This window comes from Lucilia sericata, unplaced genomic scaffold, assembly GCF_015586225.1.
Source record: "Lucilia sericata isolate MDLA Ls3-8-SP2 unplaced genomic scaffold, ASM1558622v1 Contig000124F_arrow, whole genome shotgun sequence".
Taxonomy (NCBI): domain Eukaryota; kingdom Metazoa; phylum Arthropoda; class Insecta; order Diptera; family Calliphoridae; genus Lucilia; species Lucilia sericata.
The window spans coordinates 533,335-605,423 of record NW_023994156.1 but is presented as its reverse complement, the minus strand read 5'-3'; the positions used below and the strand labels follow the sequence as shown (position 1 = coordinate 605,423).

Here is a 72,089-nt window from a genome sequence, read left to right as displayed (position 1 = left end):
TGTAAATGAATACTTAATGATGAGCTCCCACTACGATATTGCAACTTTCTGGAATCAAATGTTTATTACTTCAATAGGGAGAAAAAAGTACCAAAAGGGAGAAAACGGGAAACTTGATTTTATTCAAACTCTTTGACCCAATTTTAATAAAATTAGAGAAATTGGTAGATTTAGTAACATTAAGTATGCTATTGGGGTGTTACTTGGAAATCCAGCAAAAAGGCATGTACTTTTTTAATTTTCTGTAATATTGATCCTAGAAACATGAAAGCATGCAGAGCCCGAAGTAAGTGAGAACATATAAAAGGGGACTTTTTGGTACTTTTTCGTTCTTCAAATGGTACTTTTTGAATTTTCTGTATTATTGATTCTAGAAACATGCAATTATGCATGCAGGGCCCGGAGTAAATACAACATATAAAAGGGGACTTTTTGGTACTTTTTCGTTTTACAAACGGCACTTTTTGAATTTGCAATAATATTGAACATAGAAATATGAACTTAAGAATGTAGAGCCCGGATTAATTGAAAATATATAAAAGGGGATTTTTTGGTACTTTTTCGTTTTTCAAAAGTACTTTTTGAATATTCTATAATATTGGACCTAAAAACATGAAATTAAGTATGTAGATTCCGGAGTAAATGAAAACTTTATAAAGGACTTTTGGCACTTTTTCGTTCTTTTATTGCTACCCTTTGTGTTTTTTATAATATTGATTCAAGAAACATGACATTAAGCATGTTGATCCCGTAGTAAATAAAAATCTTTAAAAGGGGACTTTCTGGTACTTTTTCATTCTTTAACTGGGACTTTTTGCGTTTTCTATAATATTGAATCTAGAATCATGAAATTAAGCATGTATAGGCTGGAGTAAATGAGAACATATAAAAGGGGACTTTTAGGTACTTTTTGAGTTTTATATTAAAATGAACTTATAAACATAAAATAAAGCAATCAGGGACTTAAGTGAATGAAAGTTTAAATTGGAGTATTTTCTGGTACTTTTCCTGTAAAATTGAGGCTAGAATCATAAAATCAACTTATAGGGTCCTTATTGAAAGGGGACTTTCATAGATTTTCGATATTAAACCAAGATACATACATACATACATACATACATACATACATACATACATACATACATACATACATACATACATACATACATACATACATACATACATACATACATACATACATACATACATACATACATACATACATACATACATACATACATACATACATACATACATACATACATACATACATACATACATACATACATACATACATACATACATACATACATACATACATACATACATACATACATACATACATACATACATACATACATACATACATACATACATACATACATACATACATACATACATACATACATACATACATACATACATACATACATACATACATACATACATACATACATACATACATACATACATACATACATACATACATACATACATACATACATACATACATACATACATACATACATACATACATACATACATACATACATACATACATACATACATACATACATACATACATACATACATACATACATACATACATACATACAAAAAACTTTAATTATTTTTTTAAATATATGTATGTATGCAGCTACTTCAGAAGCCTAAAGCTTACGTTACTAGTTAAAGGTAAGGTCATCTTCGCGATTGCTTATCTAACACTTTTGTCTTAAAGTATACTGTCTTGTAAACACAAAAATCAAATTATCTGTACTACAGCTTACTAACTAAGCCAAGCTAATGGGCAAATTATGGGTATGAATTATTTAAATGCTCTTATAATACTATTTATTATTGAAAATTTACAAATTGAAATTTTAAACATATTTTATTTCCATTTATTGCAGTTGTAAAAAATTTATATTCCAACATTACATACATCACCTGTCAATTAGAACCATCACCACCATATTCATCTCTGCTTCAAATCATAAAGCATAAATAAAATTAGATTATTTGACGTTTTTAGCCTTTAAGATAAAATAACAATAGAAAAGTGGAAACTTGACGTGAATACATAATCGATGAAAAACAAAGATTATATTATTTAGCTTTATCTCTATAGTGTTGGTACTGTTATCAAAAGGACTATAAAAGGTTAAGGATGCAACTGGTTTCAGTGTAGTCAGAGTTTTACACTCCATAAATCAACAGTCAAACTAAAAATGTTGTATCCTCAACAAAGAATATTTAACTCAATGTTTTTGATGTTCTTCGTTATTGTGCTTTCCATATTTTGGTTGCCAATCATATCGGCCAGAAATTTAGAAAACTCAAAGAGTGAATTACGTGAAAATGGCATTAGTGGATCTAGCTCTGGTAACGGTAAGATGAACAGTCAATACAACAACGGACCCGCATCGGCATATTACACTGCCAAACACAACTTACGTTCAATGCTTATGGCACCCAAGGACTATCAACAGAAATTGCATTCAAAAATCCCACTCAATATCGACTTAATGGACTTTCTTTTGGAATATGAGGATGAAGACCGCTCCAAGCGTTTCGATGATTATGGTCATATGAGATTTGGTAAACGTGGTGGCGAGGAACAGTTTGACGATTACGGTCACATGCGCTTTGGCAGAAGTATTTAAATTATTACGTCTTCTTAACATTTATTTGTTTCGCATGAATGTAGAATTTATTGAAGAAAGTATATTATCTATGTATGTTTTTATTATTAGTTGGGGTCTTATAACACATCAGTCACACTATATGGATTAAATGTCAAATATTTATAAATGTTTTTAAACACTGTTTTGTAAATAATAATTAATTATGCATAAAATACGTATGTATATAAAATTAAATAAAATAAATTAAGTGCATCCAAAAATATTTTGTTTAATTTTAAATAAATGTAATAAAATATAATAATAATGATGATGGTGCACGTAAAAGGGTTAATTACACCAACCCGTAAGATATGCAACATAAAGATAAATCTTTTTTAATAAGACCAAATGTTCGAAAAATCTATAAGATACTATTAGGTACAATCATTTTCTATGTAACCATATTGAATCTGCTGATCAAAAAGTTGAAATTAATTTAAAACTTTACTGATAAATATCGCAAACAATAAAATTGATTTTTGAATTAGATGAAAAATAAAAAGTCAACGCGAATCTGTTCACAGCTAAGATAAAAAATACTAATTTCAAAATTCCAATTTCAGTTTTTTTCAATTTGTGTAGATGTGAAAAAATTATGTCAGTGTAAAATTTGTTCACGATCGGTCCATAATTGGTCATAGCTCCCATACAATGTCCCCTCCCGAAAACTACTTAAACGCACATAACTCATTACCAAATAATGGTATCCATTAAATTTTTTCACTATCGGTCCATATTTGGTCATATCTCCCATACAAGGTTTCATCCCCAAAAATTACTTAGCCACACATAACTCATTATCAAATAATGGAATACTTATAAATTTAGCACAAATGTTGCCTTTATATATAGTAATGATACTGTTTACTTTTTTCATGATCGGTCCATACATGGTCTTAGCTCCCATACAAGGTCCCCTCCCGAAAATCACTTAAACTCACATAACTCATTATTAACTAATGGTATCCATACAAATTTTTGCACAAATATTGCTTTTATATATAGAAATGATACTGTAAAATTTCTATATAATATATGCCACAAATATTACTTTTCTATACAAAAATGTAATTTTAAAACAGTTTCACGATCGGTGTATATATTGGTCATAGCTCCCGTAGAAGATCTCCTTCAGAAATTCACTTAAACGCACATAACTCATTATTAAATAATGATATCCTTACAAAATTTAGCACAAATATTGATTTAGTTTACAAAACTTTTATTTAAAAAAGATTTCACGATCGGCTCATAATTGGTCATAGCTCCCATACTATGTCCCCTCCCAGATATCACTTAAATTCACATTATTCATTACCAAACTATGAAATCCATGCAAAATTTGACATAGACATTACTTTTGTATACAAAATGTTATTTTAAATTTTTTTCACTATCGGTCCATAATATGGGTCCAATCGGTTGCATACAAAGCGAAAAAATTTTAAAATATTTAAATCTTTGCTTGTTCTATTAGAAAAGATGAGAAACCCTATTTCCTATTTGATTAACTAAAAGGTTATTAATATAAAAGTAGCTGGTGGAGGATATTTAAGATTCGGCTCAGCCGCATATAGCACTCTAACTTGTTTTTAGATTAATTTTAATCGTAATCAATTAATAATCACAAATTTTCTACCAGAGAATTAATTAATCATTAGGATTATTTTTGAAAAATAATTTAATTGATTATTAATCGTAATCGAAATTTTACAGCTATGGTTCAAACTATCAGTTTTGCTGTGCGAAATTCAAATTTTGGAGTTTTGAATATATTTTTTTGTTGATATTATTAAAACACCAATATATTCGATTTCTTGAAAACTTTTAAAGAAATGTTAACGTGATGACTTACTAGATTTACCTTTGAGATTTAAAACACGGCAAACTACCATTTGCAAAGACCGTTTGATAATTAAATTGATAAAAATCGGCTCCCGAAAGATGTCTGGCCGTTTCGAAAATAAATATGATTTTTGCCTATTTCTTTTCTTATTCCTGGCAACACTGTTCAGTTACAAATGAATACATTTTAATGACATATGGCAATATTGGCATATACTGTTCTAATAATGGTTTGTGAATTTGATAAGAATTTAAATATTTCAAATATGGCAATATTAGCAACAGCAAATATTTAATTTCTGTTATACTATTGGTTTGTGTACTTGATAAAATATGTATGTTCATTAGGGTGTGTCGGAAAATGTTTATTTTGAACGAATGTGTTTCTAATAGTGAAATTTTATACTTTAGCTACGTTCACACCTATCAAATATTTGACGAAAAGTCGTAACCACTATATTTTGCAAATGTTTTTTTGATCTTACATGATGTTTGTAATAACAAATAATATCGAAACAAATTATCAAGACTTTGTAAAGTGATAAATTCAACGTGTCAACGTGTTTTTAAAATCGACCTCTTCCGATTTTGATGAAATTTGCACCAAGGTTAGTACTATTGGATAGTGGGGCACTAAGTGACCACAAAGCTCTTAAAGAAAATGGGTAAAGCTTTCTTTTGACAAAAAACAAGTAAGAGTGCTATATTCGGCTGATCCGAATCTAAAATAACCTCCACCAGCTACTTTTATATTAATACTTTTTTAATTGATCAAATATTTGTAGAAATAAGTTTTGCTGATACTAATGCAACTAGTTAAATATGGTTAAAGTGATTTTCGGGGCAGGACATAGTATGGGAGATATGACCAATTATAGACCGATCGGAAGTAACATTTCTGTATATAAGAGCGATACTTGTACCAAATTTTATATGGCATTAGTAATTTAGAAATGAGTGATTTTCGGGAGGGGACCTTGTATGGGAGCTATGACCAATTATGAACAAAATTTATAGTGTCATTTCAGTATATAAGAGCAATATTAGTGCTAAATGTAGGGATATCAATATTTGGTAATGAATTATGTGCCTTTAAGTGGTTTTCTGGAGGGGACTTTGTATGGGAGCTATGACCAAATATGGACCGGTCGTGAAAAAAATGTTATACAGTAATTTCTGTATATAAGAGCAATATTTGTGCTAAACGTATGGATATCAATATTTGGTAATGAGTTATGTGCGTTTAAGTGATTTTCGGGAGGGAACTTTGTATGGGAGATATGACTAATTATGGACCGATCGGAAACGAACGGACGAACATAGCGAACATAGCTAGATCGACTCAGAATTTCATAAGGTCCAAGAATATATATACTTTGTTGGGTCTCAGATGAATATTTCTTAGTGTTACACACGGAATGACAAAGTTATATATACCCTCTATCACCACTGATGGTGGTGGAGAGTATAAAAACAACAGTAAACCTGTAGTTACTGCGTCAGTATGAAGACCTTGAAAAGTTCCTTCTCGAGAAACATCTCGTCATCATTGGTAAACAGTTAAGATAGTAATAATATTACCTAATAAGAATAATGAAACATCATATCGATGGAATCATTTTACTATTCCAGCGACAGTTGTTATCATTTTGAAAAAATAGGGGAAAATTAAGTGCCAAATATTGAAAAATCTTATTCTTGAGTTAAAAAATAATTTTTTTGATAGATATCCCACTCGCATCCCATAATGAGACTACTTATATAGTCTGGAAAAACTGGAAAAGCCATTGTCACATTTTCAATACTTATGATTTCTTTCAATACTTATGATTTCTTAATGAAAAGTATTTCAAGAGATTACAGAATTTAATTTAATTCAAAATTAACCCTTTGGCATACTTTAGACCAAAAAATCTACATAATTATAAAACTCTTAAAATCATTCTTAGATAGAAAGCTTGTCAAAAAAATTTAAAATGAATTTTATCTCAAATACTAAAAAAATTGGCTTCGACCCCATTTTTGAAAAGATTTTTAGAATTTGGATAAATTATCTGAATTAAGATTCATAAATGTGCTGATACGAATTTTCAATGTTCAAATTTTGCTTGGGGTAGTACAATTTGGAAAGTCCTCATGGATTTCTTTAATACTAAAGACAAATGTCGAAATAAGGATAATATAGACGCCAAAGTAGAAACGTTAACAAGTTCCATGGTTGAATCGTTCGACGACAGCTGTATTCTGCGAGAGCGGAGATCTGCCCAAGAAAAACACTGGCTAACAGGGGAGATCCGGAACGTTTGCGCTCTTGAATCTTCGCAAACTATTTAAAAGGGCACGGCGTAAACAGGACGTAGTATACTGGCATGAGTATCGTAGTAAACTTGGTGAATATAAGAAAATCGTTCGAAAAACCAAACGAGACTCCTGAAACTTTTCTTTGAACAGGTAGATAGCTTAAATGAGTATCGAAGATTAAATAATTCTAATCCAACCGGAATCGATGATAGTTTGCATGTGCAAGAGACTGAAGAATACAGAGAAGATATTGAAACTCCTAGTGGACCCTCACTTCGGGTACCAAATATGAATCGATTTGGGGGATGGGAGGCTAACACAGAGATAGTTATTAAAACTGGCATGTTTAAGGAGACAATCAAGAGTTTTGCACCCTATAAAGCTGCAGGACCGGGTGGTATTTTCCCCGCACTTTTGAAGATTGAGACGTTTCTGTCCATACCATAAATAATTGGCAGGATGCAAGAGTAATATATATTCACATACCCGGAAAACCAAGTTGTGCGACACCAAAGTTCTATCGACCGATAAGGGCTGTAGAAGGGCTGAAGAGGCTCTAATTTCGGCCTTGAGCTGGGCTAAATCGAGAGGCCTCAATTTTAATCCGCCGAGGAAGGAAATCTGTCTTTTCACAAGAATGGCAAAAATTTCTAAGAATTGCCCGTTTACGGAAAAGAAAATACCGGTGACCGACAGAGTAAAGTACTTAGAAGTAAACGTTGAACGTAAATTAAAATAGAGATACCATGATCAACAAGGCACATCGGTGCTGGGCGCTATGTAGGAGAACCATAGGCATTAAGACTAAGATCCTTAATCCTTCACATTGGCTTTATAAAAGTGTAATTAGACCATTTCTAACTTCTGGTCGACTTCTATTGAGAATTCAGCATACATGCTACTTGGGTATAAGTGGTGTCATGGGCAATACGTCAATCAATCTGGAAACTTTGCTAGATATTCCCATTGAAACATGTATATATAATATATGAGGCGGCACTTACAACTAAACGGCTTATAACTTTATTCGAGCTGACAGTATATATTGATGACTGTTATAGGGCACGTCATCAATATATACTGGTTACATTGGGAGGCTACACCATACCATACACAAAATATGTCGGAAACTTTGAAACATTGATCCCAAATAGAATGCCATGGTCAAACGGAACATTAAAGCAAATATCCGAAAGACGAGTAGGACGAGAAAAGTCGGGTAAGAACAAAAGTTTAAGTTTTTACATATTTTAATCACCCAGCCATATTTAAACACGGATGACATTGGAGGCAAGTACTTACCACACTCGTGCAATGAAGTACTGACCACGATCGCTTGCTAATAAGAAGTTATGTAGCTGATAACTATACCTTCACTGCTAACAGTTTTCAGACAAAAATACTATTTTTCCGTTTGTGTAAAAAATAATATTCGAAAACAAAATGTCAAGGCTAAAAAGTAAGTTCTAAAAATTCAGTTGCTGGGTAAGTACAAGTCATTACCAAGCTATTTCTGGGTAATATCAAATAATGTATACTTTTTAGATTTTATTATAAAACTTTCAAAAATCATAATTAAAAAATAGATGAAAACTAAATGCATTTGAGATCATCGTTCGATTAGAAATAAAACAATATATTTAATTTATAATAAAGTTTAATCAAGTCGAACTTCCTAATCTCACCAACACGAAATAAACACATACAAATTCACACAAATCAAAAAGATTGAGGTAACAAAAGCAATGTTTCTAAAGTACAAATTTGAAATAGTGGACTCCCAAAACTTATTTAATGCAGTCGCCGTTAACTTATGAATCTATAAGTCAGCAAGACATCAAAACAAACAGAACCGCAACGAACCCAACCAAACCGAACCAAGCCAACAGGTTAAAGATGTGTCAAGTGTAGAGTCAACTTAAGACAAGTATCACAACGTAATACTTACGTTTATACCTTTAGCCAATCTCACAAATAAATAAGCGTACATACATACATCAATACTCGTATAACTAAAGTCAATTTCCAATAAGACTGACTGACTTTCTATAGATGGTATTCATAACTTTTGGTAGCGTAAAAATTTCATTGCTGACCAGATTGTCCGCATTCCAATCGATCGCAAGAAAGAAACAAACCAGCAAACGAAACATACAAACCCAACATATTGTACGCTAGCATATTCCTATGTATGTATGTATGTATTTAGTCAGTCATTCAGTCAGTCACTTATTTAGTTAGAGTCACTAACACAAACTCAGATACATACCGATATAAATACATACAAATGTGTGTATCTATACAGAGTAATACTTACTAGATGACTGACTAGTTGGCCAAGTGGTTGGCTATAAATGACCAAATTAACAGCTATGTACTAATACGAGTACTTAGTATCTACATCCATACATAAATATGTATGTAAACGTATGTACAACTACATCAAATAAAGTATCTGAAAGTTTGAATGAATAATAAAAAAAAATAAACTGAGACAATCGACCGCACCATTCTACTTACCGCAGCAACACACTTACAGACATCCCTCTCTCTTCACTACGATATGTATGAGAGAGGTAATGAAAAATCAACCTCAACACGGTTCATTACAGGTGAGTGAGACGATGACGACAAACACAAACGTTGTTGCCGTCGACAATGACGGAGAAAACAGCAAATGAATGCGTCGCACCTTACTTACTGACTTGAGGTAAACCATATTTGATGGATCAAACGTACATGTAGTTGTAAGTTATACTTACCACTTAAAGCTAAAAACATTTAAACAGATAATGAAGGTTTAATTCTTAAAAAACTCACAGAAAAAGCGGAGAAACTTAGGTCAACGGAAAATGGTTAAAACAAGGTCAATTGACAAACATCAATCTACTAGGGGTTCGATTAAGTAATCCATGGTGTACCAAAAAAGACTGGCTAATTTTGGCATTTTATAATGGAGCAGAAGAAAAATATGTCTGAATTTTTTTTTCGGATTGGCCCATTATTGGTCATTGTTATGCGCGTTAAAGTGATTTTCGGGAGGGGATCTTGTATGTGAGCTTTGTCCAAATATGGACCGATCCAGAAAATTTTTTAATTTTCGTGAAAATTACATCAGAATGTGTAAAAAATGCTTATTTTTTTGTTGTTTTAAATTTTGATTCATAACTCTTCCCGATGTAAACCGATTTTGCTCATTTTCAATACCAAACTGCCTAGGGCAGTTCACTTCGGTTTACGTGAGCGTGTTTTACACAGACATTCAGACAGACGGACATAGCTAAATTGACTCAGAATTTCATAAGGACCAAGAATATATATATACTTTGTTGGGTCTCAGATGAATATTTCTTGGTGTTACACACGGAATGACAAAGTTATATATACCTTCTATCACCTGTGGAGGGTATAAAAAAAGCTGGAACAGGGCCTCGTCTTAGGGTCTTAATTTAGTTTAATCACATGTACGCAGTTTTTTACAAATGTCTCGCTTATGGTGATTCCTACGACTTCAGGTGCTGCTACATTTCTGTTGACAATTAAATTTCCTAAATCTTTGTTGAAGACTATTTTTGCCTATCATTATTTGTTCTCGAGCTCCAGTGCACTAAATTTTTTGAATCTCAATATAGATTGCCCCGATAACAAATTTGTCACATGTTCTACGTTATTCACAGTGTACAAGTCATAATTATACAAAAATTTCGGATTGACGGACATTGCACTATGGACCATATAGTCATGCTGTGATAACAACTAATGATATGCAAAAATTATTTGTTTTCCTGGAGCACAGGGTATTTTTGAGATATATTTCGATAAAATTAAAAAAAACTTGTTTTTGACAAATAGAACTGAGATCAGGAGTTGAATGCTATCTATCTTGATCAGAAAATGATCATTATATAATTCTTTTGGGTTTTCTTATATGCCTGATGTTTGAATGATTGTCATATTCAATACGAGTGCAAACTTGATATCTGGTTACAAACCTATTTCATATTCTAAAATGCCTCAAATTACTGATCGAATTTTTAGAAGTCACTTTAGATGGAATCACGATGGGTAATGTACATTGCAAGTGTAGTAAACTTGGACTGAGTCCATATTTACCACACGCTTTCTCTAATGACGTCACAAAAATCTACAAATAAAACTTTCTCGCATTTTTTCAATATATGTATGTATATTAGCAAACATGGGATCGTCAATGGTGTGTTTTACTTTCTTATTAAATACTTTACATATTCAGATTGAATATGAATGGACTCTTTGATTGATCTGCAAACAAATGAAATTATTTGTAAACAAATAGGAATAGTAAAAACCTGTTGATTGTTTATTTTTCTATTTATATTAGATGCGAATAAAACGAATAATTATATCATGGACATTCTTGGTGTGATGTTAGTCTAACATCACACCAAAATATTTTCCACATTTTTAGATTTACTTAACAAAGCTACATATTTATATCATTAGATCCTACAAATCTATTACTAAGTAACATGGAAAGCTTATATACATACGTGACAGGATTGCATACAATTTTAAATTACCCGTAACATTTTTCCGTTTAATTTTCTATAGAAATTGTAATAGCATCATAATTAGTGGCATATTCGTAAAAAGGAGATTTTTGTGCCTTTTGACCGCCAATATCTTGCTAAGTGCACACTATATTTCTTGTGGATTTTAATACCATATTAATAGTAAGGAGAAGTTATATGCCACTTTTAATTTCCGAAATGTTTGGCAATGGCCAGTAGTTATTTCATACATTACTTGGCAATGAGTATTCATTATCAACCACATTATTTCATATAGCTGAATAGATAATTAAGAAAGAGATGGAAACATATGTATGTTTTATGATATGGTAGAATCATATTAAATCTAAAAAGCTTCTTGAGCACACCTTTATCGTTTGAAGTCAAAAACCTAGTAAAAAATGTTTTGTAATGTCTAGAAATTAACTTAGTTAAGAACAAGCCCACATACATTGAATGCGATTTTCTGAGCAACAATTATAATCCTTGTCTGAATGTAGAATGTGGAAATATTTCAAAGACATGACAAAATAAAATTATGTATAAATAAGAAAAAAAAAACACTAATAGACAAATGAAAACAGAAAATATTTATGTTGTCACCAAAGTATTTATAAAAGCCAGCCTGACTGTTTGCATTAATATGCATTTGTGTAAGTAAAAATATTGTTAGTGACTTCAACGAATCTTTGTTAGCCTCTACTCTTGAAGTATCAGAAGTAAAATGGTTATTTTTAAGTGTTACATATCGTATGACAAACAAAAATATACTTTATCAGGGTTTAAAAACAATTCAATTGTAGCTGTGCCAGTTCAACTTTAACTGTGAGCTTTTAAAGTCAATGAACAACAATGGTTTATTAGATTTGTAATTAATGCAAAACATGCAAACCCACGTCAGAGGAGTCAATGCAAATAGTTTGCACAAAACAAAAAGAAAAACGAAATACATCCACCATTTACAATAATTGTTATAATGAAAATATTTAAATGAATTCCTCTATTAAGAACAGTACGAGTATTTATAATATTTGTCGAACAATGTTCAAAACATGAGACGTGACAGATAGATAAGTTTGGCATAGATTGATAGACAATTTGTTATTATACAGATATGTATTTATATATAAAAAAAAACACACGTAAATATTAATACATGTAAATTTTATAAATTTTGAATAATCGTAGGTACCTTGGAATGTTGTTTACAAAGTTATGAATCGACTTTGACTTTAATGTTTGTTTTCATTTTATTTTTTGACAATAAAAACACTGGTCGACAGCCTATTTGCTACATGAACTCTGATAGATAATTTTGTTTTGATTATCTACCTATTTACTAAAATTCGAACTAACGAAGACCCCTTCTGAAAATGAGTTAAATGTCGACAATTCGCTTAAAAAGGATAATGTCGCGATGAAATTCTGTATAAATACATTTTATGTAAACGTAGATCCATCCACTAAATTTAATTGGGATCTGGCCACATTTTCCCACAGTTCCGATATAAATCCTCTTTGATCAATAAATTACTTAAATACACTGGAGGCATTTAACATAAATGCTTTATTATGAAAAAAAATCACATTATATTCTCGTAACTGGTGTAGGCATTATATGGTCGGCCAAGCCCGACTATAATTATACCCTACACCACTTTAGTGGGGAGGGTAACGTTGATGTTTGTAACGCACAATAATATTGGTCCTGTACCCACCTTAAAATCATTTTCTGAGTCGATTTAGCTGTGTCCGTCCGTCCGTCCTTGTAATCAAACTACAGGTCGCAATTTTGAAGATAATGCAATGAAATTTGGCACATGAACTTCAATAGTCCCAGGGACGAAGCCTATTGAAAATGGTTAATATCGGTCCAATATTTCACCTAGCCCTAGGGTTGCCAGATTCCGATTCGCAAACATTGGGTTTTAAAAAGCTGGACAAAACAAAAGAAGCTGGACATATTAATGCAGGGGTTCTCATATACCAATTCCGTTTTGTTATAGTCCATAGAGTACGAATATATTTTTAGTTTTTCCCGATCACTTCGATAACTTAGTTTTTAAGAGCAAAAGATGTGAAAAATTATTTTTTAAGTAGAAATTTGTAACCGATTATGGCCAATAGGCCAGGTTTATTTGAAAATAAATTAAATTAAAAAGCGCCATTTTTGAAGTTTTAAATTTTAAAAATCATAAGTACCTAAGCTGTACGTAAAGAAATTGACTATCGCTCGCAATAATACATATTTATTACGACATCAGCTTTTCAAGTGTTGAGACATGTTGTCAGTGATAATAGAAGAGGGAAATTATAACTTAGTTGTATAACAAATGTACAAACAGTGTTGGCTAACATGATTTGACAAAGATAACATAAAAATTATTTCCCTAGTTATTGTAGTGTACTAAAAAAATTATATTTTAGCTTGAAACTGGACAAGCATCAAAAAAGCTGGACAATCCAGCCCTACCTAGCCCCCATACAACTGAACCCCCGAATAGGGCTTGTAAACCCTGTAATCAAACTACAGGTCGCAATTTTGAAGATAATTCAATGAAATTTGACACATGATCTTCTATTGTCTCAGGGACGAAGCCTATTGAAAATTGTTAATATCGGTCCATTATTTCACCTAGCCCCCATACAACTGAACCCCCGAATAGGGCTTGTAAACCTTTTAATCAAACTACAAGTCGCAACTTTGAAGATAATTCAATGAAATTTGGCAGATGATCTTCTATGGTACCGGAGACGAAGCCTATTGAAAATGGTTAACATCGGTCCATTATTTCACCTAGACCCCATACAACTGAATCCGACGAATAGGCATTTTAAGTTTATAATTATAGATATCGGGTCCTGAAATTTGAGAAAACGCAATTTTTGGCCCTTTTTGAGCAGTTATAACGGTGAAAAGACAACTTTATTTGTAAAATGTTGTGTGCCAACTGAATTCTGCTTTTTATCAATTTTAAAACATATTTTTTTTTCGAGATATCTTCACCTAAACCTAAACTCATGGTTTTTGGTATATTCATGGTTTTTCTACCCTGTAGTATGTACTAAGTGCAGTTTTTGTCAATTTATTGTTATATCAAATTTTAGGAGAATATATTTCAAAGAGGAACGAAGATGTGTCCGATGTTATGCCTTTATTGTAAAGCTGACAGAATGGACTATCAGATTCGAGCAGTTATAACGTCTCAAAAAGGTCAAACAGTTGTCTTTTTTCAAACTTCATGACACGATCCCAGATGAGATGGAGATTCGCGTTTAGCGGGGCTCAATCCTTTATAAAAGTATACTTTGGTCTCTGGTTTAAAAAAGTGTCGGCTTGTGTTATCGTTGCATAAAAGTAGATTTTCTTTCTACTCAACATTCCCTCATAAAAAAGCATACCGCTCATTTACTACAAGATTGACAGAATCCAAAATTCGGGTTTTGCACTTGTTATACCCTCCACCACCATCAGTGGTGATAGAGGGTATATATAAGTTTGTCGTTCCGTGTGTAACACCAAGAAATATTCATCTAAGACCCAACAAAGTATATATATTCTGGGTCCTTATCAAATTCTGAGTCGATCTGTCTGTCTGTCTGTGTAAAACACGCTCACGTTAAAACTAAGCAAAGGAAATAAACCAAATTCACCCAAAATATTTATTATTATCCTAAGCAGTTTGGTATTGAAAATCAGCAAAATCGGTTCACAACGTAAAAAGTTATGAGTAAAAATTTCAGACTACCTCGAAAAAAATTACGTTTTTTTTCAACATTCTTTTGAAGTTTTCTCAGAAACTACAAAAGATATTTCGATGAATTTTGTCACACATTATTTTTTCAGAGTAGTGATCAATTATATTCAAAATCTTTACAATCGATCCAATATTTCCCATAGCCCCCATACAAAGGTATATATTCCCGGAAATTAGTTTATCGTTAATAACTCCCTCAAATATATAGGTATCAACACGAAATTTTGTACATGAAAATATAATATGAACAGAAATCATACTCTCAAAGTAGATCTCAGTCGGTCCACAATTGGTCATAGCTCCCATATAAGGTCCTATTCCGAAAATCACCTAAACGCACATATTTCATTGATGAATAAAGCTATTGTGATAAAATTCGAGTTGGATATGTTTTGTGTACATACAAATCATTCTACAAAATTTTTTACGGATCGGTCCATTATTGGTCATAGCCCCCATATAAAGCCCACTTCCGAAAATCATTTAAAAGTTCATATTTCATTGTCAACTAAAGCTATTTTGATGAAATTCGACACAAATATGTTTAGTCGAAATACAAATCACTCTACGAAATTTTTTCCGGATAGGCCTATAATTGGTCATAGCTCCCATATAAGGTCCACTTCCGAAAATCACTTAAACGCATATATTTCATTGAATTCTAAAGCTATTGGGATAATATTCGACTTGAATATGTTTTGTGTACGTACAAATCATTTTATAAATTTTTTACCTGTCGGTCCATTATTGGTCATAACTCCCATATAAGGTCCACTTACGAAAATCACTTAAACACACATATTTCATTATCAAATAGAGCCATCTTGATAAAATTCGACACAAACATGTTTTGTCCAAATATGAATCACTCTGCGAAATGTTTCCCGAATAGGCCCATAATTGGTCATAGTTCCCATATAAGGTCCACTTCCGGAAATCAGTTACACGCATATATTTCATTGAATTCTAAAGCTATAGGGGTAAAATTCGACTTGAATAAGTTTTGTGTACATATGAATCATTCTACCACTTTTTTCTCGGATCGGTCCATTATTGGTCATAGCTTCTATATAAGGTCCACTTCTGAGAGTCACTGAAACACACATATTTCATTGTCAAATAAAGTTAATTTGAGAAAATTCGACACATATATGTTTTGTCTTTACATAAATCACTCTACGAAATTTTTTGCGGATAGGTATATAAAACATTGTACCAAATTTTTTCTGGATCGGTCCATATTTGGTAATAGGTCCACTTCAAAAATCCCTTAAACGCACATATTTAATTATCAAAAAAAGATATCTTGATAAAATATTATTTGTGCACATATGAATCACTCTGCGAAATTTTTCCGGATAGGCCCTTAATTGGTCATAGCTCCTATATAAAGTCCACTTCCTAAAGTCACCTAAACGCACATATTTCATTGATTAATAAAGCTATTGGAGTAAAATTAGACCTGATCTTTTTCTGCATATAAATCATTATACGAAATTGTTTCCTGATCAGTCCATAATTGGTCACAACTCCCATTCTATTAAAATGTTTTCGAACTGGCGTTTTAATATACATTTTGCTGGACCTAATCAAAATTAGTTCGACAAAAATTTTGGCAAGTTATCTAAAAATTAGATAGTTAGATGGGTTTCAATAAAAAGTAGTTTGCTGGTGGAGGGTATTTAAGATTCGGCATAGCCGAATATAGCACTCTAACTTGTTTTAGAACTAGTTTTTTTAGAATAAGTTCTAAAATTTTTCCTGGCTAGTTTTATTTTTAAGGTTTACCAATTTTTGTCCAAATTTCATATTATTGTTATACCATCACAAATATATTTGTTAAGTTCAATCTTAACATATCCTGTTAAAGTTGGCTACTTTCAAGATCGCAGAATATACTTACTGCAATAATCTGGGAATTGTGTTTTTAATAATTAAATATCTCTAAGGTATTGAAGCAGCTGAGGTTACTTTTAATTCACAAATGATGCCTAAAACACTTTCCTGGTATGTAAAAAGTATGTGAACGTTACTTAAAATTTCGTTGCTGGTTTAAGATTATTTTTCTTTTAAATCGTTTTAAACCGAAAAAACATGCCACATACGAGTAATTTTATTGAAAATATGCATTTTATATATCAGTGTATGTAACCATACTTAATATTTTTATACTGACTTACCTCTCTACTTGCAATTTGTATCTATGAGCTTACAATGTAAGCCTTACATACTTTGAAAAAGTATTTATGCTTGTAAGTAGGCATGTTTAATTAAATGTGTGAGTTTGTGTGTGTGCATTTTGTATCTTACGCAATTTTTTTTAAGACGCGATCGTTTTTCACTAGCATAATTCCTTGTATGTCAGCCAACATACTTACCAAACCGACTCAACAAGACGGCCGTCCGACCGATCGACCAAGTTGCCTGCAATCAAACTTAAAACATTTTTGTGAATCTATAAACAAACATGTTTTGAAACATAATTTTCAGGTCAAAATAACCAGTCAAAAGTTATTTCTTGTTGTTGCAGTTATTGCCTTGTTATGCATTTTTCTTTTTGCTGTCGAAATGGGTTGGTTTTGGAATGGTCAGGTGATCGTTTAATAATAAAGACAAGAAACAAGAAATGATTAACCTAGAGGGACCTGCAGTGGACACATGCTTACATTTGGATGGATATGTATTAATGGCATGTAGTGCTACATACGTTCATCCTGGTATGCAGTCGCAATGTTCAATTATCAAGATCCACAATTAAACTGTTTATACAACAAAATTTATACGCTAAATAAATTATTATTTCATCCTTTTTGTTTCGGTGGACAATTCATATTTTGCATTTTAGGTCAATTGGTTTCTCATCAATCTACAACGTTAAGTTGTATGAAAGTGATTGTTTATTAATAATAATTTCCAGTTGTAAATATATGTATTTACGTTAGGGTGGCCACGTTTGTATGGAGAACATCAAAGGTACTGATATGTTCCTGCCAAAAATTGAAAAATTTGTTCATCAATATTCTTATTTAGTAAACTAGATCAAATGATTTAAAGGTCCTTTTTTGGGGTTTATGTTTTTTGGTTTTTAGAACTTTTACATTTAATAAAATAAATTTAAATACAATTTGGGTGAATTATAGAAGAGCCAAAAAGACCTTTATATCCCAGATCACCAAAATTTTTCGATGTAAAATACTGTAGTATTCGATGTGTATATTTCATTTATGTTTACATATATATTCAAAGTGTACCACCTTAGGAAACTCTGCCCGTGCACCCGATAAATCCATGATATTCGATTAAAATCCTTGAAAAATGTTAAAATTTATTTTCGTCTTTTTTCTACTCTATTGCACTGTACGTCGAGGATGTGAATGCACTGCACGAAAGTGTGCAACTGCTAGAGACGACATTCCGACCAACACACAGTGTTGTCAAAAGCCAATCTAGCTGGAAATAAGTCATAACTTCTGTTTGGAACCAGCTAGAAGCATGAAATTTTGGAATTTAGTATTTCACCCATAACGCCCATCTTTGGCGTGGGCGTGGGCGTGGCACTTCTCATAGAAACTCATAATTTTTGTTTTGTTTAAATTATGAAATTTTGACGGAATTATACATTTACAGGTCCCTTGAACCTATTTTGATAATTTTTGGAGTTATGCATAAATAATAAAATGAAAAACTTGAAAATGTTCAATACATCTGAATAGAATTTGTTCAAAATTGCCCTTTTTATGTAGAAAACGTGTCGTTCGGTATTCCTCTATATGTAAAATACTATTATGTGTTTTTATATAATTTTTTTTTGCTTTCCATTTCGACATTCCGCACATTTTACAAAGCTCTTCCGAGTTATGGATATGTAATCTATATCTAGAAAACGTATTTGCAGCAAATATTTTTTCCTTCTAAAGTGGACATTATACAGATAAATATACAATAAAAGATTATACGGGAATCCGCGGGAATCTTATTTGAAAGTAACACTAAATTTCTGACTATCAAAATATTTATTACACAAATAACATATTTTCGACCACAATTTTTTCACACTAAAAACATTTTTAATAAACACATATTTGCATTGAAGCTAATACATACCTTGTATTATTCAGTAAAAAAAGAGAAAAGTAAAAGTTCGGCTGTGCCGAATCTCATATACCCACCATCAAACCGTATGTCGTAAAAGGAATGCTCCCCTATAAACATCAGAGTGATATTACTCATCAACTTTACTGAGGAGGACCTTATGTATATGAGAGGTAGGGTAAATTTATAAATTTTATTAGACCGATTTTGGTTTATTTAAAACATGTTTACATGGAATATGACACTTTCCGCATGAAATTCGGTAGGATGATTTTTTTGGTTTTGGCTCGTAATAAACTTACTTATGTCAAATTTCATAATTTTATGTCAGTAATGAGCGTTAAAGTAATTATATGAAGGCGACCTTTTATTGGGGGTAGGGTTTATTATGGACCGATCCACATAAAATTTGGTAGAGAATTTTGCTGGTAAGAGACTTACTTATGTCGAATTACTCGTATTTTTAAGCCAGTATTGAGCGTTAAAGTCGTTTTTTGAAGGGGACCTTATATGGGAGGTAGGGTCACCGATCTACATAAAATTTGACAGATTTTGGCTCGCATGAAAATTATGTTCGCTATACTCGTATTTTTAAGATAATAATTAACGTTAATGTCATTTTCCAAAGGGGACCTTATATGAGGGGTAGGGTCAATTATTTACCGATCCACATAAAATTAAGTAGAGAGATTTTGACTTATATGTGTCGAATTTCATCGCTATATTCGCATTTTTAAGGCAGTACTGAGCGTTAAAGTAATTTTTTGAAGGGGACCTTAAAAGTGGGGTAGCGTTAATTAGCGATCTACATATTTTGATCTAAATTTGATAGAGAGATTTTGGCTCCCATGGAACTTATATGTATGTGTCAAATTTCATCGCTATACTCTTATTTTTAAGACAGTAATTAGCGTTAGTAATTTTTTGAAGAGACCTTATATGGGCGATAGGGTCAATTATGGACCGATCCGCATAAAATTTGGTAGAGGGGGTTTGGCTTGTAAGAGACTTACTTATGTCAAATTTCATTGTTATACTCGTATTTTTAAGCAAGTAATGAGGATTAAAGTCATTTTCTGAAGGGAACCTATAAGGGGGTAGGGTCAATTATTGACCGATCCATATAATATTTGACTTGATTTAAACTTATGTATGTTGAATTTCATCGTTATATTCTTATTTTTAAGCCAGTAATGAGCGCTATAGTCATTTTTTGAAGGGGACCTTATATGGGGGGTAGGGTAAATTATGGACCGATCCATATAAATTTTGGTAGAGAGATTTTGACTTGCATGAAACTTATGTGTGTCGAATTTCATCGCTATATTCTTATTTTAAGCCAGTAATGAGAGTTATAGTAATTTTCTGAAGGGGACCTTATACGGGAGGTTGGGTCAATTATGAACCGATCCTCATAAAATTTGGTAGAGAGATTTTAGCTCTTATGAGACTTATTAATGTCGAATTTCATCGTTATACTCGTACTTTCAAAACAGATATGCCCGTTTAAGCTCTTTTTCGGGGGTCCACTTGTATGGGGGCTATCCGAAATCGTGAACCGGTATTGCCCATTTTCAATACCAAACAAACCTTGCCTATAGAGAAGGTTGGTTGGTTGGTTACGTGGGTTGCTCGCTAGCAAGCGAGTTCACTCGGAGGCCTTATGGCCCATTGTGATACCCTTAGAATTACCATTCCCTAGCGATGAGAGAATGGTTACCCTCCCTAATTTCGTTGACTACTTGGTTCGTTCGGTCTCCATGTAAACCAGTCGGTGCTTTTAATAAAACCGATCATGTTTATCAGTGACGCATCTGTGAGACAGTCTAGATCATGAAAAAGAGCTCTACCCAGATAGAGTAGTCTGTGCTCTTGTAAGGCTGGACAGTCACATAGAAGGTGTTGTACCGATTCCACTTCCTCTTCGTCCAAGCAGCTTCTACAGCAGCTATGATTTGGGTAGCCCATACGTTCTGACATATGTCCAATCATACAGTGCCCAGTAATTATACCAGTTAGAAGCCTAATCGAGTTCTTACCAAGAGATAAGAGGGTCTTAGTCCTATCCGTTGTCAGAGTGGGCCAGAGCAGTCTCGATATTCTACAAGTGGTGAGATTTGACCACCTGAGTTCCGTCTCACTCAGAGCCCATTCATCTATCAGTTTTGATAGGGTCGTCAGGGGAGCGTGAATATCCTTTTGCGCAAGGGTTAAGTCCAGGGACGACCCTTTGATTGCGCATTCATCAGATATTTCATTTCCCCGGATGCCCTCATGTCCTGGAACCCATATCAACTCAACGTGATGTTGTGTCAGTTGTGCCAACGATTGAATGCAATTGAGAAGACATTCCGACTTAATAACATTGGAGTTAAGAGCCTTGATTGATGCAAGGCTGTCCAAGTATATATGTATAGTCGAATTTTCGAGATTTAGTTCCCGGATTCTTCTCGCGGCAGTATAGATGGCATATATCTCTGCCTGAAGGACCGTGCAGGTGTCAGGTAGTCGAAGAGACAGTAGAAGATTTAGTTTATCAGAGAAGATTCCCGATCCCGTGCCTCTTTCAGTCTTTGAGCCATCTGTGTAGATTGAGATCACGTCATCCCTTAGGACAGTATTCGCGGCCCAATCATCCCTTGTCGGTATTTTGGTCTTGAATGACCTATTAAAATTCAGTGTAGATAGAATGTAATCTGTTTCCTGCCCCATGATAGGCCTGCCTATCTTTTGTAGGATGGTGCCATGACCAATGCGGTCGTGCTTCAACCCGTTCGACTGATGTATATATCAAGGGGAGTTATGTTCAGCATCGTCTCTAGACTAGCCTGAGGGGTGGAACTCAAACAGCCAGTGATTGCAAGACATGCCAATCTTTGTACCTTGTTCAGAATAGAGAGATAAGTCTTGGTATCCACCGCTCTCCACCAAACAAGAGCTCCGTAGGTCAATATAGGTCTTATGACCGCGGTGTACATCCACTGCTCAATGTATGGTTTAAGACCCCATCTTTTCCCAAAGGTTTTCTTACATATATAGAAGGCACATAATGCCTTCTTCATTCGACTCTCAGCATTACGTTTCCACGTGAGTTTAGGGTCTATGATTACGCCAAGATATTTGGCTTCGCTTGAGGTGTTCAAAATGGTACCATCCAAACGCGGAGGTCTGAATTCTGGAATTTTGTACCTCCTGGTGAAAAGAACCAGTTCAGTTTTGGCCGGGTTGACACCCAGACCGTTTTCCTTGGCCCATGATAGTAGAACGCTGAGGGCTGATTCCATGAGTTCACTTATTGTGGGAAGAAACTTCCCTTGAATAAGGAGCACGACGTCGTCAGCATATGCGACTACTTTGAAGCCCATCCTACTGAGTCTGAAAAGGATTTTATTCACGACAAGATTCCACAGGAGTGGAGAGATAACACCACCTTGTGGTGTGCCCCTTGTCACGACTTTCCTTGTCTTGCCAATACTCATATTAGAGTTAATGGCCCTACTCTTAAGCATGTTTTCTGTCCAGTTTTTTATCCGCTGATCGACACCTAGGTCACCTAGTGCATCGACTATTGCGGATATGTTCACGTTGTTAAACGCACCCTCAACGTCCAAGAAAGATGCCATAACATATTCCTTTATGTCAAGTGCCTTCTCTATGGTTCCGACAACGTCATGTAAGGCTGTCTCCACCGACCTTCCTTTCAGGTATGCGTGTTGTGCTCTACAGAAGTTATCAGGAGAGATGATGTTCCTGACATGGATGTCGACCAATCTTTCCAATGTTTTCAATAAAAACGATGACAGACTGATCGGCCTATAGTCTTTGGCGGTACTATGGTTTACTTTTCCCGCTTTGGGGATAAATACCACTGTAACCTCTCTCCATACTTTAGGAATGTATCCTGTTTCCAGGCTGCTCCTAAATATCATAATTAGCCATGGCATGATGGTGGTGATCGATTTTTGGAGTAGTGCTGGGAATATGTCATCTGGCCCTGGGGATTTATAGGGCTTGACGGATGACACCGCCCACGAAATTTTCTCCATACTAACAATGGAACTGACTAATTCACTTATGTGGATTCGAGAAGCTGCGAGGAGTGGAGCCTTCATTTTCATCATCTCTGCAACCCGGAAAGTGTGTCTCCATAAGTAGTTCCAGAGTTTCGGTGCTACTTTCAGTAAAGTTACCATCCGGTTTCATCAGGAATCCAGGCGTACCGGGGTCTTTGGATAGCACCTTACGTAGACGTGATGCATCCGTGGTACTCTCCAGCTCCTCACAGAAACGCTTCCAGGATTCCTTCTTAGCCCTTCTGGTTTCCCTCTTGAAAGTATTGAAGCTTTGACGATAGTCGTCCCAGCTTAACGGGTTCTGATCCCTCTTCGCTTTATTAAATAGTTTCCTACATTCTTTCCTTAGCTGCATTAGTTTAGGATTCCACCATGGTTGCCGGAATTTCCTAGGTACCTGCCGCATCCTACATGAAGTCCTGGATAGATAATCTACTGAGTCGTCCAAGTCCTGTGTACCATGCAGTCCATCCGTTTCCGGAGGTGGTATGGTATCAATCAGATTACCGAAACGGATGGAACCATAGAGAAGGCACTTGACATAAAGGAATATGTTATGGCATCTTTCTTGGACGTTGAGGGTGCGTTTAACAACGTGAACATATCCGCAATAGTCGATGCACTAGGTGACCTAGGTGTCGATCAGCGGATAAAAAACTGGACAGAAAACATGCTTAAGAGTAGGGCCATTAACTCTAATATGAGTATTGGCAAGACAAGGAAAGTCGTGACAAGGGGCACACCACAAGGTGGTGTTATCTCTCCACTCCTGTGGAATCTTGTCGTGAATAAAATCCTTTTCAGACTCAGTAGGATGGGCTTCAAAGTAGTCGCATATGCTGACGACGTCGTGCTCCTTATTCAAGGGAAGTTTCTTCCCACAATAAGTGAACTCATGGAATCAGCCCTCAGCGTTCTACTATCATGGGCCAAGGAAAACGGTCTGGGTGTCAACCCGGCCAAAACTGAACTGGTTCTTTTCACCAGGAGGTACAAAATTCCAGAATTCAGACCTCCGCGTTTGGATGGTACCATTTTGAACACCTCAAGCGAAGCCAAATATCTTGGCGTAATCATAGACTCTAAACTCACGTGGAAACGTAATGCTGAGAGTCGAATGAAGAAGGCATTATGTGCCTTCTATATATGTAAGAAAACCTTTGGGAAAAGATGGGGTCTTAAACCATACATTGTGCATTGGATGTACACCGCGGTCATAAGACCTATATTGACCTACGGAGCTCTTGTTTGGTGAAGAGCGGTGGATACCAAGACTTATCTCTCTATTCTGAACAAGGTACAAAGATTGGCATGTCTTGCAATCACTGGCTGTTTGAGTTCCACCCCTCAGGCTAGTCTAGAGACGATGCTGAACATAACTCCCCTTGATATATACATCAGTCGAACGGGTTGAAGCACGACCGCATTGGTCATGGCACCATCCTACAAAAGATAGGCAGGCCTATCATGGGGCAGGAAACAGATTACATTCTATCTACACTGAATTTTAATAGGTCATTCAAGACCAAAATACCGACAAGGGATGATTGGGCCGCGAATACTGTCCTAAGGGATGACGTGATCTCAATCTACACAGATGGCTCAAAGACTGAAAGAGGCACGGGATCGGGAATCTTCTCGGATAAACTAAATCTTCTACTGTCTCTTCGACTACCTGACACCTGCACGGTCCTTCAGGCAGAGATATATGCCATCTATACTGCCGCGAGAAGAATCCGGGAACTAAATCTCGAAAATTCGACTATACATATATACTTGGACAGCCTTGCATCAATCAAGGCTCTTAACTCCAATGTTATTAAGTCGGAATGTCTTCTCAATTGCAATCAATCCGGAGGTGGTATGGTATCAATCAGATTACTGAATTTGACCCAGTCGGTTTTCCTAGGATTTCTAAAGGGGTTTTCCCTAGCCATCGTAAGCTGTATCGTAAAGATTATTCTGTGATGATCAGAGAATGAGCACTCGAGTGATACTCTCCAATCAAGAATTCTGACTGAGTCTGTGTTCCCTACCAAAGTAATATCAATGACCTGTTCCCTGATCCTATTGAAAAACGTTGGTCTATTACCCCTATTGCAAACACTAAGGTTAGTAGTTAGAAGGTATTGAAGTAAACACTCACCCCTGTCATTTATATCCGAGCTCCCCCACAGAGTATGATGGGCATTAGCATCACATCCTATGACAAGATCATGGCCCCTTGTATCACACCATTCTATTAGTGTGCGTACGGCACGTGAGGGCGGATTGTCTTCGTCGTACGGTAGGTACGCAGATGATATAATTAGAGTTGGTAGCCCCCGTCGCTCTAATGCAACCGTTAAATCACCAGAACTGTAATTAGATGGAAGGAAAACTTTAATGTCTTTCCTGACCAAAATACAGCTCCTTATTTTACCTTCAGGGATTGGAGAGAGGAGCACATAGTTTCGTGACCGGACGCCTCGAACTTTACTGGCTGCAAGCCAGGGTTCTTGGATTAAGGCCACTTGGATAACTTCCTTCTCCACAAAGCGCAGCAAGTCGTCCGTTGCTGCTTCGGAGTGGTGCAGATTAATCTGTACCACCCTCAGGCCGCTTGGACTCATCACTGCGCTTCTCTGCGGGCAAGATCAACCGAAGTTGGTTGAGCCCGTACTTTATGATGCCTTGAGAGGAACGAAGGAGTCGGAGGGATTCTGAACCAATTTTGATCCAGAGATCCTTACCTTCTCCATTGTCCCTCGTGCGTCCTCGTTCTATCGTCCAGTCATCAGTACCAAGTTCCTTATTCTGACGCTTGATTAGTGTTAGTATGGATTTGTCCTCCAGAATAGGAGGAGGAACCCACACTCTCACCGTCGTACGAAAAGGTACTTGGTCCAGTGGGACGATTTCAATCTTCGCGTTGGGTCAGGGTTCGCCAACTCCTCGGATGCAGTTTTTGAGAAAGCCTATGGCTTTCTCATTACCGCATCCGATGATTTTGACCATTTGGCGCCATCGAACGCAGTAAAGGAGTCATCCTCACTGCGTGCGAGTTCGTCAACTAGTGCCCGCAAGATCTTCTCCTCCAGAAGTAGCCATCTGTCGTAGTAATTTTCCCATCGGGATGACTACGGTCTATGATGGCTACTTGTAGCTCAGGTGCTGATGTTAAGCTAGATGATGGTTTCAACCGCTTACCCTCAGACACCTGCGTTTCACCTGACCTTTGCCGCTTTATACTAGGCCTGCTTTGGTCATCACCTCTCTTTGGTCCCGACGTGGCCTTCTTTGATGAAGATGGCTGTACGTTGAGATTCTCCGAGACATTGATCGTGTTCGGTCCAGTGCTGGCATGGGGCACATGTATAGATGTGGTCACATGCCTGCTCTGGTTTGGTTCTGTCTTAGTCGTGGCTGGCCTGACCTCCACAACAGTAGTATTCAGCATGGCCTCATACTTCTGTATGTGGTAGGTATGTTTACGCCGCAAACGCTTTTCTCGGGTAGTCAGAGTCGCAGGATCCCTAGAGTCCAGCGATCTGACGTACCGGAGAGAGCGTTTGTAGCCCGCCAACCTTTTCCGTTCGTCCTGTTCCGTGTCCTGTCCTTTGTTTGTATGTTTTTGGTCTCCCTTAATAGAGTTTCCCTTTGCAGGGTCTCCTTTTACAGGGCCATGGGCCTCTGGATTTTGTCCGTTTTCCTCCGCGTTTTGCGGCTCAGAGGACACCATGCGCACGTCCTTGCCTATAGAGAATATTTATGGAAAATTTCAACCGTCTAGCTCATTCCGATCAGACTCTATCTTGCTTTCAACAGACAGACGGATGGACATGGCTAGATCATCTTAGAATTTAATAAGAACACAGAATGTATATACTTTTGTGGGTCAATGAGTTTCGATTGTTACAAACGATGTGTTACAAACGGAATGACAAAATCAATATACCCCCATCTTTTTTGATGGTGGGTATAAAATCTTTTATTGTTTGCTATTACGATCAGTTCAAAAATGATGCTAAGAAAAGACTGCATTTTATAAAAACTGCTATAATGCAATTGCTCATATTTGAATATACAAAACAAATCAAATAATAAACAAATAAAAAAATCTGATATATAGTTATGAGCACTTAATGTTTCTATAACAAGATTAGCTTTGGCAACACTCTGCAACAGCTACTACTTATAAGTTTAAAATTAAGATGTAAACTTACATAACACGGGCCAACAAATTTTTAACCCAGAGACCAAAATATACTGAATCCGAATCTAAAAATTTATGCATCACATCTGGTTTTTCAGATATGGTGCCGTGAAGTTAGAACAGCACCCATTTTTGGTCATATTTGAGACGCTATAACAGCGCGAAGATATCTCTATTTATAAAATATGTTATGTCATCTAAAGGTCCAATCTGTCGACGTTATATTAAACATTTAAACAATGTTAATACTTCTTCTTTATTCCGATTTTAGTTCTCTGGATTTCGACATTTATTAAATTTTATTGGCCTGTGTTATCTTCAGTTTCTAATGGATGATTTACCCTGTCACAAAGATTGTTAAAAATCTATATTTTGTGCACTAAGTACGACAATCGTGTTATCAGTTATCTTGATAATGTAAACTGGCCGCTACCCCATAACCACATAGGTTATTTTAAAAACCTCGGTTTCGAAACGTTTGACAACATTGCTATTCACGTTTATATACATATAGTTTTTATAGGAATTACATAGCTGCATTAAAAAATGTGAACTAATTCGAAAGTATGGCCTAAAACCTAGACATTAATAATTCACTATTTATGAACAGAATTTTGCATTTGCAAACATATCCGGGAAACTTTTTAATTGAACACTTTTGTGGATATTCCACAAGAATCAAATAAAACACGGTTATTTTTGGAATACATACAAAATTTAAACGTATTTATTTAATTATTTATTACTTTGTTACATACAACTGTATTAATATTGGTAAATATTTCATTTATTTTTGTTTTTTATATAAATAGTACATTTTTTTAATTTATTTGATTTATATTGTATTTATAATATGTTTCTGTGTATACATATGTATATTGTATTTGTTCGTATGTATTTTTAATAATATATGTATTTAGATAAAATTCTAATTAATTAAAACTAAATAATTCTAATATGGACAAACATACACACTTACTTAATAACTACAAATAAAATTAAAATGTAAATATATGTGTATAAGTACATATGTATATGTAAGTATGTATATATTATATATTTATATTTAGATATTAATGTATATATTTAACAAAATTATACAAATTACTCGTCTTATTTAAAAATACATTACTTTTTTTTAATTGTTGCATCAAGAAATATGTTATGTTATTGTCAAAAATTTTACATCGGGCAAATATTAATATAAACCTAATAAGGCACATACGATTAAAATTGTTTTTATTTTTTTAAATTTTTTCTAAAACTTTTTATCTTTCAGTTATAATTCAAATAAAGTTTCTTACGCGCACTTATGTTATTGTACATAAACACACATATGTACATATGCATGATTGATCATATTAATTATAGAGATTTGATTAAATTACTTCGAACTAGATTAAATTATTTATTTCAAACAATCGAAGAAATAAGACTTGTATTTATAATATTACTTAATTATTAGTTTCAAATTATATTGGAAAATAAAGAAAAAAAATATTATTAAATACATACAAATATATTATTTTAATTTGAAAAAAAAAAAAAATGAAAAAAGAAAGAAATAATAAGCAATTCTATTGACCAGCATCGCTAAATATATTAACATCCACATACACTTTCTGTCGTAAACACAGCCACCACACACAAACAGCCGCACACAGATCAGTCAGACAGACAGACAGTACATATTCAATTACATTTGTAATTGAAATATTTGTTTGAATTTGATGTCGATTTAATTGTTTATGTTTTGCGATCAAGTTCAATTATCTTGGTATGTGGTTTGAAAGTTCAGCAAAATTAAATAATTTCAATGTCTGTCTGCCCGACTGTCTCTCTGCATTCATCTGAATGTATGAGTGTTTGTGCTTAAAACCAATTTAATATAATATCAAATCTAGAAATGTCTGTGCGTGTGTTAGATAATGTTTTTTTAGATAAACCTAGATAACAATAAAATGTGAACAAAATCAAAATATTCTCAATCAAATTCAAATTGATTCTATTTGATTTTCTCCTTCATACAACACTAATTGCCAAATTTCAAAGAATTATGGCCGGTTCATTTTATCTTCTGGGTTTGCCAAAACTACTTGACGGTCCATTGCCATATATGGCCTGTCCCCCACCGTTGCCATAGATGGCACCATTGCCATTCATCATGGCTGCTTGTTTACGTTGCAGTGTGGCCGGTCCCATAGATCGTGGATCATCGGGTCCATCGTTTAGATCTAGGCCGGCTACCATTTGAGCAATTTCACGTTCTTTCTTCATATCGGGAGGATTAAATTGTAGACTAGCTAAGGAACCATGGCTGCGACTGCGATGTTCCTGACGTATGGAATAGCTAAATGCGCGTTCATTCAAATGGCCTTTTCGCCTATAGATACCGGTGCCACCGGGCGACTCTGCTCCAGAGTTGCCGGAATCGTCTAGACCATTACCCATGGAGGCGGCTAATTTTCGACTTGACATTGCTAGAGGTCTGGGCTCCCCAATCATCGATTGAGCCATGACACTTTGTGGTGGTGGTGGGGGTGTAGGACCACCCATAGCCTGTGCGTGATGATAAGCATAGATCGGTGGTACAATCGGCATGCCTACCGGAATGCCTGTGCTTTTCTTATCCTTCTTCTTCTTTTTCGTTGAAGTAGAGGGTTGCAGGGTGGCGTATTGTTGTGGCATCATAACGGGCAACTGCATTGGTACACCCATGTGATGTGGTGGTGGACCATGCATCATTTGTGGATGCATTTGAGGTGGCATGCCGGGATGATGATGATGCGGTGGTAGGGGAGGACCTGGTGGAAATCCTCGATGACTTATCGTATGGTAGTTTCTACCCATGGGTGGTTGTGGTGGTCCGGGCAGGGCTCCATAAATCATACTACCCGGTCCTGGTCCCATTGGTATGCCATGACGTTGTAAAGTTGCCGGATGTATTGGTTTTGGTCGTATCAGTGTACCCGATAGACTTTGACTACTTGAGGATTTGGATGATTTCTTATCTTTCTTCTTTTTGCTCTCTTCTTTCATGGGTGGTGGTGGGACATCGATTGGTTGACTAATTTGTCGTAAACGTGCTGGACGACCTAATGTCGATGTATTGCCTGAGTACATGTCGTAGGGACTTTCCATTACAATGCTATCTAGTTGATCTTGTGAACCGTTCCATACTTTATGATTCGCATCGCCGTTATACAATGAAGCATCGCCATCGTCGACAGCGACATTAAGATCTGCACTGCTGCCATAAACTGAAAGTAAAAGAAATAATGGAAATTAGTATTACTAAGTGCTTATTCAAATAAAAAATATATATAAATATAACATTTGCTAAATAAAATTTGACCAAATATTATATGCTGAGGTAAAAAATTGGGTCTCTGAAATATTTGAACATCCAATATTTACATTCTATTCCTGTGGGGCTATAACTGATGATTAATTGCTCCTAAACGCTTTGTTGACATATTCCAGACGCAATATATACACAAGGAGGTGGTAAAAATATCATGATATAATGAGGAGCATTGTAGGTCAAGGTAATAAAACGAAAACACTTTAACCATACTAAGAACTGGTAAATATAATTACCCTGAAATCAATAATGTTTAATTCTATTTTAATATGTACCGTTAAGTCAACCTTAAGAATTTATATTATTTCTCTATATTAATATAACACCCCATAAATTAGTCCTTCATAATATTGATTTCGCTTTTTTTATTGAAACCACATTAATATTGATGAACATTCATCAATTCATTCAATCATACGCAATTATCGCTATTAATAACTGAAAATATTCTATTGCTTCATGCTGTTTACTCAACAATTATAGTCAATGACTGACATCGAATGGATTCATATATAGCAGCAAAATAAGTTTCTATACACAATTTCAATTACTACAGATACTTAGATACAAACGCACTTAAACACTTAAGTTAACCTTGAATGTTTCTATCACCTTTCGTTTAGCAATGAAAATCTAAAAAAAGCCCCAACAAAAATAATAAACAAACATTTTACTACTACACTTGTGTCACATTTTTGGCAATTATGTTTGTACGACTGACTCGGAACATCATCATAATCATATGACCAAAATAAATCAAAATAAAACATATTTATTTGATACACAGGTTTAACATACTTTAACGGAATTATTGGGGACTTTGTCATCCTCGTTTAAAAGAAATTAACACGTACGAATGTGCATAAAAATAAATATATTTTTACTATATTTATTATAACTATTTATCAATTCGTTACAGGTTTTTGAATAAATAATTGTGAAATTTAATTTCAAAACAAACTCAAATTCTCAAGTTTATGAATTTGAATAATTTGTAATTTTTTTGAAAAATATTAAATATTAGCCTAAATTGCTTAAGGTCTAAGTGACCTTTTTGTGGTTATATTTGATGAAATTATTTAGTCCACTCTTGTTATAGGGTGGTTCAATGCTAAAACGTGTTATCACATGAACCAGACCAACATGAGATTCGTCTAACAATTATTGCATTAGCTTTACCAAAAAAACTTAAAAAAATATTATTAATATTAATGTTCATAAGCGTAATAAAAAGTACTCAAGAAGAATGTTTAAATGAGGGGAAATACCTCATAAGAAACCTGAAAAAGAAGTGTAATTTTATGAAAGACATTTTATATTTTAATGGTGGCCGGTATTAACGGTTTATTTTGAACATTTAAACCGTTTGCCAACAATGTATTTATATACCTTGTTTTGGTAAAATTTTGCTCTCGTATTTTGTGTTATAAATAATAAGGCATGTCACAGAGCATAATATACAATGTATAATAATACCTTGAGATAGACCTTCTTGAATTCTTTTTAAAGAAATTTTCCTCGAATATTGTCTATAATTAAAATTTATTTGGTCTCGAAAATGAGCAATAACTGTCAATTTCCCTAGACCAAATAAAAATGTCAACCGGAATAGGGTTTGGACAGACTATATACCCTGAAATCTTACTGATCAGTTTTGTATGAATTGGATCTAATTTAACTTTAATCCCTATATAAGGTTCCGTACATAACTGGTTTAAAAATAACAGGAATTTGACTCAAGCACTTACCCATTAAAAATACTTTTCGAAAACCCCCAGTTTTATTGGTGGTTACATTGGATTTGATATAGTGGAATATAACTTACTTATTCCAATATTCTAGTCCTTACTTCCGCAATTTATAAACCCAGCTAAAAACATATATGTTTATATATGAATCATATATGGATCATATGTATTCATATATGTATATTCATATCCGAAAAATTAAGATATATAAACACATAAACATGTCATCAATGTCACATATATGAAATTTTTTTCGATAATATATGCACAATTCGGATATGAACATAAGTATATGAAAATATATGTATTCTTCTAAGGTTAAGCAAGACTATCAAATAACAGCTAACTACGGATGACAGTGTACGGATCGGTTGTAAAGCCCTTGCCTAGTCGTCCAAACTTGTGGGAATAACACTAATAATAATATAATAAAACCAGCAGGAGAAACCACAATTGGCGGACTGCAAAAAACCGACTACTCAACCTTCCGTTGGTAGTTTGGTTCTAAGCAGCAAATGTGTCTCTTGATCGTCCAACCAAGTTCCTATTTATGTAGCTGAAAAACCTCTAGTTAGTATACCAGCAAAGCCATCTAAAATTCGTATAGTCAGCAGGGCTTACGAGATCACAAGTAATAGGCTGAAGCTTGCGTTGGCTAGGAGAAATGTTAGCCGTCGCGAAACTTAGTGTATTCCAAAAACCTAGACCTTCCAAACTGAAACTACAAAACTTCGCTCCTGAAGGTGCGTACGGAAAAGGCGGTTATCACTTCGAGAGGGGCAAGTCTAAATATCCTAGGGGCTCGATAATATAAAGATGTGCGTTAAAAAATTCGATACCTAAAAAAATATTTGATGTGGGCGAATGACAGACCATTTATTCTAAGATTTTATTCAGTTAAAGCGATTTGGCGTCATACCAAACATTTCTTATCAACAGCAAATATTTTGTGAGAATTCCTTTCACCTCATACTCTATCCTACAATACCAACAATTCATGAATAGAAAGAATTAATCAAAGAATTTCAAAATAACCAAAAATATACATTTCAAAATATTTCGCAAATGCATATCAACTAAACTGTGAGGGCCCTATATATTTGTAACTTCTCTACATATATTGAGTGTTCAAAGTTTAAGCTTTATGTTTGTTTCGATGTATGTATGTTGGCCTCAACTTAATATTTAGGTGACAAACACCAATTTTACGAGTATGTTGATCTGTTTTCATTTCCTATTTTATTTCTTTTTCAAATATTTCACATTTTTTTTGCTGTAATTTTTATTATTCATTTGTTATCTACTTTTGGCTCTATCATGAGAAAAAAAAACATTTGTTTTGTTTATTTTTTTCTTAATTTCTTTAAAAGTTTAATGAACTTAACACTAAAAGTAACAACAACAATTACAATAATTGTTGTATGAAATACCACGGTGATAATGAAGATGACGATGGTTTAAGTACAAATGTTGTTTAGAGTATTTTTCATTATTATTTGTCAAGTGCTTTTTATTTGTCATCTTGCCGTCTTCACCAAAAGTAAGTTTTATTTTCTTAATAAAATTATTTTTACTATTAATTATAAGAAAAGCCACCAAGAAAAAAAGTGTTGTTTAAAAGTGCTCGTTTTGCTCTGTTTGTTTGTTTTAAAAGAATAACTCACTCTAATACATAATTTTTTTGTACTTGAAAATTATGCAAAATAATTACGTATATTCATAAAAGTAATAATTACCCACTTACAACATGGTAATGACTTGTACTTACCCAAAAACTTCGTTTTTAATTTAACTACATAGCGTTTGCATTACTTAGAAGGAGTCTAGTAATGACTTAAGACTTTGGTTTCGAGTTTTATTTGTTACACAAATGGAAAAAACTAATATATTTGTGAAAACTGTTAGTATACGCAGTGCACGTATCTTCGTCGACAATATTTTTTTCAAAGATAAAAATAACTTCCTTAACTTCTTATTAGCAAGCGATCGAGGTATGTACTTCTTTAATTCCTTATTTGTGAGCAGTTTGTGGTAAGTTCATACCTCCAATATCATATCCATGTTAAAATAATGACTAAAGCATTTTAACCCCTTACTTGAGAATTAAAGTTTTTGCTGGGTATCTATTTGAAATAAATTAATGCCCACGTGGAATGGTGACAAAAATGATAATTGTTTTATTATCTCAGAAATGTTTCACATGTTGTTCTTCTTAGAGTTAATAATTTGATTGAATAATTTCTTTATATCGAATAGTTTCTATAAATAGATAATTTATGATAATCGTTTTTATATACATATTTTATATACAAACAGATATCACTCGCTTAAAATTATTCAATATATTTGACTTTAAACTTCGGCCTATATAAAAATAAAAATTTCGAATATAATTAGCTCTTTATGACTGCATGACTACAAGTGCATAGAAACAAACAGATTTTCCGCTTCAGTCATTTTGTAATACAAATTAAAGGTGTAATGTTTGAAGCAATTATAACAAATGAATTGCATAACTTGCAACAAAATGAAAATTTTGAAGAAAAGTGGTAAATTGTAAATTTGTATCATGTATACGTATGAATGCATCTTTGTATGGTTTTTGTGATTTTTTTTTTTTTTGTAAATATTCAATACTTATGATGGAAGTACGATTATGAACAAAATCTAAGCAGAAGAGCATGCGTGCGTGAATAGTAAATTTCCGTGTTAAGTTTATGAGGGTAAATTATTTATTGCAGTTTTCTGCAAGTTTTTATTTAATTTTTTTTGATTTTTCCTCATAAGGGTGCAGCTCTAAATCATTTTTGGCGGACTCATCATGTTATATTTATTTATAAAATATTGCAATTGTTGATTGTTTATAAAGTTAAGTTGTAAATTAATGATTTTACACACAGGAAGATGCAGACAGTTTTCAAATTAAACTATAATAAACATTACTAATACGGCGCCTTTTTTTAATGAACAGATTTATCAGTTAACTAAGAAAAACATAATAAAATTTATATATATTGTCATATTAAGTAATTTTTCAATTTTATTTGCGTAATAACAACACAAACTCTACAAAAATTGTACAGTTGAATTTTCTAAATATTTATATTTTTATCTACATTGAGAAGATGCATTCTTATATGTACTACTAGCATGTCTACAATATACATGTATCCATTAATAATGAATTGTAGTGACCAACATGCAATCATTTTATTCACAAGTACGAGTACTGATGGACAGACAAACAGATAGATAGACATTCAACAACAACAAAAATAAACATTACTACGTATTTTGCAAAACAGTTTAACTTTTGGTTTTAGATTTTGTTGCGCATTGTTGAATTCGAAAGAAAAAATTGTTACATGCATACTATGTACATATGTATGTATAAGTATGTGCAAGCACTTGTTTCTAATACTAATTTACTTTAAATTCACATTTATGAGGTTTTTATAAACTTAAAGAAACATTATAGACATAACTTGAAAGAATTTTTACTTAGTATGTAATTTTATTTAAATCATGGTTGGATCTTTGGAAGAATGTACTAAAACTAAATTTTGAAGGAAAACCAGTCGGTCAGATGGATAGACATGATATGACACTTTAAGGAGGATATAGGATCAATATTATTTGCGTTACAAACATTAGTAAAAAACATTACTTTTAAAGCAAAATATTCTTTAGTATAAAGAAGTATCCCAAGAAAAATTGTATTAGTCCAACAACTTCTTCTGGATAGCCTGTACTCATTCTAATTTGGAGTTATTACTAATTACATACATATGTTGTCACCCTTTGTGAATGCTTTATGTAGTCGACACTTTTCCAAAGCTTTTTAAGCTAAGTATGGACCAGTTCTTTAATCAACCAGTTTTAGAGCCAGTTCCAGTATTATTCTGTAACCAGTATAGCCTGTACTCCTTCTAGTTTGGAATTGATACCAAAGATAATGTCACCTTCGGAGCTGATTCTGTGGATGCGTTATAGTCGAAACTATGTCTCGGAACAAGTTCTAATGAAAGTTTATGAATGAAACCTATTCATTTTCTTTAGGCACATCTGTGCTGTGCGCTATGTAGAAGAACCACAGGCATTTAATGGGGCCTTAGTCCTACTATGACACATTGGCTTTATAAAAGTATAATTAGACCAATTTTAAGTTATGCTTCAATAATATGGTGGACTTCTTTGGAAAAAAGTGTAATATCAAACTACCACAGGTAGTTCAGTGTACATACCACCCATTGAAACATATATAAGATATGAGGCGGCACTTACAGCCGAACGCTTCATAACTTTAGGCGAACTGGCCAAAATCGATTATAGGATACGTCATCAATGTTTAATGGACACATTGAAAAGGTATTCACAATCTTCGGACGTGCCCGATCGCTGAAATAATGAACCGATTTCAATAGGCTTCGTCCTTGGGACAAAATGTGCCAAATTTTATCGAATTATTTATAAAAAGTAATATAAATGTAGCGATTTGTGTTGGAAATTGGAAAGTGTTTTTCTAAAGTCATTGGAAAGTGTTTTTCTAAAGTCATTCTTTCCGGAAGTAGGACTTAGAAGAGAGCTATCACCATTTATGGACCGATCATTATAAATTATGATTCATATCCTTTTTAAAGTCATTTGTTTTAAATTTTTTCTGGGTATCAGGTTAAAGCGATTTTAGGAATATGGGTTTATATAGTAGCTATGTCCAAATCTAGACCGATGCGAACAAAGGACATATATTTCGGACATTTATGGCCTTTTATGCCAGTTTTAATACAAAAAAAGTTGAGGTTTTAATTTTTTATTTTACACATCATTCAGTTTTCTTCAAAATTACGATCTGAAGATTCATTATCAGACATCTAGAATGATGAATTCTTTTATATGTCTGAGTGCACTGATGTGAATATTTTGGATGCACGGTTGCATGTGATTTAGTTTTAAAAAGAGGATTGTTATGTTTTTTTTCAGCTTTATTTTTTATGAAATTTTGTTCATTAAAAAACAAACATGTTTAAACTATAAGAGAGTAAACAATTGTTCAATTCACAATCGATGTTGTAGCGTTGTATGCGTTGTATGTCAGCAGCTGCTACAATAGTCATAACAATGTTGTTGGTATTTTCTATGCAAAAGCTCTATACAACTCCTACGACAATTTTTCATATGTTTTTCGAATGTTGTAAGAAAGTTTAGTGTTGCCAAATGTTTATTTCAACATATAAACAAAAAATTCAAACGATTTTAGCATAAAAAACGATAAAGTGGTAACACTGAAATCAAAAACAAACAGCTGTTTACCAAAACAAAAGAGCTAAAATTTAATTAAAAACTGTTTATTTATTAGTTTAAAATGCGGAATAAAGAAAATAAAAGAATTGAAAACAAAGAAATTAATTTGGTTCATTTCGCATGTTTAATTAGTTTAATATTATTTGATTTTTTTATTTTTTGACATTGTTATGTATATTTGTTTTGATTGTTTTTTTTTTCATTGAGAACATAAACTTATGACTTGCTGCAAAGATCTGTTCACAATCACTGTTACTACACTTTAGTAGGTACAATATACAACTTGATTGTGAATTGAACAAATATAAAAACAACAATGTATGTGTTTATAATGGGGTGGCGCCATTAAAATGGATGCAATAAGCTATCGATCAGTTCGATGTTCTTTAAACAACATTGTGCAGAAATGTTAGAACATAGAGGAATTTGTTTAATTTATCACAAATGTCTAATATAAAATCAAAATTGTTCTAAACTCAAAAGACAGGTCGTATAACAATTAAAATGCCATTGGTGTCAAATCTGGGGAACCTATAAAACTAAAATATACCATATATAATGAAGTCCATATACATGTGGATGCATATTTTATCCCTGGCAGTATTATAAGAGATAATATGAAATTTTTAAAATTTAATTAAAATTTTTGAAATCCTAAAAATGAGATTAGAGCTTTAAAAAATTCGGAAATAGTATATGTATAGGTATTTGTTCATATATTTAGTAAATTTTTAAAATGTTTCATTTGAAATATGAAACCAAATTTTTGACCTCCCTAATGTATTTATATAGTATGTATGTATATGCAACCAGAAATATTCAATTGATTTTTGTTTTTGGCATTAAAAGGAGTGGCATTTGTTGTTGCCACAAATGTCGGTTAAAAAAGAAAAACAAACTGCAACATCAACAGCAATATCTACAACAGACAAGTATTTTACTCAATGAAACCTGATTTCCATTTTTAGCAAATATTTTGTGGTAAATGTTTGTTAAAATCTTTTTTCTTTGAGTATTATTACAACAAACAACAACAGAAAATATAAATGTTTATCCAAGGAATTTAACAAAAGCTGCTTAGTAGATAGATATTTTATTGTTATTGCAATTGTTGTTGTTGTTGCTGTTGGCCAGACAATAAACACATTTTTATAGTATAAAACAAAATTGATAATGTCAAATATTTGCAGCTGCACAAACTTGAAAATATAGTAAATAAAATTTAATTATATTTTGGTGAAGAAACATAAATAAAGACAAAAAACAAGTTTAGGATTTTCATTGTATAATTTTCAAAATGGGTCATGAAAACTATAGAAATTCTTTAAGATCCACAGCAATGAGTGGAATGTATTTTCTAGAAACTATATCATTCTTGAACAACATTTTGAGTGACTTGTAAGGGGAACAAGATTTTGACAGTTTAATTACAGGATAATCAATTAGACAACACTGTATAAAAACATTGAGAACTGTTTACAATTTATTTACTATGTTTTTGTTTTTTTTTTATCAAGTTTATTAATTAAATTTTGCATAACTTGAGCGATAACAACTCAACAGCTTTAAGTATTGAATAAAAACAGGAAAAGAAGAACGGACTGACTGGTAAGTAAAGATGAGTATTTAGTCAAGTAAATAAGTGCTATTCGTTATATTCATCCATCCATTCAACTAGTTTGAAACAACATGGACTAGATCATCATAATCATCATCATTATAAATAGCAAAATATTCAATCATGATTACAATGAAGAAGATTATGATGATGATGGTACATACATGCATGTATAGTAAGTAATATTGTTGCATTTGTGGTTGTTTACATTGAGTGTCGATCTTGTTATTAATAGTAGCGAAAAAATGGCTTAGAGGAGTTACCTCATTGCAGTTCGATCCAATACACAATGTGTTTTTATTCACTTATTTATTTATACAAAGATTTACTACTAAACTAACTGATGTATTTATATAGAGTTTTTTTTGTCACGGTCAGATGATTATGAAATAATGTTTTGTAAAATATATAATTTTTGTATAGTAAATATGTTTGTACATTTCTGGTTTTTCACTACTTAAGCTGTTATTTATAAATACTAGTAGCAGTAGAATATTTTTATAATTCTTTTCCGAAATTATCTATTTTGCATAAAAATTGCTGATGAATTCATCAATTATCTAAGACACAATTGACTTATTAATGAACTTAGTAATAAAATGAGCAAAATAGTTGGGGTATAATAAAATATTTTATAAAATACATTAATGTTTTTAAAAAGTTAAAGTGGAAACTAATTCATAACAATAGATATAAACACAATCCGTTATTAGTGCAGGAAGCAATTATTTAACGGCAAGCATTGACACCGACGCCGATAGGAGCTTGGTTACTTATAGTTCGACTTGTGAAAGCCAATTAAAAATGAATTTCTTTTTAAATACTATTTTTAGCACTAAAGTACTAATATTGTTATTATGTGACCTAATAGAAATCTTAAGTCTCTTTAATATTAATACCTACGTCATTGGGTCAATAAATAAAACCTGTGATTTAAACCTAAATTCGCGGGAAAAGATTAATGCACGGTAAATTCTATAATTTTAAATAAGTTCGGTACAGTTGCCGACACCATACATACCAGATAGTGAAGTGACTGTGGGACTAGTTTGGGTTGGGTATAATACAACTTGGATGCAGGGTATATAGAATTTACCCAACCGTATACCTAGAGTGAGTGTGTCGGATGTTTTTTTCTATGAGTGTGTCTAATGAATGAGAAGTTTTCTGGGTTGAATAGTGATGGATGAAAGGTATCTTATACAAGTGATACCCTTGATTTTTTCCATGTTCAGGTATGTTCAGGGTTTGCTATGTTCATGCCAGATTTACCTCCTTGAATTTTGTAAAATATATAATAAGGTATCTTATACAAGTGATGCCCTTGAATTTTCCTTCCATGACCCTCCATGTTCAGGGTTTACTATGTTCATTCCAGATTTACCTCATTGAGTTCTCTGTGAGTAAAAACAAATCCTTGGCTTATTTAATGGATTCGTGTTTCGGTCTGTGCTGTTGCCGACTCAACAGAGGCCATCCCATTTGCGTGGTAGTAAATGGACGTTATGTTTTTGCATCTTGAATGTTAAGCAAAGGGGCAGCAATGCTCATTGGTGAAATAAGGATAACACGAAAGCACTTCGACATCTTTATTATTTTTTAAACAATACTTTCAAATATTTATATTATATAGATATTTTGCCAGATCATAACTGGCTTAAAATATTAATATAGTAATGAAATTCGTCAATCAATTCGCAATTTTCTCTATTAAATGTTATGAATATTGATTGACCATTAGCCCTACTCCATATACAATCCAACCCATAATCCATATATAATCCATCCCTTTTTTCATAAAATCAATTTATAGTTAATAAATCATTCCAATAGTTTGGACTCATTAAAGGTCCTGCGAAAATCACTCTGTCATTCATATAACCTAATAATCTAAGTCCATATATGGAGCCACCTTTGATAGATTACTTGTTTTGTAACAAATTGTTTAAATATTCTGTAATAATCCTAAGTGATAGAATTCTAATAGATAGAGTAGATGCCCCTATGTTTGAAAACAATTTCGAGTATCTTTCTATTTGAAACAGTCAGTCCGTAAATATCGTTCCAATCAATCTGAATCCTTATAGATATAGTAGTCAATATAGAGGTGCCCCTTTGTTTAAAAACAATTTTGAGTATCTTTCTATTGGAAATAAATTATCCATTCACTACAAGTGCAATTAATATAATTTAAATTTAATAATATTTTAAAATTACTAGTACATAATAATCAAATTCCTGTTGTTTTGGATTTATTGAAAGTTACAACATTAAAGTATTTAATATGAAATTAAAAAGGCACAATGAATTTAATAAAACAAATACAAAATTTCACATATTTTTACATTAATAATAAACACAATAGTGGTTTATTACATTTAATTTTAACATGTATTTATTTAAAAAATTTATCTTAATAATTGTTCTTGATAATAGAGATATATTTATAAGAAGAAAACTAGAACAGAATCGTAAATAAAACTAGTTCTTTGTTTAAGTTTATTTATTTAAGTATTTTGTTGTTTTTGGTCTTTAACTTCTTACTTTTGTTGGTTAACAAACTAGCAGACTTACGTACATATATCCGACAGGCAAATTGAATACATACTAGGGTTATCGACTCGATTTTTCAACCGGTTTTAAAACCGGTTTTTTCTGCTTTACCAGTGTCGGTTTTTTCTTAATGTTGATTTTTCGAATATCGAATAGCCCGGTTTTTTCACTTTTTAAAAACCGGTTTCGAATACTTTTATTTGCTTTGTATTCAAAGATTATTTAAATGAAATTTTTAAGTAAATAATAATACAGCTAAATTTTAAAATTATTTGAGTCGAGGAACTAGCGTATATTTTTCTAAAGCTCCTTTGGTTAAACTTTTTTGATTTTCCTAATTAATTAAAAAAATTTATTTGTAAAATTGATAACTGTTTGATAAAATTTTATCAATCTTAAGATTATATTCAATTTACAATAATTAATTTAAGGCTGAAATTTTATGGAAGTGTTGTCCTAAACAGGGCTTTTGAAATAAGCTAGGATTACATAGTACCTTATGTTTAACGGAAGTGTCCCACTTTTTTCCTAATTTTTTTATATTAATGAAATAATGTAAATCAGACGACTAGATCTATAGTTATAATCTTTTAAACTGTTAAAAATCATTTCTGGCCATGTTTCATTAATCAAATTTAAACATAAACATTAAGTTTTTCAAATTAAAATATTTTTTTATTTATAATGAAAAACCGGTTAACCGGTTTTTTCTGAATTTGAAAAATATCAACCGGTTTTTTTTAAATGTCAACTATTCGAACTATTCGAAAACCGGTTTTTGGAAAATGTCGAATAATCGATCACCCTAATACATACATATCTACATGCTTAAGTATGTATATAAATTAATGTAGAAGTATATGTAAATATATGTGTATTTCATAAATACACCTGTGAGAAAGAATGTAACACATATGCACAATTAAACATAGATACAGATATACTGACATGCAAGTAAGTATATATGTATGTAAATATGTATGTACATAGAGTAAATATTTGCATTTAGAAAAATGTATCTGCTGTAGAACACTTTGGAAATGAGTAAAAAAGCAATGTAAGAAAGAAAAATCAAATAATAAAATGAAATAATAACAGAGAGAATAAGGTTACACAGCGGTTGGTTGTTGTCAACATGAAAGAAGAAAAACAGTAAAAGAAACATACATAATTTGTTGGCATTTTCCAAATATAAAAAGTAACAATAAGGCATTTAATTTAATAAGCAACTCGTTCACAAACTCAAACCGACACTATTTCAGTTACAAAGTCTGTTAATGGTGCATGTGTTACTTTGCTGTTGCTGCAAAGTATATGCAATTATAAATATTAAATAAATACATAATTCCATTATTATACCAGCATAAAACATTCCTACAAAACAGCCCGACAGACGGACGAACGAACATTTGCCAAACTATTGTACAAATGGTTGTTTATGTTTTGTGATATTTAAAAAATAAAATTACTAAATATTCGATTATGTAGTTATGTTGCAGCTGCAAATTGAACTAGTTTCTAATAAAAAAATCAAATTTACAAGACAAAAGACTTAAGCAACAAACTTGCTTTTCTTTTGCTTGCCAAACCAAACCACATCACTCTCACACATACATACATATACATTCTCTTAAGCTTTTGCATACAACAACAACAATAAAAACTTGTATTGTTGCTCTTATAGTTTTTTAATAAATAAACAATTATTATTTAATTTATTTCCAATGATTTACGAAATAATAAATTAAATTAACTTTCCACATCATCAAAATCAACCTTAATCTTGAAAATGTTGTCTGTCTGTGTGTTTCAAACAATATTCAGACAAAAATTCAAAAAAAAATTTCATTGTCTCATGAATAAATAATAACAAAAAACTGTTTTATTTTTCTCCAATAATATTTAGTAGTCCCACCATAAACATGAAATGGAAAGAAATACAAAAACTTTTTATTTGATTTTATGAGTCTGAACATTGAGCTGCTTAAATTAATTCAGATACGCAGACAGACGAACGGACAGACAGGCCGACGAATAAAAAGGCAGCACCCCTTAGTTTTTGTCTTAAGTATGTGAGTGTTAAGAAATTCATACTTAAACATTTGTTGGTTTTTTAACGATTTTAAAAGAAAAACTTTCTCACGCGCCACACTAGCATACAACCGTACAACAAATCTATACAATTCACTAAGTCTATGAGTGTTTGTCTGTCCATATATAATTTGGTTTGTTCACAGATATTCCTATCTCTTCTTGGTTTTTATTTTTGGCATTCATACGGTAGTTTTTTATTTTATATTTTCTGATGAATTTTCCCTTGCCTTCTTTCACTTATAAACATCTGAGTTTTGGAGGAAAACAAAAACCTTATCCGCAATCATCTAGTCACTAACGCTAACACTTGACATGAACCTTTAGTAACCCGAATACAAAGAAAATCCAATAAAATGTGCAAAATTAAAAATAGAGAAAAAGTAAAATGCACAAATTGTGCTTTTCGAAATCTATTCGCCTTTTTTATCAAATAAGTATTTTTTCCACTTAAGTATTTTAACAATTTTAGGTATCTGGCAAGTATTTTATTCGTTTGGCGGTTTCTCCCAAAACCATATAAATTTATTTATTGTGTGTATAGGTGTGAAAAGATTAAAAAATGTTAATACTAATTTATAAAAAGTAAATTAATCATTGCTATTGTAATTTATGATATTTCAGAGATATGAATAATTCCCAATATCACCTTATTTAAGAATATTTCTGGGATCAGACTAGACATAGACTAGACATAGACTAGACATAGACTAGACATAGACTAGACATAGACTAGACTAGACTAGACATAGACTAGACATAGACTAGACATAGACTAGACATAGACTAGACATAGACTAGACATAGACTAGACATAGACTAGACATAGACTAGACATAGACTAGACATAGACTAGACATAGACTAGACATAGACTAGACATAGACTAGACATAGACTAGACATAGACTAGACATAGACTAGACATAGACTAGACATAGACTAGACATAGACTACAGAGACTAGACATAGACTAGACATAGACTAGACATAGACTAGACATAGACTAGACATAGACTAGACATAGACTAGACATAGACTAGACATAGACTAGACATAGACTAGACATAGACTAGACATAGACTAGACAGATAGACTAGACTAGACATAGACTAGACATAGACTAGACATAGACTATAGACTAGACATAGACTAGACATAGACTAGACATAGACTAGACATAGACTAGACATAGACTAGACATAGACTAGACTATACATAGACTAGACATAGACTAGACATAGACTAGACATAGACTAGACATAGACTAGACATAGACTAGACATAGACTAGACATAGACTAGACATAGACTAGACATAGACTAGACATAGACTAGACATAGACTAGACATAGACTAGACATAGACTAGACATAGACTAGACATACTAGACATAGACTAGACATAGACTAGACATAGACTAGACATAGACTAGACATAGACTAGACATAGACTAGACTAGACTAGACATAGACTAGACATAGACTAGACATAGACTAGACATAGACTAGACATAGGACTAGACATAGACTAGACATAGACTAGACATAGACTAGACATAGACTAGACATAGACTAGACATAGACTAGACATAGACTAGACATAGACTAGACATAGACTAGACATAGACTAGACATAGACTAGACATAGACTAGACATAGACTAGACATAGACTAGACATAGACTAGACATAGACTAGACATAGGACTAGACATAGACTAGGACATAGACTAGACATAGACTAGACATAGACTAGACATAGACTAGACATAGACTAGACATAGACTAGACATAGACTAGACATAGACTAGACATAGACTAGACATAGACTAGACATAGACTAGACATAGACTAGCATAGACTAGACATAGACTAGACATAGACTAGACATAGACTAGACATAGACTAGACATAGACTAGACATATGACTAGACATAGACTAGACATAGACTAGACATAGACAGACATAGACTAGCATAGACTAGACATAGACTAGACATAGACTAGACATAAGACTAGACATAGACTAGACATAGACTAGACATAGACCTAGACATAGACTAGACATAGACTAGACATAGACTAGACATAGACTAGACATAGACTAGACATAGACTAGACATAGAGACATAGACTACATAGACTAGACATAGACTAACATAGACTAGACATAGACTAGACATAGACTAGACATAGACTAGACATAGACTAGACATAGACTAGACATAGACTAGACATAGACTAGAACATAGACTAGACATAGACTAGCATAGACTAGACATAGACTAGACATAGACTAGACTAGACTAGACATAGACTAGACATAGACTAGACATAGACTAGACATAGACTAGACATAGACTAGACATAGACTAGACATAGACTAGACATAGACTAGACATAGACTAGACATAGACTAGACATAGACTAGACATAGACTAGACATAGACTAGACATAGACTAGACATAGACTAGACATAGACTAGACATAGAGTAGACATAGACTAGACTAGACTAGACATAGACTAGACATAGACTAGACATAGACTAGACATAGACTAGACATAGACTAGACATAGACTAGACATAGACTAGACATAGACTAGACATAGACTAGACATAGACTAGACTAGACTAGACATAGACTATAGACTGACATAGACTAGACATAGACTAGACATAGACTAGACATAGACTAGACATAGACTAGACATAGAGACTAGACTAGACATAGACTAGACATAGACTAGACATAGACTAGACATAGACTAGACATAGACTAGACATAGACTAGACATAGACTAGACATAGACTAGACATAGACTAGACATAGACTAGACATAGACTAGACATAGACTACATAGACTAGACATAGACTAGACATAGACTAGACATAGACTAGACATAGACTAGACATAGACTAGACATAGACTAGACATAGACTAGACATAGACTAGACATAGACTAGACATAGACTAGACATAGACTAGACATAGACTAGACATAGACTAGACATAGACTAGACATAGACTAGACATAGACTAGACATAGACTAGACATAGACTAGACATAGACTAGACATAGACTAGACATAGACTAGACATAGACTAGACATAGACTAGACATAGACTAGACATAGACTAGACATAGACTAGACATAGACTAGACATAGACTAGACATAGACTAGACATTTGAAAACACAAAAAAATCGCAGCCGTTATATTTTGAAACACTTAGTAATTATAGAGTCACATGTCATAGACTTGAAAATCGTGATATGTCATAATAGAGTAAATATGCTAAATAAGAAACATTGAATTGCAATTTATAGCATTTAATAGATATAAGATTTTATTAATGAGCGTGACACATAAAATATTCCGATGGTTTAATGCAAAAAACACCATTAATCTAATCTCGCTATGATCTTATGACATATTTCTGAGCAAATTCATAGGAATTTAATATGTATGTATATAAAAAAGTTTTGTATACAATAGCTGCGTTATGAAAAGAACAATTAAAAGCATTTTTTCCAACCCTGATGTCTCAATAACACAAAATAAGCCATCTCATACAAAATCTCACAATTTGTAATGACTTCCCAAATTTAGCTTAATTAATTGTTCAATGTGAGTACTTTGATGTGTGTTCACATCATCATTATTTTAATTGTGTCTATAAAAAAATAACAACAAACAAGTAAAATATAAAAAATGCATTTATTTTATTTAAAATTTCAGTATATATAAATGTTTGTATGTATGTGTCATTTAACACTTTTTAGCAGAGTTGGGGGTAGTGCACTAAATTTCCAGTTTCCACTAAAAGTTAGTGATAGTGCAAAATTTTTCACTATCACTAATAGCTATTTAGTGGTGAGTTGAAAAATAACAGCCTCACTAAGCAATAGTGGTAGTGGTAAAAGAAAAATTTTCACTAAAATTAATTTAGTGATAGTGAGAAACCTTTTTTTTACAGCTTAGTGCAATTTTTTTTTATCCACTAACAGGATAGTGGAAAAATATAATCATTCACTAATGTTAATGGGACTCAAAAACATATCATTATATTGAATTATTTTATAATTTTTTATTTTTATTATTTATTAAATTAATTAAGACTAATATTAAAGTAGTAATAAAAAAACATAAGAAAATAGTTATACAAAAAAATAAGGAATTTTCATTAAAACACACAGCTGTTTTGTTTATGTTTGTCATAGAAAAATAGAGCATGCTCTAATTGATAAAAAATTACATATATATTTCCATGTGTATTTTACATATGCAATGTTTCATATGTATCAGACGATATGTACAACTTTTACATATGGAAAATTTGACAGTACATATGTAAAATACATGCCGTGTGATAACACCTTTAAAAATTTTAAGTTTTTATTTAATTTTTTTATGCAATAAAAAATAATAAAATGAAAATATTTTGACTATATTTTCAATTTGTTTGAAATATTTTTATAAACACTATTTTTTGAGATTTTAGTGCATATAATATAATTAAAGCATTCATGTAGTGCAAAATTTTCACTACCACTAATGGTTAGTGGTAGTGGAAAAATTTTACACTACCACTAATTTTTTTAGTGGTAGTTAAAACATGTTTCACTACCACTAATTTTTTTAGTGGTAGTTACGATATGTTTCACTACCACTATAGTGATGAAAAATAGTGGAAAATCAAAATGTTGTCACTATAGTGGGATTTAGTGAAAACCTTAGTGCACTAAATATTTAGTGCACTACCCCCAACTCTGCTTTTTAGAAATTTCTACAAAAATTTAAAATCAGCATCATTAAGCTTAAAAAACACAACAGCAACAACTAACAAAAAATATTTGTGTTGTTTTCAATTTCGTGTTTTATTTTCAAACGAGAGAGTCAAAATACAACAACGTCTTGTTATTATAATTTAATTTTTATTCAAAAATGAATGAATGTACAACAATAAATCCTAAAGATGAGCCTCACCTTTGAAATATTTTCTACTTTGTTGCTTTTTAAAATATTATTATTGTTGTCATCGTTGTTGTTTCAAATCTATATAACGAAAACAAAGACAACACCTTATTTAACAAATGAATAAATAAATACCTTTAAATATTAAAAGATAACAACAAAAACAAAAGCAATAATGCGGAAAAATATTTGTGGTTTTTATTACAAATACACGTGTGTGGTTCTTGGTGTGTGTAGAGTTCGTTTATATTGATAAACTATTTGACAAAAAAGCGTGAGCGCTCAAAAATTATAATTACAGTGAGCAAAAACTTCTATACATTAAAAGGTAAGGAGTAAAAATGCTAAAATTGATTGACATTGATGAAAATTGAGGTACGTATTTACCAGGCTCGCTTACAAATAAGGAGTTAGGTAAGCACTTACTACGATACGCTACAAATAAGGAGTTAAGAAAGTAGTTTTGTTTTTGAGGATACGTCCATTGTGTCTACGATTAGTTTTCTCAATTTTGTTTTCATTTGTGTAAAAAACAACAAGTATTTCCATATAACATTATTTCTAAGTTATTACTAGACTACTTCTAAGTAGTCATTAAAAAATTAGTTGTGGAGCAAATAAGACGCTATCATGCTTTTGCTGGGTACATATGAGATGTCTGAAAAATATGGATTTTGCACAGATGGGTCTTATTTTGTTTATTATTAGTGTCTACAACTTACTAGTGTAAATATTTAGTCATATGGGATAATGTCGAAAATCGATTAAAAAGTGAAAAACTGTGTAAAAATATGATTTTTGATTTAATTTGAATAAAATCTTATTTTCCAAAGAAAATTGTCTACACCGGGAAAAATAATAGTAACATTTTTAAGGATATTTTTGGTCCAAAAGAGACTAAATTTATTAGGAAATTTTTAGATACTAATAAAACCAAAATTAAAACAAGCACATAATGTACACGTTTTCTAAAAAAATAAACGAAATTACTAAAACCGCAAATAATTGTTTACACATGTTGTAAATTTATGCAAATATTTGTACAAAGTTGAATATTTTACAAAACTAAACATTCAGATAAATACTCAGACATACACTTTCATTGCAAATAAATAAAACAAACAAGTGTTTTTTATCTTTTAGATGCAAACAAATACAAGTTGCAGACATGTGTAAATATGTACAAATGCAATGTACATACATACATATGTATGTACATATGTAGTTGGTCTTTGCATAGAAAACGTAAATAAAAATTAGGTTGAATATAATGTTTACAAAAGTTTATTTCTGTATGAGAATTTATGTTTATTTCTGTTTTGCAGTTAAACTGCCATCATCATACTTTTACAACTTTCAGCTAAATCATCATCCATTCATGCCAATACATTTGTAGATATCTACGTATGTATGTATGCTATACACATAACATATACACATAATACATATTTTCATAAATGTTATGTATAATTTCATTTTATGCTCAATATTCACTCGTGATACTAATTGTATTTAGTTTTTATTTTAAATGCAAATTTGTCTTTTTATAAATGTTTTTTTATTCATAAAGACATCATTGTATACATTTGTTTGTGTTTTAATCAATACTTGAGATTCAAAATGATAAAAAATTTATTAGTCTTACAGATATTTATTTTTGGACCAGAAATATTTTGTAATTCTCGAAAGGAAAAAAAAAGCAAAGAAACGCTATCACCATTAATCCAAATTGTTGTAGATTAATATACAAGTCAAACCCGTTTAAGTATTTGATATGAAGTTATTGATACTTCACTCATAAAATACGTGGGTGAATTGTTAATTAAGTTGAATTTTTTCTGGAGCTAAAATGTCAGCTGACAAGTGTAATCTATTTAATTGAAAATAGCTTAGATGGGATTAAATAAGACAATAAGTACATTGTACAGATGAATAATAAATTGCCCACCTAATGTTTCTGTAATAAGTATGACGCACAGTGGTATAGGAAAAAAAAAAGAGGGAAATAATTCGGTAACTTCTAAACGGTTAATCCGATTTTAATGAAATTTGGTATGCACAAAGAGGAGGTGTTGTCGAGTTTAGGTTTTGAATTTGGACCTTATAGGCCAACCAGGGGCCCGGCGGGGGGTCCTCAAATTAGGACACCTCGGCTATGTTAGATTTTTAAAACGATCCTATTTCTTCATTTGAGTTCCGATTTAAAAAAAATTTCGTATATAGAATCTCCTCATCGAGCACTATAAAAAATGTCGTCGTAGCAGTAAATTATCTCTTATAGTTTAGGAGATATTCGCATTTGAATATTAAAATTTTAAAATTTTTACCGTCCTTACTTTAGTTTTTTTGATAATAGCAGGTCCAAATATTTCCGATTTTCGCCATTTTTTTTTATTTGCTTAACAACAAGTTTATATACCAAGCAGTGAAAGAATTATGTAAAAATCATGACTGAGTCCAAAGTTATAGGCATTTAAATTTAAAAAATTAAAAAAAGGCGATTTTTTGTCATTTTTTTGGGAAAAAAGTATCTTTTTCTTTTTAAGTTATCTAAAAAGTTTCTAAGAAGATGTATATAGAATTTATACTTTTTGGAAAGCTGACTTTACATAAAATACGATAAATGAAACAAAACCTAAAAATTTTTGATACCGAGGGGACCAGGTCCATCCAAAAAAACCCTATTTTTTATGGAAAATTAAATTTTGAGCAAAAATTCTCAAATCGCATAGTCGATATCAAATTATAGTGACCTGTTTTATATGACCCAATAAGTTCTTAATCATTTTGTAACGGGTTTCGATAACCCCGCCCCTGGTATGGATATAATAGGCAAAAAACCAAAAAATCCCATTTTTGGGATTTTTTAAAACTTTTTTGGGAATTCCGGGATTTCTAATAAGAAAATTCGAAATTTTTATTTAATTTTGGATTTTGAGTAAAAAAATCTACCTAACTGTAAAATTTCATCAAAAAATATTCATAAATAAAATTTTTATTGCAATTTGAAAAATTTGTATCTTCGCAAAAACTGAATAAAAAACATTTTTTAATTTTTTTAAAAAAAGTATTCCGCGAATTTTTTAATTTTCAAAAATTATATACAGTTTTGAAAAATAGACAAAATTACCTTTCCATTGATATATAACATGCCTACCTAATGTTTTTTAAGTGACAAATTAATTAGGGAAAACTCAACATCTTTTAGAAAATTTGCCTAGCACTATTATTTTCATCCATAAGGTTAACTCTTAAATTTGTTACATATATGGATGAAAATAATAGTGCTAGGTAAATTTTCTAAAAGATGTTGAGTTTTCCCTAATTAATTTGTCACTTAAAAAACATTAGGTAGGCATGTTATATATCAATGGAAAGGTAATTTTGTCTATTTTTCAAAACTGTATATAATTTTTGAAAATTAAAAAATTCGCGGAATACTTTTTTAAAAAAAAATTAAAAAATGTTTTTTATTCAGTTTTTGCGAAGATACAAATTTTTCAAATTGCAATAAAAATTTTATTTATGAATATTTTTTGATGAAATTTTACAGTTAGGTAGATTTTTTTACTCAAAATCCAAAATTAAATAAAAATTTCGAATTTTCTTATTAGAAATCCCGGAATTCCCAAAAAAGTTTTAAAAAATCCCAAAAATGGGATTTTTTGGTTTTTTGCCTATTATATCCATACCAGGGGCGGGGTTATCGAAACCCGTTACAAAATGATTAAGAACTTATTGGGTCATATAAAACAGGTCACTATAATTTGATATCGACTATGCGATTTGAGAATTTTTGCTCAAAATTTAATTTTCCATAAAAAATAGGGTTTTTTTGGATGGACCTGGTCCCCTCGGTATCAAAAATTTTTAAGTTTTGTTTCATTTATCGTATTTTATGTAAAGTCAGCTTTCCAAAAAGTATAAATTCTATATACATCTTCTTAGAAACTTTTTAGATAACTTAAAAAGAAAAAGATACTTTTTTCCCAAAAAAATGACAAAAAATCGCCTTTTTTTAATTTTTTAAATTTAAATGCCTATAACTTTGGACTCAGTCATGATTTTTACATAATTCTTTCACTGCTTGGTATATAAACTTGTTGTTAAGCAAATAAAAAAAAATGGCGAAAATCGGAAATATTTGGACCTGCTATTATCAAAAAAACTAAAGTAAGGACGGTAAAAATTTTAAAATATTTATATTCAAATGCGAATATCTCCTAAACTATAAGAGATAATTTACTGCTACGACGACATTTTTTATAGTGCTCGATGAGGAGATTCTATATACGAAATTTTTTTTAAATCGGAACTCAAATGAAGAAATAGGATCGTTTTAAAAATTTAACATAGCCGAGGTGTCCTAATTTGAGGACCCCCCGCCGGGCCCCTGGTTGGCCTATAAGGTCCAAATTCAAAACCTAAACTCGACAACACCTCCTCTTTGTGCATACCAAATTTCATTAAAATCGGATTAACCGTTTAGAAGTTACCGAATTATTTCCCCCTTTTTTTTTCTTATACCACTGTGTGACGTTAGATAATCTTGTTTACATAAAAAGATTGAAAAGCCTATTTATCATTTAAAGCTACTCAAAATGACAAATGCATTCCTCCTTCATATTTAGGTATGATTTTATTGGTGGTTTCAACCGGCATTACTAAAGTCGTAATATGATCCTATTTTAAGTACATACTTTGCAATTTTTGTGACCCTTTTTCAAAATGAACTAAATTTGTAACTTTTTATAATTTTTTGCAACTTTTTGAACCTTTACGAACAAAATCATTTTTCTTTTACCAATTTTAAATAAAAATTCTATCGTAAGTTCATACTCTAAAGCTAAAATGTTGGTCAGTGAATTTTGTTTGGAAAAAATACTGATTCTGATACAAATTCTGAATTCTCTACTATCTAGTTACATAGTCTGTCCCTCTGCCTGCCGTTGGCGCGTTAAACGCCAACAATTGTACAAAATTTTCGAACGATAATGCCGCTTTCAAGAAAAATATATTGATTTATGGGCATTTCCAAAATGTCGAACGCTACACTCGAACAAATTTAATGTGATAAAAAGGTCCAAAAAAACTTATTTATTTTGGAAATAGGCGTCACTTACAGCTTTTTATTAGCCCTATAATTGGTGCTAACTTTGATTTTGGCCAAATTTTCATTTCAAAGATAATTGCAAAAAACTAGGGCGTTCGAACGCTACAAAAATATAATTTGTTTTTTGGGTAACAATTCAAACGTCGATTTCAATGAGACTAATTTTGAAATGTTGTTAACTGATAAAATGGTTATAATTTTGCCCAAAAATTATTTACACTTTTTTGCAATTTTTTTTCTTCATGATATTTATATTGTTCCTATTGCTCCTTTGAAAATATTTACATACAAAGCCTTTTAAACATATACAAAATATGTAGGAAAATACAACCGGGCATGGTCGACGATTAACACTCTTAAGCAATTTATTGATAAAAATGAAAAATGGTGTTATATGGGAACTAGGATTAAATGTGGACCGATCCATATGAAATTTTGTGGTGGGATTTACGATTATATAAAACTTATTTATGCCTAATTTGAACACAATACTAATGCAAATTTAAATAATTTGCTGAAAAACTACCTTGTATGGGTGCTAGGGTCAAATTAGGCCCAATGATTGCAAAAATCGACAGTACGGTGGACAATTATATAAATTATATATCTGCCGATTTTTGTTGAAATACTAGTATAAGCGTTGTTTAGGGGTCCGGTTGTATGGGACATATGTGAATGGACCGATTTTAAATATTTTTAACACACTTCGTCTCCAGTATAATGGAAGCCCAAGTATCAATTTTTTTTTAAATTATCATCAAAAATGCGATTGATAGAAGTTTTTATATTTGTCCAGTCTTGGTAGACCTTCTCATGGAAATGCCCATATACATATACTTATACACGCACTATAGCTCGAAAACAACTAATGTTATGTGAAAATATTCCTCAATGTAGGAAATTCCAGCGTGATGTTTGCAAAAAAACAGATTTTTGTAACCTATGAACTCCAATATCTCGCTTAGCGAACATGATATTTTCGGTGTCTTTTAATCCCTTACTAACTATGCTAAGGAAAAGCTATGTGTCAATTTTCATTTAGCTATCTTAAACTCCGTAGCCAAACCCTTTTTTTCCTGGGCTACTTAAAAACATTTGATTTTCATATAGAATATATAAAAGCCTTCAATAAATGAAATGGCATCAAACAAATTATGACTCGTGTCCTTTTCTAATTTTAAATTTCGCAATATTTTTTTAAATATAGAAAATGAATTGTCCTTTAATACAAATTGTATTAAAGGACATAATGGATATTGAATTGATATTTTCATCATAGCAACTTAATTTAAAAGTTTAAAAATAGGATTTGTGTTTACAAATTTATCAATACTCCTACGTTATGTGTACCAGATACATTTTTAGTCCATGTACTAAATAAATATAAACAAATACTACGAACTACATTTATAAGAAAAACATAATTTTATTTTTATTGACATACGAGTTCGAATAAATTATGTAGGTAAAGTTAGAAATAAAAAAATAAATAGAAACGATTATATACATATACATGTTAATATACATACATATGGACATTCCAAAAAAAAAACGCACAAATAATCGCACAGAAAGAAGAAAAAATGAGAAAAACGTGTTAAACAATTCGAACGGAAGCATAATTTTCAACAAAAAAGGCAAATCGAAATAATTTCTTGGTTAAATTTTTTAGTCACACTGACCAACAAAGAAAGTTGTCTAAACAAAAACCGTGATTGCCTTAAGCCTCAACAAACTGTACTCGTTCGTACTGGCCGCGCTTAAAAGTCATTAAAAGGTTTGCTGCGAAAAAAGAAAAACAAAAAACAAATAAAAAGCCAATGAAAAAAAATTTTGTTAAATACCGCATTTTTTAGTTAGTGGCAGTTGTTGTTTGGGGAAGTTGAAAGAAAATACACTTTTGTATGATGAAATATGTATATGTATGTATGTAAGTATAAATACATACATATATCTATGTAGTATACTTAAATGTAGTCCAACAAAATGCAGTGATTGCATTATTTTCTTAGTACAGTGTCAAATAAAATTTGTAACAAACTGATATTAAATTTATGAACAGACCTACTTTTGTTAATACTTCCATGTCCACACTTTAATTACCATAAAAACTTGAAGAAAAGTATATAAACATTTAAAATAATATTCAAAATATAAAAGAATGGTAATATTTTGAAAAGAAAACAAGTCAAGAAAAAGCAATTTAGGTCAATAGTTAAATAGTAATGCAAATGTTGTAGAAATGTTAAACATTGTACTTAATTATAAAAATGTAATTTGTAAATAAAAGTATTTTCTATACATACATATGTATGATATTTTCAATAAAAAGAGAAATTAGAGATTTCTGTCACATTTTAGATTCGTTGTTTTCATGAGTACTTATCGCAGGACTGTTGTGCGTAATTGTTCCAATAAATGGGACAGTAATATTCATAAATGTCTAAGATATGCGCATGACTGTGCATTACCAATAAAGCAATAACTTGATAATGACAGCAACTTACTACATGCCGTCCGCATTATTTTAAAGTAGTTTAATAATGTCTTACATATAATCATATACGTAAGTACTTATTTTGAGATTTGCCATTTTCTTTGCATATTTTCTTTGGTCGCGTTCTAGCAATGTAACAAAATGAATATCGAATTTCTGTGTGAAAGCCATTATTTGATTCACAATAAAATAACCAAACAGTGGTGTTGTGACTATGACTTATGAACAAGACCCTGGTTTTTTAACTCACTAAGGGTTTTCATTTAAACGTTGCCTACTTGCACAAAAGCAAACTTAATCGTTTAAATGAAATAGTATTTGAAATGACTTATTTCTGTACTTATTTGTAAACTAGCGTAATAGGTACTAAATTGTTAATGAATTAATAGTGAAAATTAGTTTTAATAACTTTCAACTAATTACATTTATACGAAGTTTTACCAGAAGCAATTCTTTAAAATTGTAACTGAATTTATCTAAATTTGCTCTTCCTGTAATCAATTTATGTACTTTTAAACCATCCTAGAAAAAATTGTATTAGTTCCACAACTAGTTCTAGAAAGCATTATTTAGTCAGTACTCGTTCTAGTTTGGAGTTGATAACAATGATTTTTGTTCCAAATTGACACCTTTGGAACTGATTCTGAGGAGCGTTATTGAGTCGACACTTATTCTTTGGCACGGTTCTGGAATCTCTAATCTCTAATCAATGACTCTTGTTCGAATTTGTCAACCTCGGAACTAGTTCTAGGGAAGTTTTAGAGAACATGTACAGAGTACATTAAGATTGGGACCGATCTTGAAAAACATTTGAAGAATTATTATTGGTCCAATTGTATTTGAAACTCATTATCATTCTGATATAAAAATTTCATATTTTATCCACTGTGCCTACATATATTCTGTTAAAATATTTTTCGTACAGGATATACGAAACTAGCAGTTAACTATGCATTATCCAGGTACAATTAAAATGGGGACCTCTTTAGTTCCTTTTAGTTTAGTAGTATTTAAAAATATTCATATGAATGCGTTTTCAATTTTGATAACAAAAAAGTTTATACATTTTATTTTTTTGGACATTTTTTATAAACTGAAGTGGTTTTGAAACTAGTATGAGTTCCATTTAACTAGAGTTTACCTTTGTATAACCAATCTATAACTAGTTTAAAAACTATTTAGAAGTATTTTAGAACCACAACAAAGTTCCGAGGAATATGTTCCACAAGTTATGGCGACATTACTAGTTTCAAGGTTATTGTTTAAGAATCAGAAGTGGTTCTCTTTGCACTCGTTCTAAAACTATGAAGTTTTTTTAGAACAAGTTTTACATTTTTCCTGGGATTTTTCACATATGAAAACTTAAATAAATAGAAAGTATTTACAATGCGAATAATTTAAACTCTTAGCAAACCACAAAAAAGTTTGCACCACTTTTTATTGGGAGTATGTTTTTATTAATAAAAAATATTTGGGTGATTTATTATATATGTCTTTCTGCGTTTTTTCATTGGTTCTGTTAGCTAAAGAAAACGATTTTTTATTTATAAATGCACGGGCTTATACGATTTAAATCAAATAATGAATAAAAGTGTAGCGATAAATTGTAAATATTTGGCTGTTATAAATCACCAGGAAGTTATAAACGTTGCATAAAGTTAGAGCTTAAAAAAATAATATTTTTGGTAAATTAAAAGTTCCAGTTTATTACTGAGTGGCTATTACTTGGGTGAGCCTGAATTAAATCAAAGAAAATACCAAAAATTATGAATAACAAAGAAAAAAACCCACAAATATGAATAAAAACAAAACACTAAACAACAATGAAATGACTCATAATCGTGTCAGAAACAGTTACTGGTTTTCTAATAACAACAACAACAACATTTGCAGCAACTACATAAAAATGCAAAAAACAATTATTGAAAAGTTATTTTAATAATAAATATTGCATCATTAATTGGCAACGTACTGCCGACCATGTTAAATGCAAATAAAAATCAAAAGACTGAAAACACAAACGCGAATACTTGATTTCGCAGAAATTGCAAATTTTTCTTGGATACTTACAATTTTTTACCGATGTATATCCTTCGGCTGCACTGCTGGTATTGTCACCGCCACCGCCATTCATTAGATGACCGTTGGATTGACGTCCCACACTGTTGAGAGTTGTGATGCTGCCAGCACGTGAACGCCAACCGGCATGACTAGCCGACGATGGTGATAAATGTTGCTGTTGAAAGTGATGATGATTATTGCCATTGGAGAGACCAACATTGGTTAGATCACCATTTGATTTGCTGGCCATGTTACTTTTCAGTGTACCATATACACTGCTGCCAGCACCGCCGCCCGTGCTACCCGTCTCCAATTGGCGAGCGTATGAATTGTCGGCATAGGCATGAAAACAGCATCTGACTAGAGCATTTGCAGCTGCCTCACGTTTGCAAATGAACACGTGACATTCGAGTACTTTGATGCCAGTGGTACGACGTAGAATGGCTGCAAAAATGGGTGGATGTTGAGCTCGCGGCATGCGTGCAAATGGTGAATCGAGAGGCAGAAATTTCGGCTCTGGATTAGAGTTGCCACGCTCTGGTATAAGCACTTGTCTTACGGCTGCACAGTAATGCAGCGATTCAATGGGGAAAAATCTGGTGATTTCCTTGAGATTTTCATCAACATTTTCTAGTAGAATACCATTCGACCAAACACTCAACCAGGAGTCTATACCTTTGGCGCCAACTGCACCTTCTGAGGGATAAAGACTGCGCAATGGTTCTTGTATGCCTTGGAGGCCATCTTTGCTTTGACGCGGCACTGCACTGCCCAGATACAATACACGACAACGACATATTGGCGTGGAATCACCCATTTTGTTAATAACTTTTGCAATAAGGAGGAAGTTCTAAAACGGTGCAGCAGTCGTTTCGAGGGGAAAATATAGAGACGAAGAGAAAGACTTGGCAATTCTGTGGAAGCAAATAATTTACTTCCTTGAGAACACGTTTTCAAAGTATTGTTGCTGGTGTTGGTATTCTGCACAACAACAATAAAGTATTCAGTTTTAGCCAAGCAACAAACAACAAATGAAACGATGTAGAAGAATGAAAGAAGACGTAAAAACAAAATGTAAGGAAAACAGAACAAGAACAGCTTGAAGAAATGAAGACGACGAATGTTTAGAACGAATCGTTGGCTTAAAATGTGACAAGACCGTAAAACTTAGATACTAAACAATCACGTCAAACCGACACGACGACAAAGCGACAAAACGACAATTGAACAATAATTAACGAACGACCGATCGTAGTACGTACATACGATTGTATGTCTTTTCTTTTCAGGTCTATCTCTTTACTTGGATTTTGCTAGTTCTTTTTGTGTTGCGATCAAGTTGTCTTGATTTGTTGTTTATTTTTTCTGTTTTTTTTTTTCGTATTTATTTTATATTTTGTTGTTGGCAAAAAGGTTGAATTTCAGGTTTTAAACGTAGTAGAATTTCTAGGTTTCTTAGAGAGCAGAATTTAGAAACTCTTTATTCTTTGGAATTATTATTATTTTCTTGCCTTTTTCGTTCTTTATGCACAAGTTTTGCTTAATTTCTTTAGAATTTATTAAAAAAATATTTCACAGGTATTTATTAAAAACTTAAACAAATTGCAAAATCCAAATGGCGTAAAGGAATTTTTAATTTTTTTTTTATAATTTTTTATGCACGTATTGTGTAAGTCGTAAATGATGTTGTTTTTGTTCGGTGTTTTTTTTTAGAAATTTCGTTTTAAAAAAATTATGGAATTTCTTTTTTTGTTTTTTTATTTCTTAATAAAATTAAAAATCTTTTTTTAGTGGAAGTTTAACGATTTCTCTTCAAAGCTTTTTTATTTATACATTAAATAAAGAAGACAGAAAAACAAAAAAATATTTAAATTTGCACTTTTCACTTTGTTAATCACATCACATCGTCTCGTCACCAATTCACATACCAAAAGACGTTTTACCTCATACACTCTCACTAAATCACTGTATTCCTCGTATCTGTGTGTGCACAAATCAATACATGTTGCAGATGTATGTGTACGTTGTGCACTGGTATTTGTAATAAAAATTATAAAAAAATATTTTTTATTTGAAAAGTTCACAACCGAGTATCAATGGATAGAATAAATAAAATGAAAAATGTCAGTGTTTTTTTATTTTCTTGCTTAGTAAGTTGAATGTGTGCGTGTGTATTTCGGAAATGCCCGCTTAATCCATCCGTATGATCGTTGTTAACGCGGCGCAGGTTCACTCAAGAATACTCCAGTGTATATTGTATCTTTAAGCAACTCGTTATTGTCTAGACTTTAGGCCTGTCTTGCTGAGTTGTTTTACCACTTTTTTCATACGACTTTGGCATTTTACAGATACACTGCTCACACATACTTTCAATCCATTAAGACAATTTACTCTCTTACTTATACAAAGATACTAATATAGTGAGAGTGTAACCAAAATATCGCATACTAAATATTTCTAAGAGTTTTCAAATCGGCCTCTTGTTCTCCCTCTTTCTGCTTGTGGGCCTCGTACTACCTTCCTCAATGTAACAGGTAGTTCAACGTAAACTTAAAGAAAATATAACGAATATTATTCGATACTCTAAGGGTGGATTAACGTATTATCTGGTATGGAATTACCTCTGCTCTTGGTTAATTTTGTATTTGCATGTGTTTCAATTTATACAATGTTTAACATACCGACAGACTTCCAACCATATTCGTATTTGCACTTGTTATTTTACTGTTTTACTAAGAATTAATAATTAAAAATAAAAAAACGCATTTTTACGACCTGTTGAAAACCCGTTAATTACCGTAAATACCGAAAAAAATATTCACTAAAACTTATACATATTATCAAGTAATAAATAATGTACTCAAACAGTGTTACAGTCAGTCAGTGTTCTTGCAAAATAGTCACGTTTATTATACATGCCTTAAGTAAGGAATTTATTGGTTTTGGTATGTGTATCTATTTGAGTGTGTATAACAATTCTATCGATTGTTTTAAATCTAGTTTATTTTACTCTCAATTGCCATAGTTAGATTTTAGATACATTCTCAATAAGGTTACCGGTTATAGATATTTATCTGTATCTAAAAACTTATATGATTTTATTTACTATCACACATTTGTAAACATTGGATTTTGTTTACAAATCTCTAAATAAATGCTTGTTATTATAACGAACGCTACTCTTTTAAGCACTATTATCTAATTTTGGTATGAATTTTTAAGTACACTTATAAAAATACAAATAAAATAAAGACATACATACATTTAAATATATGTATATATTATATAACAAATCTATTTAACTAGTAGCAAAATTAATTCAAAAAGTTTTTTCCTACTGAATACTTTTTTCTCAAATATTTTTAGTTTTCCCTATTCGAATCACCTGGACTTATGGAAAGATGCGGCAAAATGCAAAAAAGTATATCAACATCTGGCTTCAGAGAGGGCGGTGATAGACAATCTGTCTTTTTCTAGCTATAGTTTCACTTAAACTGTGGGAGGGCAGATTGTCCACCACCTGGGAATCTTGTATTCCTCGCGGATCAAACAACTGAAAAAAACAAATATGGAAAACAAAATGATCGGAAGCCGTCCCAGTCCAAAAATATCGCGATTTAAAAACTACTTAAACTTCAATATTATTTTTGATTTCATATTAAAATTTACCTTTAACCTTACTTCCAAAAGGTTAAAAGTAAATTTTCGTGTGTATTGTGAATTGGTATAAATGCAACTAAACTCTCTTCTTTATTCTAACGACTTTCTAGAGCACTGAGGAGGAAGTTGAAGATAATGCTTTAGAGTTCATTCCACGACACTCTAAAGGAAATATCGAGTTCTCCCTGAATATCTGATGCAAAGAGGATCAAGTCCGCCGTGGAGTTGACAACTCAGAATAAACACAAGAAGAAAAAGAGCTCCTCCTCTTCTAATGTACAGTCGAAGCCAAACCTCAGTCAAAGAAACCTCATGTCAGAATCATGACAATGCCATGTCAGATATTCCGATGAACACGTCGGCGAAATCAACCTCGAAGGTTTGGATGCCCCGAAAAGCGGAAGAAGAAGCAAGACATTGGAACAAGAGCCGTAATCCTTCGCCAAAGTTGCCAAAAGAAGACACAGAAACGATCTCTGCTATGCAGTATATGATGTCGGTAATCGGAAAAATTTCGGTAGACCAGCAGAGTAAGATAGAAGATCTGGTCAACAATCACTTCAAAGGGATAGTGAGCTACGAGTACATCATGGGCATGATGTTAATTAGGTTGGCATCTCAAAAATGTGCTGGCACAATGAAGAACTTGGTGTGCTGCCCAGTAGAAACCCTCCTTGGGGGCAAAGAAGGTAAATCTTCCGGTAGTAACATTTTAAAAGCGAGGAGAAAATCACTCACTCGCAACTGTGCTTCCAAAATTAGGAAGGTGCCAATTAAAAATTGCTACCCATAGGCCTGAAAAGGAAACGACATTTTAATAGATGACCATGATTAATATTACCTAAATAAACCTCCATCGGAGCGAGTCGGCTATCAACGCTCTGATGGCTAAAAAACATAGGTAAGATACATATATCCTTAAATCAGAAATTTTGTTTCGAATCGTCCAATGGTCAAGTAAATGTCCAACTTTTCTACGCTGATATGAACATGTATCTTATGTCACAGTAACTAATGATTTCTCCTCTCAATAGGATTGTCAACATTGGGTGCAACGGTGATCAAGCAAGGGTGTGGAAACTAATTCCTTGTATTTGTTTACCTCCCTTCGATTTTCTGATATTATCTACAACGTCGGATCTAATGAAACTGGTTGAAAAGGCGCAATGAAATAGGAAGAACTTTGTAATAGGTTGTGATGCCAACCCCACAATGTAGCTTGGGGTAGTACAGACATCGGACGATAATACATTCAGTGAATACTATCAGGCCTGCCACAGAATTCCAGTCCGATCGAAAGTGGAATTTTATCTTGTAAATAAATCGATAAAAGCTTAAAAAAATAATAACTTTAAACTATTGTCAATTCCACGTTGAAAATGTGAAGTGGTTTCATTTTGAAAAAGTTGTCATTTTCCTTTTTCGAAGAAGAAAATTAGGAAAGATAATTCCACTTTCGATCTGAATGGAATTCTATGACAGGCCTGTATATAAGATTTTGATTTTACCAACAAACACTATACGTTCAGAACGAAATTAAAGGTTGGAGGGTTTCAGACAGCTGCCCTCTGCGAGAGAGGATATCTGCCCAATAGAAACCCTGAGTAACAGGGAAGATCCGGAACCTTAGGAATACTCTTCGCAAAATATTTAACCGGGCACGGCGTAAAAAGACCGCGCTATACTGGGATGAGTATCGGTGTAAACATGTTGAATCGAGAAAATCCTTCGAAAAGCCATTCCTGGAAATTTTTCTGTGAACAGGTAGATATCGTAAATGACGTATCGAAGATAAACAATTCTTATCCAAAACTCATGTCCAACAAGAATCTATAATCGATGACATGGGCAGGAGGCTGGATCACAATGAAACTCTTAATGAACTCTCATATCCCACCTTGTGTATAGGGTACCATAGATGAACCGATATAGTGGAAGGGGGAGGCTTACACTGGTACTGTTTTTACAACTAGCCTCAACTTAAAACATTGGAATGGATAGTCGATAGCATAGTTAAAAGCAGTATACCAGACAAAGAATTCATGTAAATGGACCCTATGTAAAGTGCTCGGTGGAAACCGCGTTAAATGAAGCTAATTCGTTCGACAAGTAACTGCATACACTGGTAGTATGCATTAACATCGAAAGTGCATTCAATTACGTGTACAGTGTACACTGATAATATATTCATTGAATACTATAGGTATAAGGTTTTTTCTTTTTACCAACGGACAACTTCCATGAAAATAAGTGCACAATAGGAAATAGGTATTTCTTCGGATTTCATTTAGATTTCTCCATTCCTATATTCACGCTTAAAGCTAGCTTGAAAAAACGATGCTAACTTGAAGCGATGAATTCGACAGAAACAGGAAACAATGTGTTTAAATCAAGAATATTAACAGCAAAACTTGGTAACAGCGTTCCAAACAAGTAGGACATCCCAGGTGGCGTAATTTTTCTAGTAATGGCCTAATTGTTTTTAAGTCGATTCTTATTGAACTAGACAAAGTTGTAGCCTATGTGGACGATGTGGGGATTATAATATCAAGAATGTTTTTGGATATCATTAGTGACATCAGGGAAAAAGAAGAAACGGCCTTATACTTTCTCTGCGAATTCTCAGTTCTAGCTGTCCAAATAAATGGATTCGTTGCCAAACAATATTCTATCGAGCCTTGGTAAACTATCTGGGTCTAGACTTATCTCAAGCTTACATTGATAATTTTTAGATCTAGAAAGTTAATAAAGTGTTAAGTTGTTGTATATAAAAAATTGTCATAGAATCTTCCATAATCAAGAAAATTTTATTTATTTATTTTAATTATTTTTTAATTAATTTAATTAATAATTAATAATTTTATTACTCTATATTACCAATATGCACAGTTGGAATTAAAATGGTCTGGGTAAAAAAGTGTTTAGCAGTTGTGGCACCTTTGTAAGAGGTAAATATTTATTAACCAATATTTTAAAATGTTTAACTGTTAAACAGAGGTTAAAAATGATTGAAACAATAATGGGCGGAATCTATAGTGAGTGTGGTTATTATAATTATGTTATAAGAATTAGCAGGTTCAAAATAATTTGCGTAAATAAACCTAAAGACGGCCACGACAGGTTTCGCAATAACAACAAATCAAAATTTTTAATAAAGTAAAAATTGTGCAGTCGGTATCGATATAGAAATACAAATTCCTTCTAGAAATACAGAATGAATAATAAAATGAGAACAAGAATTCAACAACAAATTTCATAATTGATTACGAGAAACAATAAATTTCAATTGCACAAAAAAACAACAAATTTAGAGTTCACTCCTTGTTTTTATTTATGTGACTATTTGTGTGTATATAATTATCTAGATTATTGTGTATCTTGGAATGGCTTTCAAGGAATGTGGATTGCCCACGTCAAGTATTCTGATAAATATTTAAAATATCACATACATATAGAGTAAATTATTGATATTTGTGCAACTGCTAACAAATAAATAAGCAACAACAAATACCAAAAAAAAAAAAACACCCAATTAACATGGTTAAAAATCAGATTGTAAAATAAACAAATACAAGTTTACCGGTTTCTTTTACAAGCACATGTGTTCTCACAAATATTACGTAAAAAAAATAATAAAATTGACGTTGATAAAGAATCTCAATTGTTTTGATACTTAGTAGTATTTTGTGTTTGACCATGTAAACTTCAAATGAAGGTATATATTTACAATTGTGTATATTTTTCTACCAATATAACAGGCGATAATGATGCTTTGGAAATGTTTAACTCTTTAATGGTGAAACGGAAATCCTGTAGCTTAGGCATGATTTAACACTTTCATTTTGGGATTTGTGTTTGTAATCAAAGTACAGGTGGCTATTTTTAAGATAAAATTTGGAACACGCAATACTTTTGGCCGAAGGAGTAACCCTATTGATTTTAAATCGGTCCATTATTTCACCAATGTAGCTCCCATACAACGTGAATTCCTTTAAATATCATAATTGTGTTAAATTATGTATGCATCTTTATCAAAATTGACTCAATTATATTTTATAAATATACAAATCATACTGCCTATTTACTTATGGGTCCATAACTGGCCATAACCCCAATACAAAATCACCTTCCGGAAACGCATTTTATCGCTCTTAAAAGACTTATAAATTTCAGTATACCTTTGAAAATTAGCATACATCTGTTTTATATAAACATAAATCCCTATATCAAATTCTATGTATATAGATCCATATTTGACCCTAACCCCCAACAAAATGTCTTTCAGAAAATCAGTAGGAATTGAGGTGTGCGTTACTGTGGAAATTCCCGAGAATATCTTTTTCGCAATTTTCGGGAATGTTTTGTTGGGGAATTACGGAAATTATAAAACAATTTTTTGCATTTTTCTACACCCCAATAGGGGTTAATAAATTCCACACATATTTACTTATATTACGAAAACATCATAATGGTTCAGCTCGAAAAAAACAATTACCTTCATTGATTTATTTGAACAAAAAAAAAAAAAAAAAACACAAACAAATAAACAAAAACCAAACAACAGAAATTGAATAAAAATTGAAATAAATAACAAAAAATCTAAAATTGCCATCAGAATATGCGTCTCAATCTATTACAAAAGATTCAAATTGATTAGCAAGTGGTGCTTGAAAATCAGTGGTGATATATGCGATTTATTATATTGTCTTAAATTTAATAATTTGTACTGAAATAAAAACCACTTACATACAAAACGTTTTATATCCCAGCAAACATTTTTACTACCAAGAAAATAGTTAAAAAGCAAATATAATTACTCTTTACTACTTATACATTGGTATTTAACTCATTACTTGAACACGCTAATATCGTCAAGTACATAATACATCCGCCTACAAATTAATTAATAAATTATCCAATTTATTACTAAGATTAAACAATTCTAAAGGCCCAAATAGACTATATAATATATATAATATATTCCAATATATTACGTTTGTGCAAGCCTGTTGTGTAGTGTATGAGCGTTTGTACAAATGCTTGCTGTTTGTTTGTATAAAAATTAAAAAAATTTTGATTTTTACACAAACATATTGAATTTTTTTCAAACCGTTTCAAATTGTTTATATTCATTAATAATAAATTTTTCACAAAATTTATATTTCTAAGCAAAATTGTCATCTGTAAAATCGGTGTTTGTACGAGCAATGTTTGTGTAGTGTATGTGCGAATGAAAAAAGTATGTTTGATAAGCCGCTTGCGTAGTCTATTTTGGCCTTAAGGATAAAATATTTAAAAACATTTTTTTGAAATAGCATTTCTAAACTGTTAGTACGATCAGTCCTTGAGGGTACCTTCGACAAGTGAAATACTTAAGCGGAGCAATTTTCTTGTTTCCGATCCGATTTTAAAAATTATCTCTTATAACTTCCGAGTTATATAAGTTTGATTTTTTTAGATGTTAGTTAAATAACTACAAAAACTCGATTTTTATCCTGATCGAACCATTTAGAAATGCCAGATTTAATTCCAAAAATGTCCATTCCATTCATGAAATCAGCTTGTAACAAGTATTTATAAATCGGTCATTAATAAGCTACTTCTAGGTAATGTAGACTTTATGAAGTACCCGGTAAAAACAGCACCTTTTCACAATTTGAATTAAGATTAGAATTTTAACTCTTTATCTCTAAAATCCACCTAACCAATAGATATAACTTTTATATTTTAGGTTATACATAAAAGAACATTTCGAAGAATTTTTCCGATTCTAGAAAGATTCCTGATCTAATAGATTTTGCGATATCAAAACACATTAATAGAAATTCAATCTCCACATAAATATTATACGATTTGTGACCATTCACCCGTGATAATTACGGAGAAAACTGGAGAACAAAGTCTAATAATGAAAATTTTTATTACAAGAATGATTAGTTGAAGTATAAAAAGTATATCAGTGGAAGCCTTAATTAATGACTTCATGTCTCTTATTTCTTCGGCTTAACCTATACGTCAAATTTCCCAAAAATCTAAAACGAATATATCTAACGCATAAATCGAAAAACTTCTAGAAAAGAGGAAACATAGAAGAGAATGACAACAAAACAGATCTCCTGCTTTAAAGCAGAGGCTGGCCACTGCAATTAAAAACCTAATCAATGCCCTTCATCTGGAAGAGGAAAACTTTATTACATTGAATGTTTAACCAATACAAAGCAAACAAATTTTCCCTTTGGAAGGCTGCCAAAAATTTAAAGCCACCGGTAGAGAGTCAAAGTCCCATACAAAAAGCCGATGGCACCTGATCATGAAGCACAAAGGATAAGGCCATTATATTTACAGAACACTCAACTAGTGTGTTTCAACCAAACCCCCCAGTAAATTATTTTGTACTGGAACAATTAAGTATTCCAATAGACTCTGAGACATTTATAATAAGACATGAAGATGTTCAAAAAGTCATAAAATATATTAATCTAAGCATTAGCACAATTCCTTTTGGCAAAATAGCCCCTGCTGCTGCAATAAATATTGCTAAAATTATGTTTTTGCCATAAAATTTTTTGACATAACATTTTCAGAAAAAAACTAATTTTTAAATTTTTTTTATTTTCTTAATAATATTTTTAAGTATTGGACCAACCCAGCTAACACAAAGAGTTTATTTAAAATTAAGAATAATTTTTAATGAAGATCTTTCTTACATTGGTCAACTGATATTGAATAAAAATGGCTAATTCAAACCATTATTTCATTAAACTATAGAGTTTGTGTTTGTTGGGTTATATATTTTTCAACTAATACATTCTCATTCCTTAGGTTTTTCACAGCCCTACAAACATTTTATATTGCGGAAGTTACCCGTATGAAACTTCCAAACGTGCTAAAAGCTCGCCAGCGATGTTGCGGAAGTATAAGAATTCTTGTCACCAGTCGGGAAGAACTGATGCCGAGCTGGGGAACGTCTAAGAGTATTGTGGAAGATACTTCTGGAAGACCCGCAGAAGAAACTTCTAGATGACTCTTGGAAGTAAGGTATTGTCAAAGACTCTTCTAGATGTGACTAGGAAGTCACTTCTTGAAGTGACTACTTAGTATCATCTATAAGTGTTCCTATCTTATCTTCTAGAAGAAGAGTATTCTCTTCTTCTAGAAGATGAGTATACTCGTCTTCTAGAGGATGAGTATTCTCGTCTTCTAGAAGATGAGTTTTCTCTTCTTCTATTTGTATACTCACCAAAATAAAATCTATAAAAATAAATCTAAATAAAATGAAATTTTATAGTTTTTATTGAAATAATTGAAATTAAAATAGTAGAAAAAATAATTGATTTAACAACTAATCTAAAAAAAGTAATATATGTACATTAGACGGGCTCACAAAAAATGGTGCTTGAGTTACCCCCCTCAAAATATTCGCTGTTATGTAATATGATGATTCTTCATGTTAAATTCAATATTTTACACAGCTTCAAAAAATCTTTGTTATGTTTTATAATGGTTCCCAAAATATTTCTAGACTATCGATGGCCGTTCGTGAGCTGAACCGGTTACAAAAAAGTCCCTTTTTAGTTATTTTGTTTTAAATTATACAGCAGTTCTTAATCAATATATACAGTATGTGGTATCATTTGAAAGGTTTTTTTAAAGTCTGGACGCGGCTTTAAAATTGGATATTTTGTTGCAAAACAAACAAAAATTAAAAAAAAATAATTCCAAAATACCTTTTATTGATTTGGTCCAGCTCACGAACGGTCATCGCTAGACTTAAAATATTTTGGGAATTTTGAGAGGGGTAACAAAAACACGTTTTTGCTTTCCATACAGAGTGAGCCGGTCTAATGTACATATGTATCAAAAATTTAGAATTATTACCTTATAATAAGATAATTTTCAGGAAATCTGTATTAATATTCCAACTGTTGACTGGTATACTTCCAAAAATTGTAAAACGTTGGACTCTAAAATATTTTTGTAGTTCTTCATAAATTTTATGATCAATCCAACAAATTGTAAGAGTTATATTTTGGAACACATTAATCCTTCAATGAAATAAACAAAAATAATGTTATAATTAATATTGAATATACATAAGTACTTTTGTATTTGTTGAAATTACCTGTTACACTTTAGGAAGCATTAAAAATAGGATTCTCTTATGATCAATACATTTCCCACCAAAGTTTAAACGGTCAGATCCATTTTTTACATTTTCTGCAAATAATCGACATTTTTAATGGAACCGCGTGATGAAATAAGACATATATAACTTACCAGATCCCTTTTTTATATTTTAATTCAGTTAGAAGTATTTTAATAGGGGGTACAATATTAGCTACTGCTTTCAAAAAAAAATAAAATAATTAAAAATTAATTAATTAATTTATTTATTGTTTTGAATCAAGAAAAACATTACCTTTCGTGAACATTTTTTAAATAACTTGGAACTAAACCGTCTATAAAGATCTGAAATTACTAAGTCATGGATTATTTTTAAAATTATTTACAATCACTAACGATAGAAACACCTTAACGACCATAAACAGGATATTGCTTTTGACACTAATACTGCAACACTATTTTTTGTTTGCTTTCTTCTAATTAAGGAGTTATACACGTTCAAAAACTGTCTACTTAGGTTCAATATATTGGGAATGGCATGTTCAATATTAATAATATTAGTATCATATAAAGGTCATAGAAAGACCTGGTGTTAATAACTAAAAAAGTACCTATAATTAAAATAATTAAATCCAAAGCTATATGAAAATTAATAGAATTGTATTTATTTAAAAAAGGTGGTTTTAAAAATATCTGATTTTAATATTAAATATCTTATATAGGCAATTTCGTGTCGAGTGACCCAAATCAAAAAATAATTTATGTATGTATAAAACAGTAGTATTAATTTGAATGTAATGATTCCAGCTAGCCTTTAAATACTTAAGTAAAATTTTAATGTATTTTTTTTTTTTTGTAACGATAATGAAATACAAATAAAATTTTAGCTCAAAGTGATCATACGTAGTCTAGAGAGAGGACCTAAACGCGCAAATAATTTAAAAAATATTGAAAGTTAAGATTTAACTCAAATAAATCTAAATAGGTTAAACATATTAGAACTTCGTTTAAAAATTATGGAAATGGAAGCCGTTTAGAGTTGTTAACTTATTCCTAAAATAGTATTTTAATGTAAAATATGACAACTTACTTTTTCATTTTATTTATATAATCCTTGAAGATAATTACTTTTTGGTATATATTTAATAAACTTCACCAAATAACAAAACCTTCTTAAATGTTTATTAACAGTTGACTTTTAACACAACACTATCATATTGTTTTTTATTACTTAAGATTCACAATATATTAATTACACTATTTTTCTATGAATATTATTCAATAACTCATTTAAGTTTTACAATGAATAATTAAAACTGAACATGACTGGACAAAACACAAAACATCACTGAACTTAGCAAAATTTCTGCATTATTTATTTTTATTTTTTCGCGTTCAGGCTAAAAATGGAGTATTTATATTTTTTTGTTTTTGTACTCTTCTTACTATCATCCGGAAGTAAAATAAAAGTATACTTCCAG

General features: G+C 31.9%; 2 protein-coding genes across 2 annotated transcripts; one reads left to right on the top strand and one right to left on the bottom strand.

Moving 5' to 3' along the window:
- Window positions 1-2,196: 2,196 nt before the first annotated feature.
- Window positions 2,197-3,073, top strand: LOC119600878 (callisulfakinin). The gene has a single exon (XM_037951444.1). The coding sequence runs from the start codon at window positions 2,232-2,234 to the stop codon at window positions 2,664-2,666; it is 435 nt and encodes a 144-aa protein (XP_037807372.1). The 5' UTR covers window positions 2,197-2,231; the 3' UTR covers window positions 2,667-3,073.
- Window positions 3,074-28,209: 25,136 nt separating this feature from the next.
- Window positions 28,210-61,544, bottom strand: LOC119600876 (protein pygopus). Its single transcript, XM_037951442.1, has 3 exons — window positions 61,446-61,544; window positions 58,834-61,373; window positions 28,210-30,761 (listed from the first exon to the last, which is right to left on the bottom strand). Exons 2-3 carry the CDS (start codon window positions 59,639-59,641, stop codon window positions 29,572-29,574), a joined length of 1,998 nt encoding a protein of 665 aa, XP_037807370.1. The 5' UTR covers window positions 59,642-61,373; window positions 61,446-61,544; the 3' UTR covers window positions 28,210-29,571.
- Between the last annotated feature and the right edge of the window lie 10,545 nt (window positions 61,545-72,089).

What these genes read in the sequence shown, in the direction of transcription:
- LOC119600878 (XM_037951444.1), top strand. Translation starts at nt 2,232, where the DNA reads ATGTTGTATCCTCAACAAAGAATATTTAACTCAATGTTTTTGATGTTC.
- LOC119600876 (XM_037951442.1), bottom strand. Translation starts at nt 59,641, where the DNA reads ATGGGTGATTCCACGCCAATATGTCGTTGTCGTGTATTGTATCTGGGC. An exon ending in ATATACATCGGTAAAAAATT is followed by an intron (nt 30,762 to 58,833) that starts GTAAGTATCCAA and finishes TTTTACTTTCAG; the next exon opens with TTTATGGCAGCAGTGCAGAT.